Below are 72089 nucleotides of genomic sequence, written 5' to 3'. Positions count from 1 at the left end.
CAGAGTAGCTGGAGCTACAGGTGCCTGCTGCCACACCTAGCTAATTTTTTTGTTTTGTTTTAGAGATAAGGTCACTGTGTTGCCCAGGCTGGTTTCACACTCCTGACCTTAAGCAATCATTCCACCTGGGCCTCCCAAAATGCTGGGATTGCAGGTGTAATCCCACCACACTTAGCTGGCAATATTTTAACTGACCAATAGCTACATGTAGTTTTTGGTCATGATAATGAACACCACAGATACAGAAAGTTCCATCATCACAGACAGTTCTATTGGACAGTGCTACCTCAAATTATGGTTAACATTGGTTGTTATGAATGTTTATGAATCTTTTACGTTTTGGGCAATATAAATTTTTTCTTTTTTTTTCCTTGGTTTTTTTTTGTTTTTGGTTTTTGTTGTTTTTTTTTGTTTTGTTTTGTTTTTGTTTTTTTTTGTTTGTTTGTTTTTTTTTAGAGACAGAGTCTTGTTATGTTGCTTAGGCTGGCTTCAAATTCCTGGGCTCAAGTGATCCTCCCACTTCGGTATCTCAAATAACTGGGACTGCAGGATCCAACACTGCAGCAGCAATATGGTACATTTATCAAGGCCTCATTTTAATTTTGGTTCTTATTCAAACTGTAAGCATTCTTAAAGTGCTTATTGATTATTTCTATTTCTTCTCATGTTAAGTGGCTGTTCATATTCTTTCTTCATGTTTCATAGGATTGCTTGGCATTTATTATTAATATGTAAGACAAATATTTATCAACTGACTCAATGTATCTATGAGGTAGCAGAGCAAAACACAATTTAAATAACTTTCCTGTGACATTGTTTGACCCATAAAAAGGGTTTGAACATATAATAAGCAATTGCTTGCAAAGAAATGCCTCATAATAAATTATAAATTATGTATCTTTTCACCAAAACAATTTTCCAAATATTGTAGTTTGTCAACACTTGATTAATACATTTGAGATTATTAGCTGAAACCAATAAAACCACTTTTCTTGATAAAGAATTGAATACATCTAGTTCATCTTAAATAAACCCAACTTTATTCCTGGTTTTTCTGACCTAGGGAGGCTTTACTGAATTGAGAGACAGACTGCATTAGGTTCTCCAATGTTTGAAAAAGTGATTTACAATAAAAATGAGATTGTAAAGCCCTCTCCCCCAAAACATAAAAAGGGTACTTCTGTATGCTGTTGATGTAAAAATGTAGAAGAAATCAAAATGTAAATGAGGTTTTTCATGCTTTTAGTTTTAATGATTATAATTTAGTGCTAAGAATTTACTAGCAGCTGGCTGGAAGACAGAAACAATAGCAATTTCAATGTTTCTGTAGCACGTTATAATTCCCCAAAAATTTTCACACAAATCACTCTTTGCGCAAAAATAAATGAACAACAACAATGAAGTTGGGAGAAAACTTGAAAATGCAGAGTTGGAAGGTTAAAGGTTTAGGTTACAGGAGTCAGAAAAGCTTTTTTTGGAATCTTAGAAGCTTTCTTGGTACTGGCCAAAGCTTTTCTTGGTACTGGCCAAAGTCAATGTACCACGAAAGGGAGGTTTGCTCAGATTGGCCTTGATGGTGCACAAAAGAGGCACTGTCACCCAGGATGTCACTGGGCAGCTTAGAAAGTAATGGGGACTGAAGGCTAGAAATAGACCCTGGGAACTGGGGCACAACCCATGGAAATAGGGGGAAATGAGAAATGAGTTAATGTCTGAGAGTAATTCCAAATATGTGGATTAGAAAAAATGGACTAGATAACCCAAGATGGATGCTCTAAAGGTTTTTTGACTTGTAAAATAATGATGATGATGATGATGATGATGATGAGTGATGATAGCCACCTTTGCTAAGTAATTGTATTTAATCTTCACAATGATTTGTTTTTCGAAAAACCTAATGTTCACTTTGACAAAACTGGCTCAGAAGTGTAATAAGTTACCAAAGCCTAATCACAAGCAGACCTATAATTCTAACTCAAATCTTTTAACTTAAAATTTTATGCCCACAACCTCTTCTATCTCTGGGGAAGTGAAATAGCCTGAGGATCTGTCTCTATCTTTAGGTGCAACTGAAATGAGTGACAAGACTGTTCTTTAATAAATGAATGTGTACAGGTTGAACTCCAAGATTCCAGATCTTGCAGGGAAGCAGTTTTGAACTCTCTTTTGTGGATTGTGTTTGTGTAAGGAATAGAAGCTTCTCTTTAGGGGTGATCTTATCACTACACAATGTCAAAGATAAATGTATTTTCAGCCTCTGCATTAAACTCACCTTGCCACCTCTTTGTCTTTGCTCCCCTCACATCAAGTGCCTCAGCAGCCTGTGATTCTGTGATTTTATAATCTCTCTGGTTTCAACCAAAATGGAAAAAGTAATCTTAGGTACATATGAAGGAAGAAGAACAGCATGATTCCACCTAAGAAGGACTGAGGCTATTCAGTAATGAAAATCAAGAAAAACCTGCAACGGAGAGTTCACCCCTGTATTGGGGGTGTGGTGGGAGTCTCACAGTTAGATGGCATCACCAGTTCATGTTGCCCAATACCCTTGCTAAGAGTGTCTCTTAGTAAGAGTCTCTGATATGAACCTAATATTTTATTTTCTTTCAATTCTCTCAGATATAACTTTGAGATAAGGATATGTATCTGACTGGAGTTTAGGAAGATTAAATGTGATGATTATGTAAGCATTAATCAAGTTCCTGAGCTGAAAGAGGCAATAATAAGAGGAGACTTTTTGAAGTGATGGTGAGTCATTGCCTCCTTACAAAATATTTCTGAATTCTCTTTTCTCACTGCAAAAATAAGGATACTAGTATTGCACTGTTACTGTGACAATTAAAGGAGATACAAATGCAAAGTGCTTGGCTTATAGGAGATACACAAGAAGCAGAAGGTATTAACATAGCTGTTTCTTCACCAGGGTCTGTGTAGTAAGAGGATTCATAGGAAACATCTCTGGGACACCATCCCCAATTTTCTTCTTAGCATCCTTAATGATTTATGTGTAGATACTAACAACTCACTAGATTACAGATCCATTAAAGGGGAAAGGTGTACATATCCCATATGCCCAACTATAGGGGAATAATTATATATATTTTGAGGCTTCTCTTTGATGGCATATTCAATGTAATTAATCTAAATTCAGATAATAAAATATTATGTTACACAAAATAATAGTAGGCATAAGTTCTATGTAACAACAATGTAAACAAATATATGTACACAGATAAAGTCTGTTAACTCTATAAGAGCAGAAACTTTAGTGTGGGTGTATGGCTGGGGTCGGGGAGGGTGTTAGCTCTGTGAGACTAGGGACATGTGTATGTGTGTATAAGAGTGTGCTTGCCTATGCATTGCAGCATTGCAGTTTTCCAGTAGGGTGCATGGCACAGATATATTAGTCAAATAATATATGAAGTGGGGGAAAAGGAACAATAGAAAAACAAAACAGTTCTCTTAAATAAATTAGAGTTTAAATTTTGCTTTAAAATTTGTCTGTACTGAATTTACAATATGAAAAGCGGGCAATAAAAATCGTAGCCTCCTAGAATATCAGAGAAAGTTATCACTTGGAACACAGAGGTACATACATGTTACCTTCCCTCCTACCCCACCTCAAAGCAACCATTGTTAAGAGTTTTCTGGTTATCTGAGACTTTTTAAAAATATATATACAAACAAAAAATTACAGATATTCTCTTACCAGATAACTTTTGTTGCACATGATGTATTTTGGTCATCTTCTATGTTTGTGTTTAAAGTTCTTATTCTTTTCTTGACAACTCCATAAATATTCCATAGTATGTGTTTTTGTTTTTGTTTTTGTTTTGAGATGGAGTCTTGCTCTGTTGCCCAGGCTGGAGTGCAATGGTGCGATCTTGGCTCACTGCAACCTCTGCCTCCCGGGTTCAAGCAATTTTCCTGTCTCAGCTTCCCAAGTAGCTGGGATTACAGGTGCACACCACCACGCCTGGCTAATTTTGGTATTTTTAGTAGAGATGCGGTTTCGCCATGCTGGCCAGGCTGGTCTTGAACTCCCAACCTCAGGCAATCCACCCGCATCAGTCTCCCAAAGTGCTGGAATTACAGGCCTGAGCCACCGTGACTGGCCAATAGTATGTGTTTTCCTTAATTTTCTTAAACACTTGCATATTACTCATTATTTATGATTATAAGAATGATATTATTATTTTACTTTTTTTAAAAAATAGAGTTCTGCTCTTGTGGCCCAGGCTGGAGTGTAATGGCACTATCTCGGCTCACTGCACTCCTGGGTTCAAGCTATTCTCCTGCCTCAGCCTCCCGAGCAGCTGGGAGTACAGGCATGCCTCACCATGCCCGACTAATTTCTGTATTTTTAGTAGAGATGGGTTTTCACAGTGTTGGCCAGGCTGGTCTTGAACTCCTGACCTCAGCCTCCCAAAGTGCTGGGATTACAGGCGTGAGCCACTGCGCCCAACGTGTAATTAACTTTTATCCATGGAATTGTAGAGTCAAAGCACTATATGAACTTAAAATTTTGATCAACATTGACAAATGGCTCTTCAGGAAATGCTATTTCTATTATTGTACCCATCAATAGTACAGCAAAGTGCCTATTTTCACACATCTTCATCCAAACTGGATATGACATATCTGTTACATTTTTATCATCCTTATAGGTAAAATTAATCAATATTTTAATATACATCTTGAAGTATTAACCAGGATTATCTTATTTCATTTAAACTACTAATTTGTATCCCTGGCTCATTTTTCTATTGGGTTTTTTTCTTTTTCTTTTTCTTTTTCTTCCAGACGGGGTCTCGCTCTGTCACCCAGGCTGGAGTGCAGTGGTGCGATCTCCGCTGACTGCAAGCTCTGCCTCCCGTGTTCACGCCATTCTCCGAGCCCGCCACCACGCCCGGCTAATTTTTTGTATTTTTAGCAGAGATGGGGTTCAATCGTGTTAGCCAGGATGGTCTCCACCTCCTGACCTCGTGAACTGTCCGCTTTGGCCTCCCAAAGTGCTAGGATTACAAACGTGAGCCACCGCACCCAGCCGGTTTTTTTTTCTTTTTTAGTAAAGAATATGTACTTGTTCAAAAGGAAGTCTGAAATGCAATCACTAAAGACCCTCGTTAAATTTAAGGGTTTTTTTTCCCTGGGAGAAGCAAATCATTTGCCGCTAGGGAGAGTAGAAAAACCCTGACTAGGAGCAGAAAGAGTGAGAATTCAAAGTCGGCAATTATTTCTAGAGCTAGCTTTGCCCTTCTTCCTTGCTCAGATGCGGAGAAGGCCTTCTGTTCATGAAAACAGACATCTTAGCCAAACACCAGAGTTAAAAATTAGGGCTCTCAATTTTCCACTGGGTAGGGCGGATTCTGCCTGTGCTTCAGATACTTCACCTTAAGAAACAAACATTAGTTCATCCACTCAACAGGTAATTTGCTAGTTAATGAGGTTACAGCAGTATAAAACAGATGTGGTCAGTGCCGCTTAATGGTGAGGAGAAAAACAATTCTCCCTGTCTTCAGTGGAGGTTGAGGGATAGGGGCTGGTGGATGACTAGGGGTGAAGGTAAACAGGGATGAATATACAGACTGATGCATTTTGAGAAACTTGTCGGAATGGAGTGAGAAAGAAGATACAGGGCTGGTGAACATGTGTTTGGATTATTATTTAACAAACATAATGGTAAAACATTAAATTATTCTTTTACTGGGTAATTTTTTGTTACTAATTATTTAGCAAAGTTAATAACTGAAAACTATTCCTACATTTTTTTTTTTTTTTCTTATTTGGTTAAGTTTTCTTTCAGTAAAACCTCCTTCGCTCTCCTCACCCCATTCGAGAGATACTGAATTTGCATTCAATGAGTACATACTTCTGATAGCAGTATTACTCTATTTAGCTATATTAACTTGTTGGGGGGGGGAAAAAGCAGTAGATGCTTTGTGCTTTCTATGTTTGAATAAGCCCATTTCTGTCTATTTCTAAAAATGTCAAATGTTTTTAAATGTTTTACGGATACCCATTTAAAATACATTTTTAAATTGTAAAACTGTGATATCAGGATATCAAAACTAAAAAAATAAACATAGTCAAATTCTCTACTTTTAGGGAAAAGAAAGCATGACTCAAAAGTTTTAAAATACTTCCCCCTATGAAAACATTCTGTTCCTCCCTTTCACACCCTTCATTTGTACAAGAAAAGATGAAGCCAGGGAGAAAAAGAAATGGAAATTAACACTGAGTTTAGGTGGCATATGTATTCCGACAGGGCATAGGAGGGTTTTATCAGCAGCTACAGAAACCACTTCCTTTTTTCAGTGTTAGTTTACTAATCCCTTGAAGCTTGACTGCACCATCCACTCTTCACGTTCTGTAGCCACTTACCTCCTCTCACATCCCACATTACACCTCTACGTGCTATGGGATCCATCTAGGCAGTAGTTACTCTTATTTCGAAACAAGGATGTTAAAAATTACTTTACTCATCAACAAGTGAAACATCATGCCTTGTGGCTTTGTGAGCTGTGCCACATGGCTTAGCTTCTTGACCCCAAAGCTTTCCCTAAAGTAAGAGATATTTGCTTACTATAAATGCTTCTTGAGTTGCTACAGGGGTAATTTGCAAAGAGGTAGCAGAGGCTCAGGATAATGCTAGATTTTTCATGTCTTGGTGGATAGGAATCTTTCCTTTTATGTTTATAAAATTAAAAATTGGGTGCATTCAGTATATGGCATACTGACAGAGCATGAGAACTGGACACTGACCAAGGTTTGGATGGTGACACTGCCATTTACAAGCTGTGGACTCTCTACAAGATAAGTAACTTGCAGATTATTATACTATCTCAGGGTTTATGGGGATTATATTTGTAAGGTAATTCAAAATATCTGAAATAGCAGGTGTTTGATAAAAGTAGTTTTCTCTCCTTTCTTCTGAAATTCAAATAACCAAATTTCACATCGCTGGAATTTTGGTAAATCTTTATACAGGGGAATTATCACTCCTGAATCTCATTCACAGTTATACAATATTCTTTCTTGATTATTCTAATCCACATTTTACTAGCACAGAAAAATTAAGTCAAAGACTCAGTAAGAAAAAGTGGTTTTCCCCAAGTCACCAGCTAGTTAATGGTAGAGTGTGGCCTGACATCAGTTTTCACGACTCTGAGGTAGTAAATGCCAAAAACAGTCTTTCAAAGATGGTGTGCAGTAGTCCTTCACATATTTTCATTTTAAATTATTAAAACAAAAATAGTTTGTCAATGACAACTTCCATTTTCCCCAACTTGGTAGTACTACCTTTGTAGTTAGATGCTAAATAACATATATTTTGATTAAATAGCTCTGAATTATCTTATATAACTTGTATTTTATTAATAGCAACAGGGTCTATTAATATGCACATATGAAAGTCATGCATGAATAGAAGACACACTACTGGTTAATATGTGTCTTTGATGCGTTTTGCTTCCTCCACTCCATAAATCAACTTCACATTTGATTTATGTGAAGTTGAATTTGGAAAACCTGGATATAAAGTTCTTCCTTGTTTACTGTTTTTTGCTTGCTACTCTTTTCCTCTCAAAAGAACTATGAATTTCTTGAAGGTCAGGAGAGCAGATTCTTAGAAAAAATATGAAGAAGACCAAGGTTTTTTATTTTTCTATGTTTCTCCTTTCCTTTTTTCTCAATCTCTGGAAACCTCCCACACTTGAGGGCCCAGGGCCCTCCTGCTATGCTGTTCTCTCTGGGCTTTATCTCAATTAAAATCTTTTAACCACTTTCTCTAGTATCACTATGGGATTGTGTGGGAAACATAATCTTAGCTAACTTTGAAGTTAGAAGTGATTTTTTAAATTGTATTAGTGGAGAGGCCATAATGTAGGCATATTTTGTTACAGTTTTCAGAAGTGTTTGCATTTTAACCAGAGACAATTAAATTCAATAAATATTTATTGAAGCCTATTCTCAACCTGAATAGTGTCAATTACAGGACCTTCCTGCCATGCCCACCACCTAGAAACATGCTTAGGAAGGCAGACAAATAAATAAATTAAATGAAGCATGCAGTCAATATGGTGATGAAACCAGGTACACTGTGTAGCTGTTGTACAGAAGAAAGAACAGGAAGGACTTTCTCAACGATCCAAAGGAATTCATCATAAAAGTGAAATTTCAGACATCAGTGATAAATTAGTAGAAAAATTGCTACCCCTAAGCTAAATTTCACTGTTTTGTCACATTGAAACTTTATGCAAACAAAATAGAAACTTTCATGCCTCTTTGCTAAATTCTTCCCTCTGCTTAAGGTACCCTACCTAAGTCAGTTTCTCTTTTTCTGTCTCTCTCTCTTTCATCTTCTCCTTCTCTCTCTCTCTTGCTCACTAGCTCTCGTTCTCACTCTGCTCTTACTGTAAAAGCAAAACATGTGCAAGCATCACAGACTAGCTATAACCTCTCTTCCTTAGATTCAAATCTCTTACTTGCCTTTAGAAGAATTAGAAGAATGGTTCCCTTCTTCATGCTCTCCTCACACCGTATTTAAAACTCACAGCCTTTATCATATTCTGTGTATTAAGTCACTACCACTCAGTTTAGTAGTAATAAACTTTTACCTTTCTATTATAAATCTTACAGTTTACAAAGTACTTTCATGTATATCATCACATGTGATCCTGACAACAGCTCTTTAAGGTGAGAATTATCTTTGTTTTATTATGAGAATATCTAAACCTCAGAGAAATTACCCAAGATAATACATTTAGTAAGCAGCTGCCAAAGTTAGGTCTTCTGACACTAAAGTGATTTCCCTAATGTAATTTTGAGACAATATTCTTTGCACAACATCTTACAAATTGAGAACATCATACTGGATCTCAATGGAGAAAATAATAAGCTACATAAGTCACAGAAGATAAGTAAGTTTCCTAAAGTCACACAGGTAGGGTCAGTGCCAAGATTCAAACCATGCATTCTGGTTCCAGAATCTGTGCCCTTAAATAATGTGTCCCCTACTTCTTATGCATATTTGTAAATGGCTAGATAAGATTATAAAAGAGGGAAGGATACACACCAGGGAGTAAACATACATTACCTTGCTTGTCAGGGTGTGTATGGCAAGAAAAGGAGGGAAAAGGAAAGTCAAGGAAAAGAACAATGACAACTACAGCGCAATGGCAAAATGCACTTGGTGTAATGTTAAGTAAAATTTAGAGAATTTTATGTCTCCATCATACAATATAAATATAAATATAATTAAGTAGAAGACACAAAGACAAGAACGGAGTAGGCACCAATGAAAATGAGGTCTTTTATTCCTCAGAGTTCTGTTACCTTGGTCTTTATTATCTACAGCAAAGTTATTTATTCACGTTCTTTCTATTTTTCTATTATCTATCTATCTTATCTATCTATCTATCTATCTATCTATCTATCTATCTATCTATCCGCCTGAAGGGTTCTGTGTTTAAAGTGAAAGGAGAGGCCAGTTGCAACAGCCTACACCTATAATCCGTGTGTTTTGAGAGGCTGAGGTGGGACGATTGCTTCAGGCCAAGAGCTGGCGGCTGCAGTGGACTATGCCACTGCACTGCAACCTAGGCAACAGAATGAGACTGTCTCTAATAAAAATAAAAAATAAAGTGGAAGAGTCATGTATTAATGAGCCTGATTTCTGCAACTGATTATGCAAATACAATATTTTAAATATTCCCCTATCATTACTTGGGTAAGTTATCTGATTCTTGGAAAAGAAATGAAATCTCTCAACTGGGAGAAACTGATAGTTTTGACCTTTAAACCTGCCATCCTCAGACCAGCTGCTGGCCCAGCTTTGCTCTCTTCATGCCAAGACTCTCTACAGTTTTGCTTGTTTAAAATTTACTTTGTTTGACTTCACGTTTCCCTCTAAGCAATAGCCTATAAGGAGAAGAGGAGTCAAGTCACACTACAAAATTTTGAAAATAAAATGCTGTTGACATAGGGTTTAACATCTGATTGCCAAACGCATGTTTATAACTTGACTTGAAGTTAGCAAGCTAAATATATGTAAAGTCATCCAGGGTCAACTTTCATAGCTTACAAACTGATTCACGCTAGCATGTTGATGTAAAATCTCTGATACTGCTGGGGTTCCCCAGATCCCTTGTGCTAGATAAGTATCTCTGAAAATGAAGTCCCTGTGCTAGATGAATATCTCCGAAGGTGAACAGCATGGGGTAAGAAACATAATTTGGCTGGGCACAGTGGCTCACGCCTGTAATCCCACCTCTTTGGGTGGCCGAGGTGGGTGGATCACTTGAGGTCAGGAGTTTGAGACCAGCCTGGTCAACATGGCAAAACCCCATTTCTACTAAAAATACAAAAATTAGCCAGGCATGATGGCAGGCACCTGTAGTTCCAGCTACCCAGGAGGCTGAGGCAGGAGAACGGCTTGAACCCGGGGGGCAGAAGCTACAGCTGAGATCACATTACTGCACTCCAGCCTAGGTGACAGAGTGAGACTCTGTTTCAAAAAAAAGGAAGAAATATAAAATTTATCATCTATTGACACAAATGCTTGGCAAAGGAAAATTTGCTCCCAATAAACCTACTCTTTGTTGTTGTTGTTGTTGTTAAAGTTAAACCTGGAGAGTAATTAGTTTTCATCAACATTAAATAAATATTATTGAGCGCCTATGATGTCCTAGGGATACAGTAGTGAATAAGACAGACAAGGCTCAAGCTGCATAGAGTTTATATTCCAGTAAAGCAGATACATAATGCACAAGAAAATGCAATAATTATAGGCAATTTTAAATATTACCTGGAAACAAACAGGATGATGAAAAACAAAAATGAAACTTAAGCCCCTCAATGGACTGAATGGACCCTTTCTTGGCCCAGGGTATCCCAGAGAAACTTTGAAAACTGAGTTACTGGCCACAACGGAATGGGAAGTTGGACATGCCTCGTTAAACCCCCTTGCTTCCTAACCACCATTAAGCTTTCTTTCCTAAGGGTTAAAGCAAGTTTGTCCAACTCACAGCCCATGAGCCACATGCAGCACAGGACAGCTTTGAATATGGCCCAACACAAATTTGTAAACTTTCTTAAAACGTTGTGAGATTTTTGTAAAGGTTCTTTTGTTTGTTTGTTTTTTGTTTTTTGTTTTCTCATCAGCCATTGTTAGTGTTAGCATATTTCACGTGTAGCCAAAGACAATTCTTCTTCTCCCAATGTGGCCCAGGGAAGCCAAAAGATTGGACAACCCTGGGTTAAACAGAAACCAGCCCTTTGAAAATACTCCATCACTGACAACCACCAATGCCCGATGCCGCCCCTTCTTTTTGCAGTTTCAACAAGACAACCAACCCGCATTCCTTCCTGATGAGAGACCACCTACCATGGAGTGGTTCTGGAAGTCTACAGGAAGATGAGTAGTGAGGGTTTTTGTGTCTTCTGCTTTACCTTTTGATATGAGAAGGCCAAAAACTCCACCCTCAGATGGTGCTAATGCCCCGGTTTTTGCACATGGGTCCCACAGAGAAGCATGGAGCAAAATTGCACATGCACATCTTTCTCCTTTCATAAATATTCATGACTCCTCCTATAGCTTGTTGAATATGTATATTTGCCCACCTCATTCAGTATAAATCCCTGTCTTATTCTTTCCACTCTCAAAGTATTTGTTTCCAGCTTCTGGCCAGAGGCTACAGTTCCCAGCCTGTCAGAATGGCCACCCTGCAGATTGCAACCCTTTATGAGAAACAAAGCTCTCTTTTCTGTATTTATTAACTTTCTCATTCTTCAGCTGATAGCGATAAAATTGAATAGCTGGAAAAGGCCACCATAAACATTATGGTTAGTGGAGGCCTTTCTGAGAAGGTAAAATATTTATCAGTGAGAATTTCACAAACAGAATGAGCAGTTTTTGGAAAAATGACATGAATTATTTCAGGCAGAGAAAAATAACAAAGTGAAAAGCTAATGAAAAGAGAAGTCTAGACGGTTTGAGGATCAAATAGAAAGCAGATTCCTGGGATAGTGAACAACTAGAGGATCAAAGGGAATAGATGGGGCCAATGATGTAGGGTCTTGTGATTTTACTGAAACATGATAAAAAGGTAACCTACTGAGGAGTATTAAGCAAGGGAATTAATGATTCACATTTAAATTAAAAAAATCAAAGTGGTGATGGTAGACTCAGTCAAACCCACTGATCAGACACGGGGTGGGAGACAGGAGAGACAAGAACCAAGGAAGGCACTTAGGTTCCTGGCTTGTTAAATTCAATGAAAAGAAAATGAAATTAGAAGGTAATTGCTATAGTCCAGCAACAAATGATGGCATATTGGACCAGAGTGGTATTGGTGGAAACACAGCAAAGTGGACACATTCATGAAGTTTGTCCTTGTCTCTTCAGCATTTCTCTTACTTGTGTGTCTATGGGATAATCCTCATCTATTAGCAAACAATAATGCTTCTCAAAATTTTCATTTCAAAACTTGGTTTATTTAATAGAAATAGTGAAGTGAGAATGGGATCACACAGTATAGACTATCTCAGTAATTCACAGTTCCACAGGTGACTCAACATGCATCATGTGTATAGTTCACTTGTAAAATCTTTGTTTTTCTTGATTTTATATTTGACTGCATCAATAATTAGACAAAATCTCACTCTCTTAACTCCATTCTAACAATTAGACTTAAAGCCAGAAGTCTTGTTGGTTATCAGCTTTCTATTCACCAGTAGTATTTTTATTAAAAAGTCACTTATCTTTTCTGAGCCTCAGTTTCCTTATTTGTAAAATGGGAGTAATAATATCTGGAAGATGACTCTCAGGTTGACACAAAATGTGAATGTACTATGCAGCTGAAAATAAACTATTCAAATAGAAAGCATGATTATTATTTTTCTAATGTCATAAACTCTTATTCCATCACATTAAAAAAATGTTTCCCTATTTTTTTTTTTTTACATATCTTAACTGAATAAATCTAGAATATTCAGATGCCTGATATACAGAAGTAACACTAGTGAGCCACAATTTGTAAGGGCTATGCTCTCTGTGGTTTTCCATTCTTGCAGTTGTGCCATAGTCATCCAACCACACTCTCTGCCCATCCTTCTTTACCTTATGACAAAGGGCACATATTTTTGAGACAGCTGTCAGTGAGAAATCTCAGAGTGGAAAATTATTCTAGTGAAGAGGTTTTCTGAATGTGCTCCAAGGACCTATGGGGATCCTTGCAGGAGTTCTCTACATTACTCACTTTCAATTATATATCTGTATAATGCTGGTTTTTTCATATTCAACTAAAGCAACATATCTCAATAGATGGAATGCAGAAGTAGATAAGATAGCACTCTTTCATTAAGTCAGATATTAAAGATTTTGCAAATCTATAAGATAATGTTGCTCTTCCCATTAATTTTTGTTTTTTTGTTTTGGAACTATAGCTGTATCTTCAAGAGTGTTATTTTCATTTTTTATTGTTAAATGAATACGTCAATACTCTATTTTTTTTACGTTTCATTTCTAATAGGGTAAATATTATCAGATATTGACCATATAAGCAAAAGCTCTTTGGGGTCTGTATATCCTTTAAGAATGCAAAGGAGTCCTGAGAATAAAACTTTGAGAAACATTGGTATAGTGCAATCAACCAAGCTGGGCAGCATTACCAAAGCAAACCTATTATTTCTTTTCTTCCACCATAATAGTAAGGTCTAATTAGCTGAGTTTTCTTGCACAGAAATTCCATTATTCTCTCCTTCTGCCTTCCTTCCTGCTTAGCTTCCTATATTTTTTCCTTTCTTTTACTCAGTTTATTGAGTGAATAAATGAGTAAACATTGACCAGGTTCTGTGATGAACTTTGATATACAAAAATAATACAGTCCTGCTGTCAAGGAGCATGGAGCCTTGTGGAAAAGATAGTCATTCACTCAGGTAATTATAATGAATGATGAATGCAGGAACATGAGGTCATAGGAAAGAGAGTTTTGAAATCTACCTAGAAGATCAGGAGGACAGAAACAGAGTACAGCACCCAGGACATTATAAGGCCTGAACAAATGGTCCAGCCTCCTTTTTATGCTTTGAATCAACACGTAATTTCAAACAGAAGTTTCCCCACTGTGGCTGTCATGGTGGCGCTCTGCTTCCATTTCTTTTCCAGAGAGCACTTGGCCATAGGGGTATCCTTAGCTGACAGCTTCCAGCCGTCGTGACTTCAGGATTCACCTCAGCTTTTCAATCAAGGCCAACTGCTAAGTGCAGCACAGGTATCAGGCCTGGCCATTTGGGCTTAAGCCAAGCTCCCTTATGGGCAGTCTTTGCACTAGAGGTCCTTGCTAGGCTGGCCGAGGCTATCCCAGAGGTGTATCTCTAAGCCTATTTCTCTCCAGTCCTCTTTCCTTCCTTCTTTCGCAGGTGTCAGAGAACTACCTTGTCATCTCAGAGTTTCTCTTCTTATTCCTGTTCCTTCCCTCCTTTTTCTTGCACAGGCATTGCTCTCTAACCAATTATTTGAACCTCAATGTAATCAGAGATAAAATAGAAATCAGGTAATACTTTCTTTATACAATTGTGAGATGATTAAATGGGATAATATTAATATATGTTTGTTATTTTGGTAAAATGTAAAGTGGTAAATAAAATTATTATGATTATTATCATTACTACTAATTACAGAGGTATATATAATAGCAAATACATGGTAAAATATTAATATATCAAATTCTTCCTCTAAGATCTTTCTTAGTTTTGATATGTGCTCTAGCATAGTTTTTCTAATTTCTAATATATAATATATAATTTATAATATATAATTTCTAATATATAATAATATTTAGCAAAGAACAGTATGATTTCTATGTTCTCTGCCTCATGAATAAATTAGAAAAATTCTGGGGGCCAGGGACAGAATGCTATGGTTTGAATATAGGTTGCCCCCCAAAAGTCATGTGCTGAGAGGTGGGACCTTTGAGAAGTGATTGGCAGTACCCTCATGAATGGATGAATCTGTCATGGATTAATAGATTAATGGATTATGGAGTTATCCAAGGTTAGTTATCATGAGGGTGGGTATGTAATAAGCACTAGTTTGACCATCTCTCATGACCCCCTTTGCCATGTGATACCCTGTACCGCCTTGGGACTCTGCAAAGAGTCTCAACCAGCAAGAAGGACCCCATTCGATGTGGCCTCTTGACCTTGGATTTACCTGTCCCTAGAACTGTAAAAAAAAAGTTTCTTTGTTTTAAATTACCGAGTCTTAGGTATTCAGTTCTAGCAACAGAAAATAGACTAAGACAGATGCTGATGTCCCTGGTCCTAGGCTACACTTTGAGAACCACTGCTAAGTAATGCTGCCTCTCTGTAAACCTGCTTTTAATTATGGGAACCTAGTGACAGACTGTGCTTTGTACATAAACTCACTTTTGCTTTATATAATTTTAACATATACTGAATTTTTGGGAATGCAACCTCTCGATAAACCTTCAATAGAAAGTTCTACTTTGTTCTCCTGGGAACTTGACCAAGAATTGTCTAACATCAACAACTCTGGTATGGTGTTTGAGCGATTATTTGATAAGGTATTTGAGTTATAGCTCATCAGAATTCATTTCTGTTCTCAGAAAAAAGTTCCTATCACATTTACCACAATTCTATAATTTTACACAGAAGCGAAACTACCTTTGCAAAAATTATAACTGAGGAAATTATGACAGTGAAAGAAATCAGACCTAATCAACTTCATCTTGCTTCTAACCTTTAAGCTGTCCTTTTACATTCCTGGGCATAGGTGAAACAAACTTTGGGAAGTAATTCAGTTCATGGTTTGACTCTGAAACAAAATTGATAATAGCCTTTCCCAAAAAGACTCCCTCTTGCCTGGGGACCAGTCTGCCTTTGCAGGACTAACAAATTAGCTACAAGATTAGAAATCACAGTTTAGGGGTCATGCAGCCTCTGGCTCCAAGAGTCTGCACCCTCCTGCCCCCCACAAGTTGCTCCTAGGGATAATATCTCTATTGTAAAATCTAAGATCAGTGCTTGAGATATTTTACAGACCCTGCACTCCATAGATCAGCTGACACCACTGAGACCAGCAATCTGGCTCAACCATTTTTGCCATCCCACCCAGGAACAGAAGACAGCAAGAAAAACTCACTTAGACCCCCTTTGGTTCCATCTCCAACCTGACCAATCAGCACTCCCCACTTCCCAAACCCCTACCCACCAAATTATCTTTGAAAACGCTGATCCCTGAATGCTCAGGGAGACGGATTTGAGTGAAAATAAAACTCCCGTCTCCCCCACAGCTGGCTCTGCGTGAACTACTCTTCCTCCATTGCAATTCCCCTGTCTTGATAAATTGGCTCTGTCTAGGCAGTAGGACAGGTGAATCCATTGGGTGGTTACAGAAGTGTGAAGAGCAAGTATCTGAGTGCCTCATTATGTTTTCCAACACATTCATACTTGAACATTTTACATGATGGGATATATCTTATTATATTAGAAATGTATTTAAAATATCTGATTTCTTCTTTTATTACATTTCGCACTACATTTATTTTTATTAAGTGTGTAAGTGGTTTATATATTAATTTCATTTCAGAATAGTAAGGGATTTGGGGTATGATCAGTTTAAGAATCAGTTGTGTGTGTGTGTGGAATGGAGAGTTAGTAGTTATTTTTGAGAGACATCAGTATGGGAATTACTAGATTAGTAGAAATAAACTAAACTGAAAATCAATGTGCCTGAGGTTCATTCTTAAATCTCATTAAGTGGCAATATGACATTCAGCAAGTGATTTAACTCTAGCAAGTGATTTAACTCTCTGGAACTCCATTTCCCAATTTTAAAATGAATCCATTAGACTAAGAGGTCTCCAAGATCTTTTTCTATTATTCAATCATTGAATAAAACTGTTTTAAACTTTTTTTTACAATTAAGTGTGTTACTTTGATTACGTTCATCAAATAAATTTCCACCTAAACTGCTTCTTCAATATTGATGACCTAATACAAATTTTAATGTTTTAACAATCAGTAACACACTTGCCCAGAGATTCAAGAAGGGAAACTTAATCTGTCAGGGTATCTTTAAATAAGTAGTGTGTTAGCTTAATTATACAATGTCAGCTTTTAATTCTAAGAAGGTATATAAAACCTAAAAGTAAGGTGTTCCCCAACCCCACCACCAACCCCGCCCCACGGTTTTGAAGTTTGTGCCCCCACTGAGGAGTATTTTCACCTCTGAACTTTCAAGGGCAACTCCTTTTGCCTCACTGAAACTGGCTTTCAGGCTTGGCAACCAAGATAAGAATATTAAGTACACTTATTTTAACACTCAAGGACACTTTCTGAATAAACCAGAATCTAGGAAGATATAAGTGAATAATGTGGACCTGCTCTCTTTGAATGTTCATAATCTGGTGAAAAAAAATGGACATATGAATATTGACTTGTGACCAGTGCAAAGGGGGCAAAAATTCATATGCCAAAGAAAACGGGGAGATATCAGGTCTGTCTTGTTCATCACTGTGTCGACAGGGCCTGACACCTAGTAGGCTCAGTGGGAGAAAGGAGCCCCGATTACCAACAAAAGCTAGGAAAGAACGGGAGGCTCTTACAGAAAAGGGTGATATTTAAACTGAGAAAGGAGGCATCTGGAAATAGTGCTACCTATTAATTTTTGGCAATCAGATTGGCACACTAGAACGGTTCATAAGACCAGCCTTCTCCTATCGGCTAGCTTCCTTCCTCACCCTTCTCACCCTGGGCAAGCCACTTCCTCTCTCTGGGCCTCCTGCTTTTCCTCTGTAACACAGAAGGGGTTGAGCAATATCATCTCTGAGAGCGCCATGTGTGTGCGCGCCAGAGGGAAAACCCCCACAACGCTAATACACCAAAACTGCAGGTTTGCACAACAACTGAATTCTGCTGAATGCGAATAGGCAAACAGCATTTACCAGGAAACAAAACAAAATCAAGCACATAAAAAGGCAGAAAGAGTTGGAAAACGGAAGGAAGATAAGTTCTCAAACAGCTGGAATAGTTGATTTTAGCTAGTGAAGTTTTTCAGAGGAAAAAAAAAAAGTTGGTTATGAGGCAACTGGACCTGAGAAAAAAGACTAAAGGGGAAGAACAGCAAGTAAAACAGAACTCCACTTGCTAGGTTTCTCCTTCTGTCGCGCTCTTTCACCTGCCCCATCCCCTTATTCCCCCCACACCTTTTCCTTCTCTCCCTACGTTACTGCACAGGAACGAAGTCTGGGTCGTGTGCGGACCGCTTGTGGCTCTTAAACCCTCTTTTTGTCACCCTGGCCGTGCAAAATTCTGAAAAGTCCCTCGGCAAAAAAAAAAAAAAAATCTGTCCCTGGGCCCTTCCCTAGTTCTGGATCCAGTTGCAGCCAAGCGAGGGGCGGCGCGCGCTCCCAAGTCCCCGCTTCAGGGTCGGGCACGCTCCTGGCGCCCAACCCCCAATTCCCGGCTGCTCAGTGTCCCCGCCCCCGGGTTTCCGCGCTGGCGTAGCTATTTCAAGGCGCGCGCCCCGCGGTGGACTCACCGCTAGCCCGCAGCGCTCGGCTTCCTGCTAACTCTTCACCTCCTCTCTCAGCTCCCAGCAGCATGGGTGTTGGGCCAGCCTCGCTGCTCGCCGCCCTCCTGCTGCTTCTTTCCGGCGACCGCGCGGTGCGCTGCGACACACCTGCCAACTGCACCTATCTTGACCTGCTGGGCACCTGGGTCTTCCACGTGGGCTCCAGCGGTTCCCAGCGCGATGTCAACTGCTCGGTTATGGGTAAGCCGCCGGCTCGGCAGTCCTCCGGGTCGTCCTTTCTGCCCTTGAGCCCCTAACGCAGCGCCGTGCTAACTACCGCTTGCCCCCAGGCAGACGCTTGTGGGTGGCCAGAGCATCTTGACTGGATTCGGGGACCCTTGGTGACATTCTTCCCCGCTAGGCCTGCGAAGCTAAAGTTCATCTGCTGAGAACTTCTAACTCCACACTTTCTTGGTTATCTTGGGGACTCAACACTTTTATCAAGAACTTTTTTTTATCTCTCCTGCTTAATTTTGTTTGGTTTGAGAGAGACTTGGGAATTGCAATCTTTTGATTCTCCAGTCCGATCTGGCAGCGTTCTTTTTAAAATTTATTTTTATTTTCATTTTTTATTGCTATTGTGCTCGTGAAGACAGATGAGCTCAAAGACTCTCGAGGATATAGCAGGAAGTTTTCTCTTTTTGTTAGTTGCTGGGAAAGGGACTTTCTCCCCGGTGATTTTGGTTTGAGCGTGTATTGATGAGTACTAGAAAACGTCTGGTACCACTCTGAATTGTTTCATGCATTGCAGGGAGGTAAAAATTTAAAAAATAATAATAACAGGAAATTTAACTCTGAGCCTAGTAATTAGAAATGCCCAGAGTCATGCACAATGCCTGGCTCATGGAAGTCTCTCAATAAATACCTAGTGTTTGAACATACTGGAGATATTCCATATGCTTTCGGATATCGTGGTTACCCCTAGAAAAAAGAAGGGGGTGGGGTGGAAAAAAGACAAAAACAATCACTGGTCAGAAGAGTCACACTGTGGTCTACCCAAATCCTCTTACAGCCTGTGACTTCTGCAGAGTCAGTAAAAAATCAGGTATAATTTTCTTGTCAGCAGAACAAAGATTGTTAAGTCATTTGTTACTAAAGAAAGACCTTTTTAGCTGACTATATAGCATTTCATAATCCTGAGCATTATAAACTTTTTTTTTTTTTTTTTTTTTTTTTTTTTAAGAACAACGTCTCGCTGTCACCCAGGCTGGAGTGCAGTGGCGCGATCTCTGCTCACTGCAACCTCCGCCTCCCAGGTTCAAGCGATACTCCTGCCTCAGCCTTCCGAGTAGCTGGGATTACAGGCGCCGCCACCACGCCGGGCTAATTTTTTGTATTTTTAGTAGAGACGTGTTTCACTGTGTTAGCCAGGATGGTCACTATCTCCTACCTCGTGATCCGCCCGCCTCGGCCTCCCGAAGTGCTGGGATTACAGGCGGGAGCCACCACGCCTGGCCTTTTTTTTTTTTTTTTTTTAAATTTGAGTTTGAAGGTTGGGGCAGAAAAAGATCAGGGTTTGCATTGCCCCGTCACATGCAATCTCCCATGTCAGAACATTAATCTGAAACATGGAAAAACTGTTTAAAATGTAGAACTCTCCAGATTGACACAGCTGAACCATTTTCAGGCAGACTCAGCCTGTAAAATTACCTTTGGCCTTAATCCAGTAATTAAAGGCACCCACAGGTCTGAGTCCTTATCTATGAAGGTTAAACCTTTCATTCCTAACAGCACAAATTAGTTTTATAGGACACAAACCTCTAGTTTGCTGAATAAACTTTGGATGTATTCAGATTATGAGGTTCTAAACTATAGAGTCCTTGAGGAGAAAGGTACCCCATTTCTTCTTCGAATAGACCATTTTGTGTCTTCTCCTGGACTTAGCACATTGTCCTCCTTAGGATCTGATAGCTAGTCTGTTTATTTATCTTTTTGTTGTCATACCTTTTATTCTTGCATTTCCCACTTTTGACTAGCATTTTGCCTTCTCTCTGTTTCTGGAAGCCTGTAATTTTCAACATTCCCCACTTCTCCTTTTCTTCAGTGGAAAAATTTCTTCAGTGTTGGGATGCTCTGGAAAGGTACTGTACTTTTTGGGGTATCCTTGCCTGCTGGGCTGCATAGCGTATGTCTCCTTTTTGAGACAAGGTCTCACTGTGTTGCCCAGGTTGGAGTGCAGTTGTGCAATCGTAGCTCACTGCAGCCTCCAACTCCTGGGCTCACAATCCTTCCACCTCAGCCTCTCAAATAGCTGGGACTACAGACTTGCACCGCCATAACCAGCTAATTTTTAAAAAGTATTTTTGTAGAGACAGGGTCTCACTATGTTGTCCAAACTTGAAGTCCTGACCTCAGTCCCCCAAAGTGCTAGGATTACAGCCCTGAGCCACTGCTCCTGCCTGCATTGTCTCAAATTTTGAGAGCCTAACTGTGTCACAGTCTTGCCTGGGAGCAGAAACTGTTTGAGGCAACAAGATGGAGCCTCTGGTTTCTTCACTAGGCAGACTATGCTCAAACTGGGTAGCATGAAAGGAAAGCAGCACAATTATAATTGAAATTGGGGGATTCTTTCCCCTATTGAGATCCAAATCATTTTCTTTTATTGTGCCTTTTTTTTTTTTTTCCTTTAGGACCACCAGAAAAAAAAGTAGTAGTGCACCTTCAGAAGCTGGATACAGCATATGATGACCTTGGCAATTCTGGCCATTTCACCATCATTTACAATCAAGGCTTTGAGATTGTGTTGAATGACTACAAGTGGTTTGCCTTTTTTAAGGTTAGTTTGTTGGAAGTTGGATTTATGTTTTCAATGATTTGATATCTGAAACCTCTTCTGATTAGTAGACCCTCAGAATTTTAATTTTACATTAAGAAGATAACCGGAATTGACACCACTCTTCCCAAGAGTAGTGGTTGGTATAATTTTTCCACTTTATTTAAAATTATGATTTTAGTAGGTTTTGGAAGTACCAGCTCTACATTTGAATATGTATAAATTACGTGTAAAATTTACATTTTGGTAAGTATGACTAAATTCTTAATTTATTTTCATTATTACTATCACTTTATTTCTAAATGTTGCCATAGTCATTTGGCTTTGTTCTGAATCTATAGGAAAGATATAGAGATTACACATTTTGTTTTCTTGCCGTTATTATGCTATCCTTCCTATCACTACCTATTGGCTATGAGAGATTGGCTTAAATGATTTGTTATCCTAAATATACTAAATATATTGAGTAATTTTTTCTTCTGAACTAAGAGAACCTAGGAATTACTCCCTTAGGCTAGTTAAAGTAAAAGGTAGCCAGGTCAATCTAGCTTGTTTCCTTCTCTCACTAGGAAAGAACTGCTGTTCATTCTCATAACACACTACTTCCAATTGCAAACATACTCAGGGTTAAAATAGTTTAGCACAAATTACAGCCCATTTCATTTGTTCTTCTCAAGCTGAAACTTTTCTTGTAAGCTAAATATTAAATGGTTCAAGTAAATTGGAAACATAAGCCTGAAACTAGGCGTTTCTTATTATACATAGAGTATAAATAGACAGACTTTTTCATGGCGAAAGGTTTACAGCCCTTAAAACATCTGGAAAGAAGTGGGAAAGTAGGGAATGACTGTTAAGTATGATAAAAGACAAAGCACCAACAAAGGCCTAGTTCTAAACTTGTTATAATTTCTCGTGGGAGTTGTGGTTTGTCACGAGATTATGGCGGTCCAAGCAAGTTTACCATATTTTTTAGAATAATAACTCCCAGAAATATTTTTAAAATAAGGACCTTTCTTTAATATGGAATAAAAAAAAAGATAAAAGGAAGTAGAGGAGAAGAGGTTGCCTCTCCTCAACTGGATTTGCCGGTATGATATGCAGCTGGTGGAAACCAATTTGTCCATGCTGGCTGTTGATGGCCAACAGTCCACTGAATTAGTGGAAACCCATGGTTAACCAGTTGTTAACTATTTTTAGTATCATTTCCAGATGCTATGCATTTTTTTGTAAAAAACATACTTAGTATCTATATAAATTTTAAAAATTGCAATGTATATGTGGTATATTTAACCTGAAAATAATCTGTAACTATAAGAGGTCTGCAAAGGCCTATTACAGTTGTATATATGTTGATGAGCCTAGGCCTTTGCAGACCTCTTACAGTTACTCTGTCACAGCCCTTCAAAAGTTATTTGACTTCAGATTAAGAATCAATTACCTGTGGAATTCATGTGCAAAGAAAGAGATATTCAAGGCAATTGTTATCATGTACCATAAACCTTGTCCATATTTTTCTGTCATTGTCTTTTCCTCTGTCTCTATCTCTTCTTGTTTGACACACAATAGACACTTAGTCAATTTATTACAAAAGGAATGAATGAAGTGGAATTCAGTTGGAAAATAGGTTAAATAAATTATTTAGGAGATGAGCAGATATAAATAGACAAGTACACAGTTTATTCTTTTGACTTAGGAAACTTCATTCTTAAATTCTGCAGAATTGGAAAAACTGGTGGGGAAACTTCTAAAATCATTATTTAATTACCAGAGATGTAATAGAAATAGACAAATGCAGTTTTCTTCTATTATATTTTTATCAATTTGTTCTTAGCTTAAATAGTAGTCCAAAGCTGGTAGGGACAGAGGGAATTAGCTGGTGACTGAATGAGGAATTGTATCACTTTACGTATTTCTTGTGAATCACGGTGTAAGCACATTTGGTGTTTTACCATAGCCTCAGAACATTAGTCACATTAGGTCAATAGAAAATCACTTTTTAAAGCCAAATAAAGTTATGTGTGTTCCTAACCTTAAGTTGGAAAGAGTTAACATATATGCTATTGGAGGTTAGAACCCTGCCTAATCCTATGGTTCTGGATGGCATTGGTCAAATCCTTATTCTTTCATTAGGAATAACAATAGGAAAAATACTCCTGCCCTACTGATTTCAGGATATGTATGTTTTAAAGTGCCCATTTGACAGAACCATTATCAAGGCTATGTTTTGTTTTTCTACAGAATAATCAACCACTCTGGTCAGTAGTTAGGTCTTATGACAAGGACTATAATTTCCTTAGGCAGAGTAGAATATAATAGGTACTTGTTTTTGAAACTTGATATAATCAGATAGTTCCAGATAAATGTAGTTTGCAAAGTAATAAAATACCATGTTATTTTAGTAAATCCAACTGTAAGAGTGATAGGAAGTAGAGTTTAAAAACTTAAGAAAGATATTAAGATGGAGTTGACTTTGAATAATAAAGTCATCCACTGTTGGTGGGTGACATTTATTAATACAGAAAATTTACAGATTTTACCACAAGCATCAGGGTATTTCCTGCAGCTGGGGAAACTGTGCTTGAAAGGACACGTAAATCAAGAAAAACACAAGCCCATTTAATAAGTAATGCATGTAAGAATTGTTCCTATGGAATTAGAAAGCATCTTTTACATTAAAATTTATTTTTGTAAAAGGAGAAAACATCAAAACTTGAGTAGTGTTTGCTATTCAATTTTAAGAGTCTTACATAAACAAAAACATACTCAACCTACTGCCATTACAGAAATATTTGACAAATTTTTGCCGTGCTTACCTGCCATCATTGTTGTTATCCTACAAATCAATTGGATTTTCATACCTCTCCACTGACTCATGGAACCCTACCACTTGTTTTGTTTTACCTTCTTTATACATGCTTCAGATATGCTTGAAGTAGATTGTTTCTTATTGTTCTTGCTGCTCGAGTTTGTTGAGTAGTTGGTACATGCAGAGTATTTGTATGTTATGATATATATAGGTTTTGTCCATGGTTCCTGGCTCATAATTCACTCCCAATACCCTTCTTACAGAAACCAGAATCTCTCTCTGTCTCTGATCTTCTCCTAGCCTCCTTTAATCTGCCCACTGCGGGACTCTAATCTGATTGCGGGTTCTAAAACCCTCATACCAGAGAATATTCTACCCCATACTATAGCAGAAGGAACACTGCACAGAGATACCAAGAAGAATCTGAACAGACAGGCCTTGTTGGGATTAGATCATGCCCTTTTAATCTAATTACATTTCAACATGGTTACCCATGCTTTAATCATGTGTATTCAATGAACACTCCATAAAAGCCCAAGAACAGATCTGAGGGAATTCTGGAGTGCTAAACACGTAGGGTCTGACAGGAAGGTGAAGAACTCATCATGCTAGAAGGGTGATCCCTCCCAACTCCACGGAGACAGAAGCTCCTGTGCCTGGGACCCTTCCAGACCTTGCCCTATGTATCTCTTCAAGTGTCTATGTATTTATGTCCTTTCAAATATCCTTTGTAATAAATCATAAATGTGTTTCCCTGAGTTTTGTATGTCACTCTGTCAAATTAATTGAACCCAAAGAAGGGGTTATGTGAACCCTAATTTGAAGCCAGTCTGTCAGAAGTTCTGGAGGCCTGGACTTGAGACTGGTGTCTGAAGTGGGCAGGCAGTCTTGGGGACTAAGCCCTCAACGTGTGAGGTCTGAAGCTGTCTCCTGGTGGGTAGCATTGGAGTTGAACTGGAGGGCACTGAGCTGGTGTCTGCTGCAGAATTGATTGCTTGCTTGCTGGTGGGAAGAACTTCCTACATATTTTAGGGTCACTGAAGTCTTTTGTATTGATTGTTGTTGCTGACTGAGAGAATAGGAAAAAGCACGTTGAGTAGTTTTTCCACACCACAGCATTCTTTTAGGCTCCTGCTTTTACCTTCTGCTTCCCTCAGCATCCTGCATCTCACCAGGAGAGACACAGCTTCTTCCTAGTTCTCGGCATTCCACTTCGGAATCAATCGTGATACCACTAGCTCCTATTGCTAGAAACTTGCTTTATTAAGTTCTCCTTATTCGGCGCTCATCTGAAAGAAACATTTTTTATGATTTGAGATTTCTAAGCCAATTTAAAACTTGGTTTTAACAGCTTGAGAAATTGGGGGTAGAGTAGGGATGGAGATATGTATATTTGCTTGTGACTTCAAGCTACATAAAAGTTTGGAAGGAATAAAACTTTGACATCTAAAGTTTTTGCATAGTTTGAGTTGAGCAGGAGGTTCTAGGTATGTTTTTAAAATATTTTTTTCAGCTGGGCACGGTGACTCATGCCTGTAATTCCAGCACTTTGGGAGGCTGAGGCGGGCGATCACCTAAGGTCAGGAGTTCGAGACCAGTCTGGCCAACATAAAGAAACCCCATCTCTACTAAAAATACAAAAATTAGCTGGGTGTGGTGACACACACCTGTAATCCCAGCTACTCAGGAGGTTGAGGTAGGAGAATTGCTTGAACCCAGGAGGCAGAGGTTGCGGTGAGCCAAGATCACACCATTGCACTCCAGCCTGGGTGACAGAGTGAGACTCCGGCTCAAAATAATAATTAAAAAAAAAAAAAAAAGAAAGATTTTTTCTTACTCAACATCCTCCAGGCATTTTATTATAGCACTTTATGTGAGTTACATATTACATTTAGGGCCCACTCAGGTGGGTATCTAAGCATTTGAAATAACCTTATGTAAACTAATGAGTAATTAGGCCTGTGGCAAGATGGAAACATTCTTAGAGGCCTTCAAATTCAAATTTCCTTTAAAACACTGGGCTGGCCAAAAAGACAATACTATCTACAGGCCAGTTTCTAAGATTATCAGATTTTAGTAGCATTTACCATTTCATTGTACTTGGCACACTTTAGCAAATTTGCACTTCTTAAAAGTACCTGCAGGTAACCTGTATAAAAACACGGTGCAGGCTGGCTTGTCTCATGCCTGTAATTCCAGCATGTTGGGTGGCTGAGAAGTTGGAGACTAGCCTGGCCAACGTGGTGAAACCTCATCTCCACTAAAAATACAAAAATTAGCCAGGCATAGCGGTGCACACCTGTAGACCCAGTTACTTAGGGTCTGAGGCAGTAGAATCGTTTGAACGCTGGAGACAGAGCTTGCAGTGAGCTGAGATTGTACCACTGCTCTCCATCCTGGGTGACAGCGTGAGACTCTGTTTCTAAACAAAACAAAACATACACACACACACAATGTAACAACACAAAACAGAATACTGTGAAAATGCTTAATTATGTCTGACTTTACATGGTGGGTGGATAATGTGATTATTTTTTCTTCTTTATGCTCTCATGTACTTTGTTCATTTTTAATGATGATTATGTGTAAAGCTCCTCTGTATAGCATCCTCTCCACCAAATTGCCCAGAAACAGGAAGTCCTATAAAACAAACTAAGCTCCAAAAATGACCTGTTGAATAGACCTTTTTTTTAAAATGGAGTCTAGGTCTGTTGCCCAGGCCCTCACTCCTTCCACCTCCTGGGTTTAAGAGATTCTCCTTCCTCAGCCTCCAGAGTAGATTGGATTACAGGTGCCCGCCATCATGCCCAGCTAATTTGTATAGAGATGGGGTTTCACCATGTTGACCAGGCTGGTCTTGAACTCCTGACCTCAAGTGATCCGCCCGCCTGGACCCTGCAAAGTGCTGGGATTACAGGTGTCAGCCACACCCCCCCCCTCCCCCCAGCCTGAATAGGCTTTCTAACCTTTTACTGTTTCTCATTTTACTTTTTCTGAGGCAGTAAAAGAAACTGACTGTAAAAGGGAGCAGTAGAGAAGGAACTCAGATTTTATTTTGAAGATTAAGCTACTCAAGGGCTGAGGAAACACATAGAGGGGAACTAGACTCGTTATGGCTGGAAATGTTATTTGGTGATAGTGAAGAAAATCTTAGTGCTTTCTAATTGAACTCTTGTTTGGAGCCCTCCAATCTTAATAGAACTATAGCTAAAAATTAGTGCACGCCTCTAGTCTCAGCTACTAAGGAGGCTGGGGCAGAAGAATTGCTTGAACCTGGGAGGCAGAGGTTGCAGTGATCTGACATTGTGCCACTGCATTTCCTGGGTGACAGAGTAAGACTCTGTCTCAAAAACAAAATTAAACAAACAGAAACAAGAACTCTATGTTGAGAAATCCATACTAGAGGATTTAATTCCTTACTTTGTATGCTAATGATTAATAAATTTCAAACTTATCACATAGCCAGAAATATCTCCTGTGTTTCTACAATAAAGAATTTGGGAATATTGTGCCATTTTTTCATTGAGACTTCTGGGTTCATTATTAAGATATAACAATTTTAGAAGACTTGTAGAGATAGATATACTTTTTAAAATATAGATTCAATGTATCAAGCTCAGCATTTTGTGGTTTTTTTTTTTTCTTAAGCAACTTTGGGTTTACTTGTAAGAGTATTTCAATGGAGGGAAAGTATCAGAAGTTTAGCACTGAGTGCATGCCTAACTATTTTATGTCTTCTTTCATGATGATGCTTAATCGCAACATAATGACTCAGTTTACCATTGTAAACTCTTCGTAGGATGTCACTGATTTTATCAGTCATTTGTTCATGCAGCTGGGAACTGTGGGGATATATGATTTGCCACATCTGAGGAACAAACTGGGTGAGCTCCATTGAAAAATTTCTAACTTTCTTATTAAAAGCAAGCTTCCCCACTTCCTGGTGGCTTATGCAAATTAATGCCTATTCATTCATCAGAGGGAGACTGGAGAGCTTATGGTTTTCTTATGAATTTCTTGCTTGAGCCTGCTTGTCTGCTATTTCTAACTTGTCTACACTGTTTTATGTGAGTAATTTTCTGCTTTATTATGTTCTGATTTCACATGTCAAATCAGCTCTCCCAAGAATGATACTTGTAACATAAGTAGTCATGAACTGAAAAGGGTAAAGACCCAGCTAAGAAAAAGGTTGACTCAAGTTCAGTTCACATTTGTAAAGTACTTATGCTGCCTTAGGTTGCTTATTCTTTTCTTGAAAAGAATCCCTCAAGAGAGAAACATGTGAGGCCACAGCAGCTTAGATCTGTCTTCCACAGAGTAGGTGGCTTTTACAGAGAAATTGACATACTCATCACTTATCTCTGAGAGACGTGACCCAGCTTTTTTAAAACTGGCTTTTATTAAGAATGTAGACTATTCACTGAGGAGAAGAGAATCTTATTCACTCTTTACATTCTCTTCACATTTTCAGAATAGATGTTTAATCATTGCTCACACTGGATCCATAAATGTCTAAAATTCTGATGAAAAATAAGTGATTAGTGAATAAAATCAATAGAGACTTGCCTTTCCTTGCATTTTAGCATAATATTCTTTCCCCTTTTCCTTCCTCTGTTACTTGGCTCTTAAATGCTGGAAGTGAGATATGAAAAAGGGAACTGGGGACAAGTATTGAAACCACCCTAGGTTTATCTTATATCAGCATTTTCCAAACATTGTAATGGACCAGCCAGGTAGGAATTGCTCATCAGTTGTTTCGCTTTATCTTGTTAAACTTCAGCAATGTTCCATACAGCCACTAATAAAGATCAAAGTGAGCATTAGAGTTGAAATTAATAAGCTGTTTCTTCTCAGTTCTTTCCGGTAGTTGAATAAATATAGAATGTATTAGTTTTCTTTGTTTCACAACTTCTCAGAATCTGTAATATATTGTATGGTAGTCGCTTAGGAGGAAGATACAATAGGAAACTTTTCCCAGATAGGTTCACCATTTTTTTTTTCCACAAAAAAAAAAAAAAAAAAAAAAAAGCTGTTCTCAAAATGCAGTTTACAAAATTTTATCCTTAACTCTTCACTCTTTTTCCTAGTTAGGGAGACAGCTCCACCAGTAGAAAAGATAAACCCTGATAATTTATTGTGTAAATGGGAGAGTCTAGTACCTAGTCATATGCATTCAGGCAGCACTGAGCCTAAATTAAAGTTTGTAAGGTATACATGTCAATGTATCTAAGTTACTATATTTAGCCCGTTTCTTAAGTATATTTCAAAAACATATTCGTTTTTTTCAGTGGCAGTTACCTTCAAATGCATGTGCTTCTAAATCATGTTGGTTGCATGTGTAATACAAGTCGCTTAAGCATTTAGCTTCAGAATGGCATCTTTCTCGTGAATGTCTTAATATTTACAAAAAAATACCAGGATCTCAAATATTAGTGCTGGTATTTTTTTTTCTTAAAGAAATTGATATGATTAAATATTATTAAGAGACAATATGATCCTTGTTGGCTTATAACCCTAGTTTTTATTGTCTTGTAGTTATTAAATAGAGCATCTGTTGAGGGACTCTTTTAAAACCACAGCCATGAACAGACGTTGGGGCTAAGAGACACAGCAACTTGCGACAGTGTGGACCTACCTGTAGCAGCTAGCAAAGGCCTCTAGCAGCTACAGTCCCTTCTGGAGTCTTTATTTGCATGTAAAATGCAAAGGAGTCCTGATGACCTACCTCCAAGGCAGCTGCCCTCCTGAACATTCTCTTGGAAAACAGTAAACATCATTTCAGAATGTGAACAACCAGAGACTACACAGGAGAAAGGACAAAAAAAAAAAAAAAAAAAAATTCCGGAAGATGCAAAATCTTGGATGGCTTCACCGTTCAGCTTTTTAATAAAAGGAACAATATACAACACATTGTTCTTTTTCTCTTTTGAAATCCCTTCTGTTACAGTGATTTTTTTCTAAGATTGTCAGGATTTGAAATGTATGTTTTGTTTTATTCACAGCGTAAATTTTATTCACAGTTTAACTGTCTCTGCCTAGGTGTCTTTCCTTTCTCTAATTACCCTGAGGAACCCAAGAGCCTATTTTCAGGAGAAAATAAGGCCTTTGGATCTCTTGAGATTCACAGATATAAGTTATTGAAGGGAAGATGGTCCTATGGAGGACATATTTAAAGAAGGGAAAAAAGAGGCTTTCTCAGATATGTCAGACTGCTAGAGTATACTTCTACAGATTATAGACCTCCAGTACCTCTGGCCAGAAAGATGGTATTGTAAACACCTTTTTTTTTTCTTTTCTTTTCTTTTTTCATTAGGTACAAGCTTTGTGCTAAGAAGTTGACATACTATAAGCTATAACAATTCTGTAAAGTAGATATTACTAATTCCATTTTATAGATAGAGAAAATTAATCTCTTATAGTGCTAAGCTCACAGAGTTTCTAACTGTAAAATGCTAGAGCGTGTCTTTCACGTCTAAAGACTTCCTTGGGGCTAAATAGTGAAAAAAGCCATTTCACAAATAAGTTAATGGTATTTAGAGGCATATTTGAATCTCCTGGTAAATTACAGTCTGTGAGCATCATGAATATTAGTTTAATGTTGCAGGGGCCCATGTTTAAGAGAAGAATTGCCTTGAAGCTTAGGTTTCCTTAGCTATTAGGCTACTGACTTTCTTGCCTAAACCAGGGTTTTTTCATTGAAGACCAAAACTTATCTTCTCCTTCCCTTTGTAGTTTTGTAAATTAGTGGAAGAGCTTTGTAAACTTCAAATTAAGTACAAACTAAGTGTCCTAGTCAAATTTACTCAGCTTAATTACACTATTGTTCACACTGATTACTATCTTCTAGCTCTTTCCTGCCAAATAATGGACTTGTTTCCTGCTTGTTGGTTTAGATCTGACTTCTTTCAGCTTTGGTAAGCCTGAAATTATAGGGTTACATTTAATTCATATTGTCTGGGTGGACTTTCCTCTTGCATTTCTGCTTGAATAGAATAATTTTTCTCTAGAGAGTAGTTTGTCATCCTTACTGTGTTGATTCAGATGACTCTTTGTACCATCTGAGAGGTATACTTTTCTGCTATTCTGAGAAGAAATGTTTCATAAAGATGAATTAAGAGTACAGTGGACTGCTTCCACCTGGAAACTTTTATCCATCTCACCTCTGGACCTGATAAATTCTTTATCACTCAGGACCTTGATGCCACCTCTCTCTCAAACTCTCCCCAGCTCTCTCCATTACCGTGAGAAACATCAGAACTTTGGTTCCCACTGCATATTGCAGGTACCTCTGCTTTCATGCTCTGCTGTAATGGAGTGATTTGGTAGCATATTTTCATCTCTTTCTAGATTGAAAATCTGTATTTCTCCCTATATATCTTCAATACCTAATGCACATAGAACTTTTTAGTTACTTGGAAAATGCACTACAGTTCTCTTTTCTTTTTGCAGACTATTCACAAGTAATACCAACTTACAAAGAATTTTGTAGGGTTCTAGAAACACACATCAGGAATGGTGCTATATACTTCTTTTTTGATTCCCTGCTCTAAAGAATATTATCAGGTTACCTTCCTGCAGAGTTTTAAAACTCTGCATATTTCATATTTCAAGCTGACTTTCAGGATGTAAATATAACCAAAGCAACTGATATGCAAAAAATATATTCAATGACGTTCCTAGATTTTCTTCTAGGGTGTTTTATTGTTTTGGGTTTTACATTTAAGTCTTTAATCCATCTTGAGTTAATTTTTATATAAGGTGTAAGGAATGGGTCCAGTTTAAATTTTCTGTATATGGCTACCCAGTTCTCCCAGCACCGTTTATTAAATAGGGAATCCTTTCCCCATTGTTTGTTTTTGTAAGGTTTGTCAAAGATCAGATGGTTGTAAATGTGTGGTCTTATTTCTGAAATCTCCATTCTGTTCCATTGGTCTATGGGGTCTGTTTTTGTACCAGTACCATGCTGTTTTGGTTACTGTAGCCTTGTAGTATAGTTTGAAGTCAGATAGCGTGATGCCTCCAGCTTTGTTCTTTCTGCTTAGGATTGTCTTGGCTATACGTGCTCTTCTTTGGTTCTATATGAATTTTTAAATAGTTTTTTCTAATTCTGTGAAGAATGTTAATGGTAGTTTAATGGGAATAGCGTTGAATCTGTGAATTACTTTGGGCAGTATCGCCATTTCCACGATATTGATTCTTCCTATCCATGAGCATGTAATGTTTTTTCCCTTTGTTTGTGTCCTCTCCCATTTCCTTGAGTAGTGGTTTGTAGTTCTCCTAGAAGAGATCCTTCACTTCCCTTGTTACCTGTATTCCTAGGTATTTTATTCTCTCTGTAGCAATTGTGAATGGGAGTTCATTCATGATTTGGCTGTCTGCTTGCCTTTTGTTGGTGTATAGGGATCCTGGTTACTTCTGCACATTGATTTTGTATCCTGAGACTTTACTGAAGTTGCTTATCAGCCTAAGAAGCTTTTGGGCTGAGATGATGGACTTTTCTAGATATAGGATCATGTTATCTTCAAACAAAGACAATTTCACTTCCTCTCTTCCTATTTGAATAACCTTTATTTCTTTCTCTTGCCTGATTGCCCTGGCCAGAACTCCCAATGCTATATTGAATAAGAATGGTGAGAAAGGGCATCCTTGTCTTGTGCCAGTTTTCACAGGGAATGCTTCCAGCTTTTTCCCATTCAGTATGATATTATCTGTGGGTTTCTCATAAAAAGCTCCTATTATTTTGAGATATGTTCCTTCAATACCTAGTTTATTGAGAGTTTTTAATATGAAGGGATGTTGAATTGTATCTAAGGCCTTTCCTGTATTGAGATAATCATGTGGTTTTTGTCTTTAGTTCTGTTTATGTGATGAATGACTTTTATTGATTTGCATATGTTTAACCAGCTTTGCATCCTGGGGATGAAGCCAACTTGATTGTGGTAGATAAGCTTTTGGATGTTCTGCTGGATTTGGTTTGTCAGTATTTTATTGAGATTTTTTTGCATCGAAGTTCATCAGGGATATTGGACTGAAGTTTTCTTTTGGTTGTATCTCTGCCAGGTTTTGGTATCAGGATGATGCTGGCCTCATAAAATGAGTTAGGCAGGAGTCCCTCCTTTTCAATTGTTTGGAATAGTTTCAGAAGGGTATCAGCTCCTCTTTGTACCTCTGGTAGAATTCAGCTGTAAATCCATCTGGTCCTGGGCTTTTTTTCATTGGTAGGCTATTTATTACTGCCTCATTTTCAGAACTTGTTATTGGTCTATTTAGGGATCCAGCTTCTTCCTGATTCAGTCTTGGGAGTGTGTATGAGTTCAGGAATTTATCCATTTCTTTTAGATTTTCTAGTTTATTTGCAAAGAGGTGTTTGTAGTATTCTCTGGTGGTTGTTTGTACTTCTGTGAGGTCAGGGAGGTATCCTCTTTATCATTTTTTATTGTGTCTGTTTGATTCTTCTCTTTATTTTTGACAAAGCTGACAAAAAGAAGCAGTAGGGAAAAAGAACTCTATATTCAGTTAATGGTATGGTATATCTGGCTAGCCATATGCAGAAAATTGAAACTGTTCCTGTTTCTTAATCCATATACAAAAGTCAACTTAAGATGGATTAAAGACTTAAATGTAAAACCCAAAATTATAAAAACACCATAATACAGTATAGGCAATATCATTCTGGACATAGGAATGGGCAAAGATTTTATGAGAAAGACACCAAAAGCAATTGCAACAAAAGCAAAAATTGGCAAATGAGATCTAAATAAACTAAAGAGCTTCTGCACAGCAAAAGAAACTACCGTCAGAGTGAATACACAACCTACAGAATGAGAGAAAATTTTTTCAATCTATCCATATAACAAAGGTCTAATATCCAGAAGCTACAAGGAACTTAGACAAATTTACAAGAAAAAAGGAATCCCATTAAAAAGTGTGCAAAGAACGTGAACAGACACTTCCCAGAAGATGTTCATGCGGCCAATACACATGAAGAAAAGCTCAACATCACTGACCATTAGAGAAATGCATATCAAAATCACAATGAGATACCATCTCATGTCACAATGGTGATTATTAAAAAGTCAAGAAACAACATGCTGGCGAGGTTGCAGAGAAATAGGAATGCTTTTACACTGTTGGTGGGAATGTAAATTAATTCAACCATTGTGGAAGATGGTGTGGTGATTCCTCAAAGATCATTACTGTGTATAGACCCAAAGGAATATAAGTCATTCTGTTATAAACATATATGCGCACATATGTTTATTACAGCGCTATTCACAATAGCAAAGACATGGAATCAACCTAAATGCTCATTAGTGATAGACTGGAAAAAGAGAATGTGGAACATAAACACCATGGAATACTCTTCAGCCATAAAAAGGAATGAGATCATGTCCTCTTCAGGGACGTGGATGGAGCTGCAAGCTATTATCCTCAGCAAACTAATTCAGGAACAGAAAACCAACCACCACATGTTCTCACTTATAAGTGGGAGCTGAACAATGAGAACACATGGGCACAGGGAGGGGAGTAACACACACTGGGGCCAGTCAGGGGATTGGGGGGCAAGCTGAAGGAGAGCATTAGGAAAAATAGGTAATGCATTCTGGGCTTAACCCATTTATGCCTAGTGTTCCGTTTCTGGGATGCTAAGCATGTGGAAGTTGTTTATATCCTGTTCAAGGTCATCACCAAGGTCTGATTTTCACATTCAACAAATTAGCAACCTCTGGCATAAATGGGTTAATACCTAGGTGATGAGTTGATAGGTGCAGGAAACCACCATGGCACATGTTTACCTATGTAAGAAACCTGCACATCCTACACATGTACCCTGGAACTTAAAACATTTAAAATATACATGTATATATATTTAATATGGAATTTTAAAAATTACTAATGAGTTCTTTTATCTGAGTAATTTTGCATCAACATGCTTTTATTATGGAAGAGAAGATTCAATGAGTACAAAACTGCAGATATATGTGTCAGAAGATCCCTCAATATAATAAGGCTTAGCATTCTGTGTCATAATTGCCTGTTTGTATTCCTCTCTGGTCTTTGAACTTCATTAGGGAAAGGATCAACTCCGTCTTACTAACCATTTGATTCCCTATGTGTTACACTATATATGACAAATAATAAGCCTTCAATAAATATTTGTAAAATAAAGAATATTGTATAATATATCATGTGGTATTATTTTATTGATGTGTTCTTTGAAGTGTTGTTACCTTTGTGACCTTAGAGGCTATGGTGGACGCTCAGGCCATTTATGTTGGATGATTTAGTGGAAAAGAGATTAGACTTTTATATTTTATTCGTTTATTTATTTATGTTTTAATCTTGTGTGAGCCTATAGAGGCCAAGATAGGGCTCAGAGTTAAAAACAGTAGTGTTCTAACTTTCAGAACTACTAAAAACGAATTAGCTATCAAGGGAAATCCTGAGTGTTTTGATTGCAGTGGTTCCTCAAAGCCTGGAGGACCGAAGCTTTGAAATGCTGCCCGGTGTGCCTCACCTCTGTTGAGTATAGTGAGGAACATGAGCTAAGGAGTGGATTAGATGAACTCTTAAGATTTTTTTCCAATTTTACAGTTTGAGTTTATGAGCGAGTAAGTGAGGAATGAGCCCAGGGACTTTGACTACTTTGCTGAGCAGTAAATCGCTGTTTTTTTAGCTTTTCTGGAATGTATATTTTGGTTTTAATGTAATGTCTTTTCAGCACTGGAAATAAACAGATTTATGACCCTACATTTTCACATGTAAACTTCCAGTTCCTTTAGTAAAATGCTGGAATTTGCTTGGCTGTAACCACTGTAACAATTTCCTGGCAGTTTTGCATTTTATTACAATTCAACTTTTCAAATCAATGGTTCTGTCCAGTTAATAGGCAGAAAACTATAGCTATTCCTTGGAACTGACATAGGGAAGTTGGTTTCTTTCTGAGTAAAGATGTGACACTCTCTGATGGATATGCCAAAATACCAGTTTCAGTAAAATTTGCTTGGTTCCTTTCTGACAGCAAATGGAGGTAGTTAATTTGTACATATGTAGATTTCTACAGTAAACAAAGGACAAATATGGAATATGCATTCTTTGTTTTTTAATGTAGCTGGAATATAATAGTTCCATATTTGGTTAATCATCAAATCATTCAAATCCATGCAAAGTACTCTTTTCTGAAATAATCATCTTGATGGATTAGACTTAGATGTCTATATTTTTTATTACGTACTCTAAATTATCTATAGGTACACTTAGAAAATTATACATTTATCACTGTACTAGTATATCTGTTATAAAATGTGAAATATTAAGTGATTAAATATCTTATTTATTAATGTCATTAAATTGTGCCCTACCCAAAATATATTTCAAGAAGATATCATTTGAAAATAATGTAAAATATTCTTCATTATTATGATTTTGTTGCCAAAAGTAATGTTAGAGTCCCTGTTACTGATACTTTTCATGACTGTAAATTTTCAACATTTGGAGACAAAATTTTCTGATGTGTTTCAAAATCTTAAAGAATTTCAGTAGATTTTGACACATTTTTGTTAAAAGTATGAAAGTGTCACAGCTTTAGAAGAATTTGGAATAATTACCGATTGGTATTAGGGATGATAATTTTAACAGACAAATTTTAACTTAAACATTTGCTTTATTGATGACTAGGACTAAAAAGAATATTATAGTGGTAGAACCATTTCAAAACATCTGTTTTTAAAAACTTAACATGTTTGACAGAAGTCAGAATAGGGTAATTATAAACTTTGTCATTTTCTTATGTTTGCATCATTAGTATTTGCAAATCCTTGTTTCTTTGCAAGTATATTTTAAACTACTTGTTCATTTTATGAGTGTTAGCCTGATTAATTCAGGTAAGGTGCTCAAGTCAATTTAAGCAGGCAGATGTGAAAAAGGGAATATGCTGTGCCTTAACCATCTTGTAGGGACTTACTAGCACACTGTACATAACAGAGGAACATCTGATATTGGATCTGATGGGCACACCGATGTTGTTTCGTATGTTAAATAATAGTGGAAATTTTCAATTTAAAATTTTTTTTTTTTTTTTTTTTGAGCCAGAATTTCGCTCTTTTTGCCGAGGCTGGAGTGCAATGGCGCGTGGTTGCAGCTCACTGCAATTTCTGCCTCCCGGGTTCAAATAATTCTTCTGCCTCATCCTCCCAAGTATCTGGGATTACAAGCATGTGCCACCATGCCAGGCTAATTTTTTTATTATTAGTAGAGACGAGGTTCCGCCATGTTGGCAAGGCTGGTCTCAAAATCCCAACTTCAGGTGATCTACCCGCCTCAGCCTCCTAAAGTGTTGGGATTAGAGGCATGAGCCTCTGTGCCTGGCCAGTTGTATTTTTATATTAGAAATATATATGGGAGTTACAATACTTTCTTTCCAATGTTCCGATGGAAACCACTGGTTGAAAGGATAGGTCCCAGTGTCAGCTGCCCAGTTGGCAGTTTTGGATAGAATGTAAGTTCTATGAAGGCATGGATGAAGTATCCTTCATGGTAACTATGGTAATGTTAGTATAGTCACTTGTTTAATGTTTTATAACTTTTTAACTCTTCCAACTTCAATTTCATCTATATCTTTCATAGCAGTCCAGTAAAATAGTATCAGTTATAGATATCATTCCTACTTTCAGATGAAGTAATTGAGGCTCACTAGTTGTGACTTGCTCAAGGTTACATAAATGATAAGTGACAGAATTGGATTTAAAGGGAAGAGTCCACTTTACTAAACTGCCTGTGTCTTCTAGCCAAGTGTGTTATGTAAAGTAAGTATTCAGACACTGGCTAAGTATATTATTAATCAAGAAAACAACAGAACAGGTTTAAGCAAGTTTTTCACTCCCCTCGGTGTCAAAAAGCAGTCAAGTAAAAGATCCAAGATAAATAACTTCAGTTCCCAAAAATAACTTCAATTCCAAAATTTCCCTATGACTACGTAGATCTAATTGGACAGCTGATAAAATGAGTGGGAAATTGAAGAAGGGGTATTTTGAGAATGTGTGGCAACTTAATGGTAATTTTGAAAAAGCAAATGGATAGTTATTGAATCATAATAGTTTTCTAAACTTAAATACTGGGGCTTGCTAGTTCTTCAGATTTTAGGAAATTATCTATTTGTTGCAGTAGAAATTGGCATAAATGAATGGAAACTTAAATTATCTCATCTGTGCAAGGCAGTCTTCAGAGACTGATGTTTATATAAGTGAAAACCCTCAGAAAAATTTTTTGGCTGCATTTCAAGCTAGATAGTGGGGTCCAAACTTCAACTTCTTAATTGGTGATACAACCTCAGAAATCACAGAAGTATTTCACTGGAAAAATGACATACTCGAAAACATTCAAATCAAGAAAATCACAGGGGTACGGTGGATGGTCCCCCTTAAGGTACTGCACACTTGGCTTCCCCACTGGTAAATGCCTCTCTTCTACTAAGTTGTTGTCATGCAGAGTGGCATTGTAGCTCTGTCCTTTTACTTAATAATTTCAGGTTCTAAAAATGATACATAATTTCAGGTTATGAAGACTATAGAATAGTATAAAATAAAATTTTAAAAGGGAAAATAACTCCATCAGTTTAATGGAATGTGTAAGGTTTAAGTTATAACAACAAAAACAAAGTTATAGTTTTTTGGATTACTCATATAAATACAGAGTGTGTCTATATTAAGAATTACTGGCTTTATGAATATTAAATAAGAAGACTGGGCATGGTGGATCATGCCTGTAATCCCAGCACTTTAGGAGGCCGAGGCAGACGGATCACCTGAGGTCAGGAGTTCAAGGCCAACCTGGCCAACATGGTGAAACCCTGTCTCTACTAAAAATACAAAAATTAGCCGGGTGTGGTGATGCATGCCTGTAATCCCAGCTACTCAGGAGGCTGAGGCAGGAGAATTGCTTGAACCTAGGAGATGGAGGTTGCAGTGGGCTGAGATTGCACCACTGCACTCCAACGTGGGTGGCAGAGCAAGACTCCATCTTGGGGAACAGAAAAAAAAATTAAGAAAACCACAGATGTAAGGATTTGCAATTAGAAAGCTTGAAGGGAAATTTTTGGAACTTCTAGGTCTACCTAAATTTACAGATAGGGAAGCAGCTTTGGAGAGGAACATTTGCACTTCTGAAGTAATACTGTGATTTGGACTGTCAGGCATTGTGATATATTGGCATCACCACACCTCTGTTAATTATAAACTTACCTATTCTCAGTGCCTTGTTAATTGTTGAAATGGGACTTGACATTTGTTGTTCTTCCTTTTCTGTTATTCATTTATTCACTCATTCAGTAATTAATTACTTCCTAGTGCCAGACAGTTTTCTAGGTACTGAATAAACAAAAATCCTGTTGTCACAGTTATGTTTTTGTGGAAAGAACAACCTGGTAGACTATCATGAAAAATAAATGAGTTAGTATACATAAAACACATAAAAAGATGGAGTCTGTAATTGTCATCTTTGCTGTATTTATTTATTTAGAGAATGGATCTGATTCTGTCATTCAGACTGGAGTTCAGTGGCTGGATCATTGCTCACTGTAACCTCAAAACACCTGGCCTCAAGTGATCCCCCAACCTCGGGCTTCCAAAGTGCTGGGATTAAAGGCATGAGCCACTGTACCTGGCCATTGCCCCTGTTTTAAAGATGAGGAAACTGAAAGTACAGAGAGGAAAGTGACTTACTCAGGATCACACAGCCAATAAGTGGCAGAGCAGTCTAGGCTGTCTAGGCCTGAAGGCATTGTTCTTTCTGTTTGCATGAAAAACCCTAGGCAGGAATGGTAAAAAGACTGAAAGAGGCAGGAATGGTAAAAAGACTGAAAGAGCCAAAAAGACTGAAAGAGCCAAAATGACTGAAAGAGCCAAGGCAACATAGGTACCTGAATAGTGGGAAAACACCCATGAGGACTGCTAGAAATTTTAGGCAGCCTTAAAAGGCCTTGGGCAACAATTTAAACCTGACTCATAAGTCAGTGAATCCTCTGCAACTGTTTTTTTTTTTTTTTTTTTCCCCAAAGAATACAATGGGTAAAACAATGACCTTTGTAACATGTGAACCTGTATTTGAATCCTTTCCTCTCCATTTAATTTTGCATAGTCACCTTTTCTTCATTAAAAAGAAATTTTATCCCAAAGAGATTATCGTGAGGCTCAAATAATATAGGTGGAAGCCCTTTGGGTTTTAAAACCCAAAGGTTTAAAAGCCCTTTTCTGTCATTTCTGGGTATCTCCCGCCAGTGATTTTAGTAATTGTTTGCCTCTCTGGCTCTTTGTGAGAAGACAAATTGTAGGAAGAAGTGGTGGATGTCATTGGGTAGAATGCTTAGTTCTAGTTCTACCACCTCCTTAGGTCTTTTTTTTTTTTTTTTTTTGTCCCCCAAGACTGTATCATTTCTGTGTTCTCTTGAACCTGTAAGATTTATGAGTAATCTGTACAATATTTATGAAGTATGAAATCTCTGCCATTGTGGCACAAAAGCAGTCATAGACAGTGTATAAATGAATGGGTATGCTGTTCTCCAGTAAAACTATATTTACAGAAGTAGGCAGCCTTCTCCAATTTTAGTTTGCTCACCCCTTTCCTATAGAACTCAGGTTTATCATATAAAATGTTACACATTATTCCTTTGAATAAATTGTTTACATAATACTTTTTAATTTGGACATTTTCTAGGACATTCTATTGTTTTTGTTTTTAACTTTTCTTATACTGCAGTGAATGTCTTCCTGTAGGTAGCATTTTGTTTGTGTATGTGTGACAATTTCTATAAAGTAGCTCTTAAGAACTCTGGAAACATTATCAGGTGACTGCCTCAAACAGCAGAGGTAGGAGGGGGCGTCGGCCTAACCCTACCTGGCCTGCCTTACCAACGTGCAACCAAGGAGAAGAGAATAGGATCAAGAGCCAGTGCCAGAGAGAAATACGTAATATGGAGTTTAGGCTGCTTGCTATAAAGTTACCATGTTAGACTGTTTTTGATCTACCAAAATAGAAGTTTTACATAGGTTAGTGTAAAATTAATTTTATTAACCTTTTCATACAACACAACCTCTCATATTGCTGCCCAACAATGTCCTTGGCCTTTGTTTCCATGGTCTTCGTCTTGAGTAGGATTTTTAGTAGGGACTTGAGTAGTTGGGAACTGAACTCATGCTAGTGAAGTCATTCTTCACCAGAAGTAGACATTTGGGCTTCAGAATACCGTGAATGACCAGCCGGGCACAGTGGCTCACACCTGTAATCCTAGCACTTTGGGAGGGTGAAGGAAGCAGATCATCTGAGGTCAGGAGTTTGAGACCAGCCTGGCCAACATGGTAAAACCCCATCTCTACTAAAAATACAAAAATTAGCCAGGCCTGGTAGCACACGCCTGTAGTCCCAGCTACTTGAGAGGCTGAGGCAGGAGAATCGCTTGAACCCAGGAGGCGGAGGTTGCAGTGAGCCAAGATCTCGCCAGTGCACTCCAGCCTGGGCAACAGAGTGAGACTCTGTCTCAAAAAAAAAGAGAATATCATGAATATCACCAAAGATATAAGGAAGATATGGATATGAGTAGCCCAGAGTAACTTTTCCTGTGCTATATAACATACTGAGTGGTGATTCCCAGGATTCAAGTCCAGTTTTTCTGGATTCGAAAGCCATACATTTTTAACTCTTCCCCTAAGTATGATTTGAATTCAGAGAGTCAGATGCAATAAGGTAATTTTAACTTTAAGTGTAGTTTAGTCCACACATTTCTCTAAACTGGGGGTTGGCACACTATAAGCCTCTTTTTGTAAGTAAAGTTTTATTGAAACACAGCCTAGCTCATTCATTTATGTATTCCCTTTGCACCTTTTAGGTTGAGTAGTTGTAACTGAAGTCTTCTAGCCTGCGAGCCTAAAATGTTTACTATCTAGTCCTTCAAAAAGAAATTTGCCAACCTCTGCAAACAAGCGAAATAATGTGTATCAGAGTAGAGCAGGAGTCCACAAACTACAACCTCTGGAGCCAAAACCACCCTACTGCCTGTTTTTGTAAATAAAAGTTTTATAGAAATATAGTAAGTCAGAGCCTGAATTTGTCTGTGCCCAGGTCTCTCCTCAGAAATTTAGCATAGCATTTTCCCTTTCTGTCTCCCACATGCTACACAGCCATTCTGGATTATGTGCACCGCCTCCATGAGGAGATGTTCTAACGTGAGGGTGACTAGGCTCTGGAGCCAAAGCATCTTAGTTCAAATCCTGGATCTGTTAAAAATAATAGTTATTTTTCAGTTCTAACACTGAAATAAGATAAAGGGCCATATGAGTGAAATAAAGTATAAAGAATATATTTAACACTTAGGTTACTTTAGCTCCCTCATGATCAGAATATGCTAATAAATTGAGAGATTGACAGAAAAAAAGGATTCTGTTTCACTGTGGCTCACACCTGTAATCCCAGCACTTTGGGAGGCCGAGGCCGGTGGATCACTTGTCTGGATTTCAAGACCGGTCTGGCCAACATGGCTAAACCCTGTCTCTGCTAAAAAACACAAAAATTAGCCAGGCGTGGTGGCGGGTGCCTTTAATCCCAGCTATTCGGGAGGTTGAGGCAAGAGAATCGCTTGAACCTGGGAGGTGCAAGTTGCAGTGAGCCAAGATCACGCCACTGCACTCCAGCCTGGGCGACACAGCAAGACTCCGCTGCTGGGAAAAAAAAAAAAAAAAAAAAAAAGTTCATCATTTGCTCTTGTAGTTTCCTGGTGTGGACCTTGTCTCAGTGGAAAAGTGTAGTGTGATAGAGTGAGGAGAATTCTATTTCTGCCACTTAACAGCCCTGTTGCCTTGGTAAGAGCTCCTTATATCTGAGCTGAACTCCTTTTGTCCTTGGTAAAATGTGGTTACTATCATTTGTATCCTCATAGCCTTCTTGTAAGGATAATGTGAAGTCACTTTTGAAAAATGCCTTGAATGTACCAGATGCTGTTTTTTTGTTGTTGTTGTTTGTTTTTGTTTTTCCTTGGCCTTCATTCCTAGAAGTGTTTTGTTATATACATTTTGTTTGGTGGCCAAAAATGCTAACCACAGAAAAGTTTCTATCTCTTCTTTTTCTAGAATAATTCTTACAGTATAACCTCTCAGGGTGAAGTTTTTGTTTTGATGGGCACAGGGTGAAAAGGGGCACATTTCCTGTGAATGAGAGCCATGGAAAATGGACCTGAAATTTGAAAACAGATTTTACTTGGTTTCCTTTTCCCTTATTTGTTTGCAGTATAAACAAGAGGGCATCAAGGTGACCATTTACTGCAATGAGACAATGACTGGGTGGGTGCATGATGTGCTGGGCCGGAACTGGGCTTGTTTCACCGGAAAGAAGGTGGGAACTGCCTCTGAGAATGTGTATGTGAACACAGCACACCTTAAGAATTCTCAGGAAAAGTGAGTTGCTACAAGTGAGATACACGTTTAGTTTTGTTTTATAGTATGTATGAATATGTGTGTACATTTTTGGAATTTTAATTTGATTATACAAAATGTCTTCGGCTTAGAAATATTTGCCAGGCTATATAAAACCTTACTGAAAAAATAAATTGACCAATATAATTGAGAGTATTTTTTCAAAGTATTCCAAAAGTAATGGACCAATGATTTCTTTAAGTGAAATCATGTAATGGACCACAGAATTGCAAATTACTAATAAAAGCCATTTTACTTGTTGCCATGTAATAAGGGCATGTCGCATAATACATGTAGATACATATATTTATGCTGCAGCAAGTATAGGTGATACTAACTGGGCAACTTTTAAACAAGACCATAAGTAACTGGAATCAAAGTTCTTAGTATTTATGCAGCCTGTTGGTTTGCCAGGGCTGCCATAACAAAGTACCACAGACCGGGTGGCTTAAGGAAGGTTGTTTGCTCACAATTTTGGAGGCTAAAAGTCCAAGATCGAGGTGTTGTCAGGTTTGGTTTCTTCCAAGGCCACACTCCTTGGCTTGCAGATGTCTGCCTGCTTACTGGGTCCCTAAACAGTCTTTTCTGACTGTCCTAATCTCCTCTTCTTATAAGGACATCGGTCATATTGGATTGGGACCCACCCATATGACCTAATTTTGCTTTAATTACCTCTTTAAAACTCTGTCTCCAAATACAGTCATATGGCTGCAATACAGGGGGTTAGAATTTCAACATACAACTTTTGGGGGGACACAATTCAGACTATAACCTGCAGTTAATGTTTACTGTTAAATTAAATCTATAACTAACTGTGAACCACACAAACAGGACATTTCAAATAAGACTTTATTAGTTGTGGAAGGAAGAGATGAAATGTTGTTACCTTTTCTGTTTTATGTAGTTGTAAAAGCCACTAAAAATGTACATGTACAAATCATCCCAAGCCAGGCAACACTAGCAATGAATGACTGCAGCAGAGAGGTAAGAGAGAAGATTTAAAGGAGAATGAATTGTCTGCAAAAGTGCTGAACAAGATCTAGACTAATTCATCCCCTTCATTTTGAGTTTAGGTTTTAAATAGCTTTGTTTGGCTTGATCCTAGAGCTATGCATTTCCTTTTAACTTGTTTACTTTGCACCCTACCATTTAGGATATACTATGTACTATTGTACTCTATTTGATATTCCAAACATTGTCTCATTTAATGAAGAAGCTCCCAACCAGAGTGCTCAGCACCTACATTGCCTCACCTGTGAAATGAGCATGTGGGACTGAATTGCCTTTGAGGTCTCTTTCAGCTCTTAATGATCTGTTATCCCATAGTAAGATACATTATTTTTAATCTCATTGATCTTAAACACCAAAAATAATATTATGTAAGATGGAGGATGCTATTTTGTCATTACTTTAATGCACATATCAACACACGAGGTTTTGCTAGATGTTACGATAAAGCAAGGGAAACAGCAGGCTACTGCTCCTCAGATATCTACAGTCAATGAAGTATTGACTCTCATTGTGGGAAAATATCTTAAAAGTATTTCATTTCCAATTTAAAATATATTCTTTTGCCTAAGGAAACAATGAAACAACAATAACTTGTTTTTGTTATTGTGTTACTGTAGTCATACATATGATACAGTTTTATAATCTGCTTGATAAAGGTACCTCTCGGGTTTTTTCACACTTTGTAACAAGTGGGAAAGAACTTGTTTGCAGCAAGTGGGAAAGACAAAAACATTAAAACATTATCAACCTGGTTGCACGTTTTTCTGATTATTTTCAGTGCTCTCAGGTTATTAGACTATATCAAAATTCTCTCTCTACACACATGATTTGTAACAGAAAGGAAACTTTGCAGTATGCCTAAAATGTTACTCAGGTTAATTATATCTTGCTTTGCATAGTTGAATGTTTATGGAAGTCTCAGATAGTGAGTCACTCTGAAACCACAGACTCGTTTTTAATAGTAATAATATGGTAAGTTCTATAATTGATAGCATCCAGCACACAGGTATGATAAATGTTTGAATTAAATGAATAATCAACTCCCTGAATTTTTCTGCTTTGTAAATATGCTCTTTGTGTGTTACGTCTATTTACATAAGTATCCAAGCATTTGGCACAAGGTGAACCAATGTGGCTCAGATTTTAATGTTATTGTGAATCACCTGGGGATCTTGTTAAAAGAAAAAAAAAAAATGCAGATTCTGATTCAGGTGATCTGCACTGAGCACCTAAAGTATGCATTTCTAACAAACTTCCAGGTGTTGCTGCTGATATTGGTTCAAGAACTAAATTCTGAGTAACAAGTATAAGCCAAATGTCCATAAAGTATAATTCATTTTTGCATCATATGGTTATAATGCTTGCATGTTATATATATGTTGCATACAGGTTTTGCTGTTCTCTTTTTTCATATTAAAAAGGTTATAGAGGTACACTCTAGAAACTGTAGGGATAGGGGAAAGCTGGGCATCTCATGCCACCACTCAGCAGTAACCATGTTTGGCATTTTAAAAAATGCATTTATAGTGTGTGCGCGCGCGTGTGTGTGAGTGCGTGTGCGCATACATATGTATGTATATATTATACATATATATTAATATGCATATATACATATATTACTGTCCAAAAGTTGATACATTGATATGATTATGTATAAACTTTGATTTCTTCTTATATTTAATATAGTTGTGAACACTCTTCCATATCATTAAATAACTTTCTAGACATTTTTAATGAATATATTATATAGAAAATGAAATATTTATCTGTTCCTTATCTTAGAATATTTATTTCAGTTATTTACAATCTATTAGTAGTTTAAAAGTACTTCATGGAAAATCCTTATACATGCATCTTAGTTAACTTGAACTTTTATTTTTAGAGAAGACATGCCAGGCTCTTCTAGGCTATTGATACATATTGCCAGTTACCTTCCTGAAAGATTGTACCACTTTCCACTTAAGCACAGAGTGTGATGCCTGTTTTAATTACTCTGTTTACATCAGTAAAGACTATATCTGAAATGATCTCATTTTGGGGGACAGGTATTCTAATAGGCTCTACAAATATGACCCCAACTTTGTGAAAGCTATCAATGCCATTCAGAAGTCTTGGACTGCAACTACATACATGGAATATGAGACTCTTACCCTGGGAGATATGATTAAGAGAAGTGGTGGCCACAGTCGAAAAATCCCAAGGTAATAAAGCACACAGTTTATCATTAATAAAAATATGAATGCTGAATACCATCCTCCCTCCTAACCAGGCCTACTGGTGTCGCTCGCCATTTTATTGGTCATCCCAGTTGTAACTTTTGATGTGATCTGTTAACGATCTTTCTCTCCTATTGATACATATTCTGTCACTTTCCAAGTCCTATTTATGAGTTTTTCTTTCACATGTCTGTTGTTTCCATTGCCCCCTTTCCATTTTCTACACTCTGGCATGGAGCTTTGTCCTGTTTCCCCCAAGCTATGGATTAGCCTCCTGCCTGTAACCGCCTGAGGGGTTCTTCCTGCTTGCCACATAAGGAAAGACCATGGCGATGTAGTAGAGAAAGAGCTTGAGAGACACTAGGCTGGCCACGCCATGTGGGGGATGGAGTTCATATTCAAATTATCTTATCCAAAGCTCATAGGTAGGAGATGGAATTGAGTGAAGTAGGAAATACTAAAGCAGATATTATAGTCTGGCTGCCTGATTTTCATTAGCAGTTTTGTATATAAATTAGTTCTGTTCTAAGAATCCAGGGACATAATAGAAACTCTCAAAGATTCTTAGCTTGAGATATAGGGAGTCTGTGAAACTGCTGAAATTACAGACATTTATTGTTTATGAGCATTTCTGAATCTAGAGCTTTCACTAGATTTGTGAAGAATGTGGGCCAAAAGATTAAGAGCCAATCATGTGTCTTTTACTCAAAATGTTTGTAATTCTCACCTTTTTATCCCCCAAACTCCTTTTTCTCTCTCTTCATTTTCACAGTGTTACTGGAAAGGGGTCCTGATCCAGACCCCAAGAAAGGGCTGTTGGATCTTGCGTAGGAAAGAATTTAGGGCGAGTCCTCAGTGCAAAGTGAAAGCAAGTTTATTAAGAAAGTAAAGGAATAAAAGAATGGCTACTCCATAGACAGAACAGCCCCGAGGGCAGCAGGTTGTCCATTTTTATGGTTATTTCTTGATTGTATGCTAAGCAATGGATGAATTATTCATGCCTGCCCTTTTTAGACCATATAGGATAACTTCCTGACATTGTCATGGCATTCTTTTTTTTTTTTTTTCCAGAGTCTCACTGTGTTGCCCAAGCTGGAGTGCAGTGGAGCAATCTCGGCTCACTGCAACCTCCGCCTCCTGGGTTTAAATCATTCTCTTGCCTCAGCCTCCCAAGTAGCTGGGATCACAGGCATGAGCCACCATGCCCAACCAATTTTTGTATTTTTAGTTGAGACAGAGTTTCGCCATGTTGACCAGGCTGGTCTCAAACTCCTGACCTCAGGAGTTCCTCACTCTGCCCACCTCGGCCTCCCAAAGTGCTGAGATTACAGATGCGAGCCACCACACCTGGTCTGTCATGGCATTCTTAAACTGTCTAGTGCTGGTGGGAGTGTAGCAGTGAGGAAGACCAAAGGTCACTCTCATCACCCTCTTGGTGTTGGTGTGTTTTAGCTGGCTTCTTTGCTGCAACCTGTTCTATCAGCAAGGTCTTTATGACCTATATCTTGTGCTGACCTCCTATCTCATTCTGTGACTTAGAATGCCTTAACTGTCTGGGAATGCAGCCCAGTAGGTCTCAACCTCATCTTACCCAGTTCCTATTCAGATGGAGTTGCTCTGGTTCAAATACCTTTGACAACAACATTAAGCCTCAGTTTTCACATTGTTTTTGTTTTGTTTGTGTGTGCAATGATGGGCAAATCTCCACCTTATGGGATGGTAGAAAAAAGGAACTTAATATTGAAATGACTGTTTTGTGCCAGATAATTGCTTTAAACTGTATCAGCATCTTATTTAGTCCTGTTGATGACATGGATGTTATCTTCATAACAGCTGCCATTTTATTAAGGACTTACCAGAAAAAGGCACTGTTCTGAGCACTTGTTACCCATCATTACATTGAATTGTCATAACAACCTTTGAGGTAAGCATGATTATAACCACTTAAATAGAAGTTAACTGTAGTTTCATATTGTTAGGTTCCTTGCCAAATGTTACACAGATAGTAAGTGATAAAATCACATGCCCTGAAATTACATTGCACTGCCAAACTTAAATTTCTTTTTTATCCTTTATATTCTTAGGTTTAAACAAGACAACTAGTTAACACATACTGGATTTTGTCCACAGTTCCTGGCTCATAACTCCCATAGGCCTTGTTACTGTCTTTTAATGTTGGGGCACATTAGGCCTCAGAAAACAGAATCTCTCTCTCTCTCTTCTTCTGCCCTTCTCTCACCTGCCCAGGGCAGCACTCTCATCTTCCCTTGCCTTTCTGATCTTGGGTCATAGGACTTTCATTTCCAAAGATGTCCTGTGTCATACCCTAAAGGAAAGAACGCTGTTGAGAGAGGCTAAGAAGAATCTCAACAGACAGATCTGGCTGTGTTTACATCATACCCTTTTTGTCCAATTACATCTCTACATGGTTGTTGATTGTGCCTATTCAGTGTAGTCTCCATATAAGGCTCACAAAGACAGGGTGCAGAGAGTTTCCAGATAACTGAACACGTGGAAGTTCCTGGAGGGTGCTGTGCTCAGGGAGGGCATGGAAGCTGTGTGCCCCTTCCCCCATACCTTGCCCTACTCATTTCTTCATCTGTTTCATTTGTAGTATATTTTATAATAAACCAATAAACATTAGTTAGTATTTCTCTGCGTTCTGTGAGCCACTCTAGCAAAGTAATTGAACCCAAGAAGGGTGTCATAGCATCCCCACATTATAGCTGGTTGGTCAGAAGCACAGGTAAACAACCTAGGGCTTTCAATTGGCATTGGAAGTAGGGGGCTGTTTTGTGGGACGGAGCCCTCAACCTGTGAGATCTGATGCCATCTCCAGGTACACAGTGTCAAAACTGGATTGGGGGACACCCAGCTAGTAGCCACTGTGAAAATAGTTGCTTGCTTGATGTGTGGGGAGAAACCCACATGCATTTGATCACAGAAGTCTTTTGTGTTGACAGTTGATAGTGTTCAGTGAGAGATTAAAAAAAAAAACTGAGTTTCTTCTTCAACGTACTCTCTCAATGTGAAACCACAGAAACTATTTCTATTCAAAGATGGAAATAGTTTGCATCTTAGTTTTTATTTATATATCTTAGAAGAAGTGTCCAAGCTTTGTTTTTCCTCTCACCCCATATATAAAGTTACCTATATATGGGTATAGATTTTTGTGATCCTTGATTATTTAGACTTTGTCCAGGTTGTATGTTTTATAGCATTACTGTAACTTCTTTCTATTTGTTATAGTAATTTTTGTATGCATTATTTCTCTTAACATTGTCTTCCATATTGTTAATGACCATCTCATATTTATCTCTGTATCATGTATATCTTCAACCAATGTGACTGGTTTAGGAGAAAAAAAAATAGTGAACAATTAACTAGCGTTTCTCTAGTGTATACAATTGTCAGGGTTACAGTTGCTATTCTTGAAGAAATCAGTGTTGTTTTTCTCTTTGTTTCATCTCAGTTCCATTTTGTCATGTATTCTTAACCTGTGTTATATATAAGAGAAGTTGTGAGAGACAGGACCGCTTGTGGATAGATGCAGAGGGCATGAAGTAGCCCAGAAAGAATCTTTGCCATTGACTAAATTTTAGCCTAGTAAAAAACATCTGGTAACCACTGAAAAACTAGAACAGTTTGATACGACAATGCCCAGTTGAATAAGAAATTCAAGTAGTTTATAGTAACAAAAAATAATTTTTACCACATTGTGACTGTAGTGCCCTAACAAAACATTTGAAGGAGCAGAGAGAGAGAGGAAGTGAATTTTCGCTGGGGGCTGGTGAGGGGAGGCTACTTTATGAGCAGTTTTAAAAATTAGAAGTGAGGGGAAAACTCTTAGGGGAGTTTTAAGTGGTGAGTAACAGGCATTTGAGGTTACAGGAGCAGCAGCATAAAGACATAGAACGGAGAGGCCATTTGACAGTCTTCAGGAAACTCCGAGAAGTCGAATGTGTCTAACGCTGTGGTGTGTTTCTCTCTCTCTCTCTCTCTCTGTATGTGTGAAATCGCTAATATAGAGAAGCTGTTAGAACAATTTTCTCACTTGCCAAAAATGTCTGTTCATTCATGGGCCTAGGCAACTCCCCTTTGTGTGTCTTACAGCCCAACACTATCATATAAGGTGTGGTTCTATAATGAAACAGTTTTATCTGTTGTTTACGGAGCTAGTCAGCCTATGTTATGCTTATATTACTGGTTGAGGGTGTCCAGGTTCTTGGCGTTTTGAACAAAGAATTGGACAAAATGTACAAATGAAGCAAGGAAAGAATGAAGCAACAAAAGCAGAGATTTGTTGAAAATGAAAGCACACTCCACAGGATGGGAGTGGGCCTAAGTAAATGACTCAAGGCCCTCGTTACAGAATTTTCTGGGGTTTCAATACCCTCTAGAGGTTTTCCATTGGTTACCTGGTGTATGCCCTACGTAAGTGAAGAGGGTGGAGTATACTTACAAAGTCATTTACTCGGTATGGGCCCTGTGTTAATGGAGAGGATGTTACTCCTGGGAGTTGTGGCCTGTGTAAATGCAGAGGATGAAGTGAAGTTACAAAGCGGTTCACATTCCTGCCACTGCTGAAGTGTTGCCATTTTATTTAGTTCTAGGAAGTCAGCATGAACTGGCCTTATGTTCCCTGCCTCCAGACACTATTCTCCTGCCTCATATAGACCTTGTTTTTCCTTTGCCAACTTCACTTCTTTTACAGCCACCCCACTACCAATGTGTCTGTCTCCTAAGTCAAACATCAGTGATTCCTCTGTTTTTTCTAAACCCTTCTTATGTCTTCTACTTCTCATCTCTTTCTTGGTCAAAAATCTTTCAAAAGTGAGTAAGAATGCAGCTATTCAGGCAAACTAAAAATAACATCATAGTGATATACAAAACCAGTGTGATTTCACAAGGGAAAATTATCAATACTAGATACTGAAAAAGAAACAATGAATGAAAGCCATTTACATAACTCTGTTGTATAACTGACACATTGAATCACTCATAGAACAAGTGCTCTTTGGGTCTGAATCTAGATCCTAGCTAGTCTGGTAGCTGAAATCATAGAATTATAACAGAGTTTAAAAAATCATCCTCAAATGAAAGATTGTATGTTGATATCAAATGTGTATTTCCTTTCTAGGCCCAAACCTGCACCACTTACTGCTGAAATACAGCAAAAGATTTTGCATTTGCCAACATCTTGGGACTGGAGAAATGTTTACGGTATCAATTTTGTCAGTCCTGTTCGAAACCAAGGTAAAAAAGAATTCTAAGTTCTTTATTAATTTATTCTGAACTATTTATTGAACATTTGCTCTGTGATGGATTTTGGGGATACCTAGATGGAATGGGCATGATCCCCTTATTACAGAAATAGAAAATAGGTGGCCTATTAATTATTCTTTCCTTTTATATCCACAGCAGACTTTGGTAAAAAATTTTCTTTTCAACTGAGCTTAGCATCTCTTCAGTACTTTTCTCAGTATATTTTCCAGGTAGCTAGTGACAATCAGAGTGATATGTGAGACAAACTCATTTGCCCTCCCCTAGTAGGAAAGATTCTAGTAGAAGCAAAGAATTGTGTACCATTCTGCAAGTGGTTTGTTGGAATCTTTGTTTGCTATCTGTCTCTCTATTCCCCCACCCCCACTAATTTAGTCATTAATTACTACATGAACCCATAAAATAAATCCTTAAATTATTTTCCTGGTAGACTTTTTGAGCTGTGTAAGGACCTTTCAATTCACTTTACATTAAAATATGACATGTGATGATAAGTATTAACCCAGCTTCCTGAGTGATGGCGTGAGGGCAGAGCTCAGGTTCATGAAAATATTCCTGTCATTGAGTTTTACCAGTTATTTTCAGAAATTTGATAACATTTGATTTCATAACATGTCCTCTAACTGCACTTGATAGCAAATTATCTTTTTATCCTGAGTTTTAGCCCACAATGACTTGGAGAATCTATGCAATACTCAGGTTTATTACTTCTAAGCTCATTTTGAAGATAATACTACCCATGACTGATTTGTTACTATAAAATAGGTTTAGTATTTGCTATCTGGAAATATTCTGATTAGTGTCTCCTGGGAGGATTGTAAATTTAGAGTACCCAAAAATAAACTGTTGTTTCCCTTTTGTAAAATTTTAGTGATCATCAGTCTCTGCCATGTCTCATTTTCATCACTTGCCCTTCAGGCTCCCATCTCACTGAATTCTTGCAGTGTTCTGAATGTTGAGAGTACCAAGTAGGTCTTATAACAGCCAGTTATCAACATTTCTCTTCTTCATCAGACACCAAGGGTCTCATCTCTTTGCTTTTCTACCAGTTATTCTGGGCTCTTCAGCTCTAAAGAAAGTATAGGTCCTGAAATCTTTCCCTATCTTCTCAGTTTCCTGGGAAGGCTTCCTTGGAAAGTGGGATTGGAAATAAGATAAATTTGAAGATAATTGAGAAATGAATGCAAAGTGAAATTGAAGGGTCCATGTTAAGAGATTGCAAGTTACACTATCACCAACTAGATTTTTTATGTCTGTTTGAGAGGATTAATTAATAGTGCATATCATGTGTTGACTTGATCATTGAGGTCCTGGCACATGGTTAGCATTGCTATAATGTGAGCTACTGATATTATAGTGTTGCATCTGGTGTTGTTACCAGAACATCTAAAATGTGTTAGGGCCGGGCGCGGTGGCTCAAGCCTGTAATCCCAGCACTTTGGGAGGCCGAGACGGGCGGATCACGAGGTCAGGAGATCGAGACCATCCTGGCTAACACGGTGAAACCCCGTCTCTACTACAAATACAAAAAAAAAAAAAAAAACTAGCCGGGCGAGGTGGCAGGCGCCTGTAGTCCCAGCTACTCAGGAGGCTGAGGCGGGAGAATGGCGTGAACCCGGGAGGCGGAGCTTGCAGTGAGCTGAGATCTGGCCACTGCACTCCAGCCTGGGCGACAGAGCGAGACTCCGTCTCAAAAAAAAAAAAAAAAAAAAAAAAAAAAAAATGTGTTAGGATTTTTTTTAATGGCAGAGGAAATAAAGACTAATATGACATAGTCCTTGTCCTGGTGATTTACAGTTTAGCAAGACATACAAGCAAAACATTAAAATATGATAACTACTTTAATAAAGCATTTTTTAAGTTCACTGGTAACATAAGAGATGGTAGAAAAGTTGAGCAAACCCTTCCCAAAAGATATGATTAACAAGTTATATGAGATAATAATTCAGGTAAAGGAAATTAGACTTTCTAAAGCCAAATTATTTGACATTGGTTTTCATAGACCTTGGTAAAAGCTATTATTTTCTCCAGTGTTCTTTATTCTCTGACTGTTATAAATAAGATTTGTACAGAGAAATGGCAATTTCAAAATAGAGGACTTTGATGGATTAATTGCTTCTGAATTGATCCCTCATCTACAGTATCTTGAGAAAATAATGTACTTAGAGGTTCCTCTTTTGACTTTCTTTTGATATTCTATACTGTAAATTGGGGAAAAAAGTATTTTCTCTTCCTACTAATTGGGTTACTTGAAAATTCCCACCAACTTTGCCAATACCAGTGTTCTGTATAACCCAGATTTCAGAATTAGCTGCAATTAAGGGAATTCACAGCTTTTCTCTAGTCAGAGAGCAAATTGAAATTAAAGAAAAAAGAAATAGTGGGAGGACAAATGAGGTTTTACCTTTACACTTGGAAACAGATTTAAGAACAAGCCTTATAGCTAGATTTATTAATACTTTGAGGTATGAAGGGGAAGGGAAGCTTCGAAATAGGGCAGAATGGGCTTTCTGTGTTCTTCTCCCAGCTCTACTGTTTTTATTTATTATTATATTTTTAAGAGAGAAGGGAAGTGTCTCTCCTGGGTCACATTAACTAGGAAATACAGAGTGTTTTCATAATGCGTAAAGCCTAGTCCATTTAAGTCTTGTTTCAAAATGCTGTTTATACTATTTGAGCAGGAAGGCAGAGACCTTAAACTGCTCCACCCAATTCATTTTACACAAAAGATTAAAAAAAAAAAAAAGTTTCAAAAGATCAAGCGCACAGTGTTGCACAACCAATGAGAGGCAAAATAAGAGAAGAGGGAAAAAAAAGAAAAAAAAAGAATCCTGACTCCTGAGTCCTAGTGCAGCACGTTCTTCACTGGTGGAAGGTACTGCTGAATATAGTTATACCATAAGAAAATAACACTATCTATTTGAGATTGTAGAAATTTGATTACTGCAGAGCTCTGGCTGGGCTAGAGTCACTTCTTATTCTTTATTGCATTGCAGTATTCTTAAGAGATAAATGGCTCTTTTAGAATCAGATTGGCCTTGGCTGTTGAAATGAGGCATTAATTCCCTTGGTAGCTGACACATTCTTACAAGTCAGGGGCCTGATGAAGGTTATCTTTTTCCCTTGTTCCTGTGATTGCTCTGTAAATAGAACACATTCGGAGCCCTTGAATGCACTTGTGGCCTGTCCCTCCCACAGTGATCGATGGTTAGATAATGAGAATTTAATGACCAGTACTGAGAGAGATTATTTCCATGGCTGCTATGGGCCGAGAAAGCTGGACGGTCAGAAAGGTACCCTTTCCAGACTGTCCTGGGATGTGTTATTTCTTTGACATTGGTTTCCTTTCATGAGGCGCCAAGGTGTATTTGTAAGTTGTCCAGTGTTGCACAACTAATGAGGGGCAAAACAAGAAAGCAGGAAAAAAAAACAAACAAGAATCCTCACTCCTAGTTCAGTGTGTTCTTCACTGTTGGAAGGTACTGCTGAACATAGTTATATGTTCAGTGTGCAATGTACAATGTTGACATTCTATCATTTGAAGGATGGGTCCTATAGATAGTATCATCTGCATGGTTTTGAAAACAAAAGATATAAGCTAATTTTGCTCTGTCTAGTGACTACGAGACAGGGAGAGAAAATCTGAACATTGGTTAAAATAGACATGGATCCATAAATTGAAAAGGACACTAATCCTGCCTTAGGAGACAGTAAGGCACTTGTCCCTGCTATCTATTAGCTGTGTGTCCTTGGACAGCTCATTGCTTCTTTCTGAGCCACCTTTTCATGTTATCAAGTGAGCAGATTGTACACTAGATGAATTCACAGGGCCTTCTTCCAAGTGCTTTTCTAATCTTCATAATTTAGATAATCTCTCAGTAGGAAAACAGTGTATAATATGGTCAATCTGAGATTTTTAGGGGGAGAATTTTAGGGAACATCAGAAATGGCAGTAGTTAAAAGGAAACAGGGCTCAGGCTGACTTCTGTTTATAACTTCACGTGGTAGAAGGGATGAGCGTTTTCTCTGGAGCTTTTTGTATTAGGTCACTAATCCCAAAGGCCCCACCTCCTAAGACCATCACTTTGGGGATTGGGGTTTTAACATGATTTTGGAGGGACATAAACCTTCATCTCATTGCATTAGAGGTATTTGAAAGCTCAGCTCACATGTATTCCTCCACAGTTTTCTCCCAACCTGATGGCTTTTAATGTTGCAGACATAAATCCTTTCATCATTATCAAGAATATTGCCAAAAACTTCTCAGAAACTGTGAGGGGATTTTTTAGTTTCTAAAATATTCTCAAAGAAAATCCCATGTACTAATGTTTGCCTTTTGATGAAAAAGGATGAAATCTTAATGATTGCCTTAATAAGCTCAACAATGCTTGTTAGTTGAGTCTTCTTATTGTGCTGATTCTTATAAACAACAACATTCAGTATAAACATTAACGTATGTGATTCACTAAGGTTTCTGTATGATTTTCTGTGAGGCTTCAGATGGCTCCTGGATTATATATCTTTTTTTCATCTCCAGCATCCTGTGGCAGCTGCTACTCATTTGCTTCTGTGGGTATGCTAGAAGCGAGAATCCGTATACTAACCAACAATTCTCAGACCCCAATCCTGAGCCCTCAGGAGGTCGTGTCTTGCAGCCAGTATGCTCAAGGTAAGTGTTGCATTTCAGATACCATTTATGAGCTATTTACCTGTGTGGAGCTGGCTGTTGTTGGCAAAGGCAAAAGGATGGTGCAGTAAAGAGAGCACAGTGTCTGTGGTCAGAAAACCCGGGTGCAAGTCTGGCCCTATAACTTATTAATGGATGGTTTCTCATGGAATTCACTGTACCATCTACCAAAATGTCAATAGTTACTATATATTGAGTGAGCTCTGCCTCTTACATATATTGCCTAACAATGCTCAAAACTCTGAGTAGTAGTAAGTATAATCCCTATTTATGGACGGGGAACAGGAACAAAGAAATTTTTCTAATAATTTGAAGGTCTCACAGCCTTTAGCATTGGAGTTTCACTTCTAATTATCGTCTCCAAAACCTAACTTTTTTTAAAATCATACTAACACTGGTTTCCCTCTGGGAGAATTTTAAAATTCTGTACTTAGGGCTGGGCACAGTGGCTCATGCCTATAACCCCAGCACTTTGGGAGACTGAGATGGGTGAATCTCTTGAGTCCTGGAGTTTGAGACCAGCCTGGGCAACATGGCAAAACCCCGTCTGTATTAAAAATACAGAAAGTTAGCTGGGCTTGGTAGCATATGCTTGAGAATCACTTGAGCCCGGGAGATCAAGGCTGCAGTAAGCTGATATCATGCCACTGCACTCCAGCCTGGGCAATCGGAGTGAGGCCCTGTTATGAAAACAACAACAACAACAACAAAATCTGTACTTAGGCTTTCAGATCAGGCTGTATATGATGTATGTCAAAAACACAGCTATAATTGATTGAGGGAGAAACATTACCATTTTAAAGATTTATGCTGTCAAGCCCAAATTTGGCCACTAGGAATTTCCCAGCTCACCACTGAAACTGCTGATGAGTGATTATTTGCCAGTGAGCCTTTCATTCTTTCTAAAATACGTAATACTAGTTGTGACTTGTAGGCTATAGGGGCTATAGTATATAAGACAATCTTTATCCTCGTGAAACTTACAGTTAAGTGAGAGATAGAAATTAAATAATTATAACAGTGTGAAGAACAGTGAAGAAAAAGTACAGAGTTATGGATATATATAATAGGGTCAGGACCGCGGGAGGAAGGTAAGAAAGACATTTCAGCAAGAGGTTGTCAGGGAAAAGACTTGCTTGAGAAAGAGCTGAGGTGTGGGGTCTGGCTGCTTAGCAATGACCATAATACATAACTTTTGCTATTTTTACATGAAGTAACTAATTTAACCCTATGAGGAAAGTACTACTACCATCTAGATTTTACAGGTAAGTAAGCAAAGATACAGAGAAGTTATACTCTTCACACAGCTTTGGCTTTAAACCTATGTAGGCTTCAGAGCCTCCCCACTTAACCACTTTGCCATTGCTACACCCATGTTAGGTGCTAAGTAGATATCTGTTAAGTAGAAGGGGGATGAAAGGATAGTTAGCTAGCTGGAAAATGGATGGATGAATGAAATGACGCTTAAGCTAAGAACAACTTTCGGGGTAACATGCAAAGAATAATGGAGCAAAAAAGAAAAACATAGAAAATGGGATAATCCTTTTTCTACTAAGGGGTAACCATGTGTGTTGTTCATCTTCAGGCTGTGAAGGCGGCTTCCCATACCTCATTGCAGGAAAGTACGCCCAAGATTTTGGGCTGGTGGAAGAAGCTTGCTTCCCTTACACAGGCACTGATTCTCCATGCAAAATGAAGGAAGACTGCTTTCGTTATTATTCCTCTGAGTACCACTATGTGGGAGGTTTCTATGGAGGCTGCAATGAAGCCCTGATGAAGCTTGAGTTGGTCTATCATGGGCCCTTGGCAGTTGCTTTTGAAGTCTATGATGACTTCCTCCACTACCAAAATGGGATCTACCACCACACTGGTCTACGAGACCCTTTCAACCCCTTTGAGCTGACTAATCACGCTGTTCTGCTTGTGGGCTATGGCACTGACTCAGCCTCTGGGATGGATTACTGGATTGTTAAAAATAGCTGGGGCACCAGCTGGGGTGAAGATGGCTACTTCCGGATCCGCAGAGGAACGGATGAGTGTGCAATTGAGAGCATAGCAGTGGCAGCCACACCAATTCCTAAATTGTAGGGTATGTCTCCCAGTATTTCATAATGATCTGCACCAGTTGTAAAAGGGAATTGATATATTCACAGACTGGAGACTTTCAGCAGCAATTTCAGAAGCTTACAAATAGATTCCTATGAAGATTTTTGTCTTTAGAATTAAAACTGCCCTCACTTTTAATATACCTTTCAACCACCCACTGGCCACTTTTTTCTAAGTATTCAATTAAGTGGGAATATTCTGGAAGATGGTCAGCTATGAAGTAATAGAGTTTGTTTAATCATTTGTATTTCAAACAGATGCTATATTTTTTAAAATCAATGTGAAAACATAGACTTATTTTTTAATTGTACCAATCACAAGAAAATGTCAATAATTATCAAAACTTTCAAAATAAATGCTCATGTTTTTAAAATAAAGTTTTAAAAATAACTGCATTATAGAGTTTATGTTTACTTCAGTTAATTTTTATCATTGACTCAGTAAGATTCACTTATGTTACCTATGTAAGCACTTATTTAAGAAGAAAAAGCGTTTGAAGATATTTCAATTAAAAACAAAAGTATGAACCTTTATGACAGGGGATATACTCAGATAATGCCTAGTGAATCCTAAGATTATCCTTGGATATTTGATGAGTCAGAGACCTCAGAGAAAAAAATAAGAGTTTTGACAAAATCTGGATATTGGTGAAATTATTCTATGATGTGTATCTTGTATTTGGGAGTATTGGTTAGTTTTCAGTAGGTGAGCAATAATAGCTTAATGAGTGAAATACTAGCAGCTTAGATTTAAATAGATTTTTGGAATCTCCCAGAGATATTTCACAGTGGATATGAAACCTCTATGCTAAGTAACATATGCCTTCTCCTAGAAATTATGTGACAGGAGAATAAGGCAGTCAGAGCTCTGAAACATGAACATGGTCCACAGCCTTATCAAGCTGGAAAGGACCATAAAGATCATGTAATTTAACTTCTTTGTACAGAGACTCAACTTAGAGGGCAAGTGATGTATCTAAGGTCACATAGCTGGCAAGTGATGGAGTCATGCTTCAAACCTAGATCTTCGAAACCGAGTTCTCCTTGAGTACCTTCAAGCACTGAATCTCAGCATTTCCCACCAGAGTGTCTGCAATCACCAGGGATACTAGCTGCATACTTGGAAATTTCACCTTACCATTCTGAGTTTCAGAGTTTTTTGCGAAACCCATGTATTTTCTGCATTAAAGTTCACTACAATGATGTTTTTACCTTCCTTGAACTCCAGTAGGGCTCCAGGAGTATGCACCATTTAAAGTTTGGCTTCCTGGACCTCCTGGCATGCTGCCACATACCTTTTATCTTTTCACCACATGGTGGCACAGAAACAGCACTGGAAGGCACAGCCAGGGTTGGAATCATTGGAAGCCTCCAAGGAGATGAGATACAGTTTCTTTTTATTGTTACTGATTGAATGTAATTTCCATCCTATTTTGTGCCCAGCCTCACTGTTATGTGAACATATAAACAGATTTTTAAATCAAGCGTAAATATTTTTTTTCACTAAAATTCATGAAGTTCATCTGTCAGTTTAACAAACACAATTCTATTTAACATGTAAGCATGAATTTATTCTCTAGTTTTCCAGTTGGACAGCAGTCGGCTGACACATGGGAACAACTCATCATGATGTAGAGTGCCTGTGATTTTGCACTATTTTATGAGGGCCCTGACTGGCTCTTAAGCAAATAAATTCATTGCTGGTGTCATTCATTAAATACTTTAGGAAATATCAAATGGCTAAGTACTGGTGTGAACCTAATTGTCATGGAAGTCAGATCACACAACATGTTTACTTGAAGACAAGCAATGATTTGAAGAGGCCCTAAATTTTCAGAGATTATGAGAGGGATTGCCCAGAATAAGAACTTAAGATAGACTACATTTCAACTTGGATTTATGTCCTGTCGAAGTCTGCTTTTCATGTTTCTCTATGACAGAAAGATCATTTATATCATCCATGTTGCAGATTTCACCAAATACAGAGACTAAATGGAACATTAGGGTTCCACAAACCATGCGATTAGACTATTAAGCTGTACAGAAAGCAGTTGGTGTCAGTATCTGGAACTTTCTGTTGAACACAGAGTCTTTTAACAAATGGAACTCTAGAAAAAAAAATGAGATGGGAACTCTGGCTAACCTCCCCAAAGACATTCCCAGAAAATCTACAAGGATTGTCTACATGGATGATGCCACAGGTCACAAAGAAGAAAAATAATATTTAGCCGGGCAGTCTTACACAAGCATAATATTGACTCTGGAGCCATAGTGCCTGGATAAGAGTTCTGGCTCTGTATCTTATTAGCCAGGAAACCTTACGCAGTTTCCTTATCCTACCTGTTTTCTTTTCTTTTGTTTTCTTTTCTTTTCTTCTCTTTTCTTTCCTTTCCTTCTTTCCTTCCTTCCTTCTTCCTTTCCTTCCTTCTTCCTTTCCTTTCCTTTTCCTTCCTTCCTTCTCCTTCCTTCCCTTCCTTCTTCTCTTCTCTTCTCTGTAAAAACAGAGAAAATGGTGTAGATATCTCTCACTGTCTGAATTTTTGACTTTTTTTTTTTTTGATTCATGCTCACTGCAGCCTCAACCTCTTGGGCTCAAGTCATCCTCCCACCTCAGCCTCCCGTGTACCTGGGGACTACAGGTGCATGCCGCCATAACTGGCTAATGAATTTGTCCTCTCTAAACCATTGCTATTGCAACAAAGGAACCAAATACTATTTGTATTTGTGTTTTTAACAGCATTGCTTGCTATCTAAGCTCAGGCCCTTCATCATTCCAAATGGAGGTGCTAAAGATAATTAAAGACAATGCAGTTTCCTTGATCATACAAACTTGCTCACAGAACTCAGGAACTGAATAGATTTGGATAGTAAGGAATATGTATACATACTTTATAGAGTTCTCTGAGGGTTAAATGCTTTATATATATGCAAAGTATGTAGAACAGTGTTTGGCATGTGGTAAGAAGTAAATAAATATTAGTATTTTTCTGAACTCAAATTGTAAAATAATATTTTGCTATGAGGAAGCAGCTAAGATGTATTCTATAAATAAGCTCTACAACGAGAGCATAGAGGAGGGCTTATGAGGGTTTTTTGTTTGTTTTTTGTTTTGTTTTTTAAGGGAGAAAATAACCTACGGAGGAACACTAGCACAAGGAAACCCACAGAGAAAAGCAAAAAGCTTTATGAATTAGGCATATGGTTTAAATTTCATTTTTACTATACAGTTTTTGCATCCCTCACCCCTACCATTCTTGTGTTGCTGCCTGCGGGAAGAGAACAAGTCTGAGAGGTGATGGAGTTTGAGAGACTACCACAGGAGTGAGTAACAGGACCCAGCCAGGGAAAAGACAGTGCAATTTTGAAGTGAAAAAGACTGAAGGTAATGTAAGGTCATAATTTGATTTTCATATTCAGGTTCTAAAAGCATGAAGATAAAGTAAGCATAACAGATTTACATCACATTAATGCTGGAAGGTTATCTAGTCTACCTCTGTTGCTAAAAATGGGCCTTGAGAGGTAACGTGCCTGAGCTTCCAGCTAATAAAGATAAATCTATGCTCCAATATGTCCAGAACTTTCTACTGTACCTGCTGCCTTCCAATTAAGAAAAATGGCAAAATAATGTATCCATTCTTAAATGTTGTGAGACCAATAACCTCACCTTGTTCTTTAAAATAATTTCCAAGGTGTGTACTACCTCCCAGAAATCTCACTCTCATTTCTTTGGGGCAGGTACTCCAAGTGCCAATCCATGAGTGGTGGTTTGGAAGGTTTAATATAACAGTTTTCTTCTAAATATAGTGATGTTAATATATTTATATCTCTTAACTCTAATTAAGGTTTATTTTTGGTTTAAAGCTAAGTAGAATCTTCCTGACCAAGTTTGGGGAGCTTTAGATACATCAGAATCTTCTTTGATGGGAAGCACATGGACTTAAAATTATGTGTTGGTAGTGGGTGAGTCACTGGGCCTCATGAAATATTAACTGTAAAGTATTGACCTCATTGAATTTTAGTTCCGATTAAAAGTACAAATTTGCGTGAAATTGCCTGGGACATAAAATAATCGGAACTTCAGCAGACTTTCTGGTCATGCCATACTATGTCTTCCTAGTAATAACAAACTAGAATTTCAGGAGATAAACTAACTCAGGAAGAAAATGCAACACACGCCTTTTGTGTTTGTGCGTTTTCCTTTTTCCTTTGAGAAGTCCATTTTTCAATATCCCTTTTCTTTAAATCTCTTTTAAGAGTTAGTAGAAGAAATTTAACCTCTTCTTTTCCAACTTTGAGGATGTGATGCTGATGTAATACTTTGATTTTGAACTTTATGTTCTTAAAGACAGTTTGTCCTCTTGAAATTCAAGTCTGTAGGTGATCAAATGCGGAAAGAATGTGATAAACTTCAGACTCCTCAAGTTGAGAAAAAATAGCAGACATTTTCTTCCTCTAATGCAAAAGGTCTTAAAGAGATTGAAATCCTAGCAATCAACTGAAAGAAATAAGTTAGAGAAATAGCTTTCCCCCCAGGAAATGAGGGAAATGCCATAAAGCTAAGGGTTGTGCATTAAAGTAATCATTGAGATGATTTTTTTTCTGTAATGTATTTTCTGGACCTTCAAAAGTATTGAATAGTTTCACTGTAGTTTGAGATAAATGACAGAAAAGTGCTTTCAGTATCAGATTTTTATACCTCATTCTCTCTTTTTGGGGGCTTCTGAAGAACTAAAAGTCTGCTTTTCCTTTAGATTGACTATTTCTATGCCACTGTAAGAAATGGGCACTATTCTCAAGAGATGGCAGATGCAATCCTAGTTTGGCAGGCTAAAATTCAGTTGGGTGAAAAGGATAAGCCTATGGAAAGAAAGTAAACAAAATAGTATTGTGCCACTTGAGAACCCAGAAGTAAATTCATATATTTTCAGCCAACTGACAAAGGTACCAAAAACATACACTAGGAAAAGAACACCCTCTTCAATAAATGGTGCTGGGGAAACTGGATATCCATGTGGAGGAGAATGAAACTAGATCCTTATGACTCACCGTATACAAAAACCCAACATGAATTAAAGACTTAAATGTAAGACCTGAAACTATACAAATACTAGAAGAAAACATAGGAAATGCCCAAGAACTTTAACTTAGGCAAAGATTTTATGGCTATTATTTCAAAAGCATAGGCACACAAAAACAAAATGTATACAAATGGAGGTACAGTAAACTACAAAGCTTCTGCACAGCAAAGGTAACAACCAACAAAGGGAAGAGACAACCTGTAGAATGTGAGAAAATATTGGCAAATAATTCATTCGACAAGGGACTAATATCTGGAATGTAAAAGGAGCTCAGACAACTCACCAACAAAAAACGAAAACAAATATACAAAAAAACCCAAACAATCTCATTAAAATGTGAGCAAAGGATCTGAACAGACGTTTCTCAAAAGAAGACATACAAATGGCTACCAGATACATGAAGAAATGCTCAACATCACTAATGATTAGGGAAATGACAATCAGCAGTAATCCCCACCCAACAGAACCTACTGACATGACTCTAAAAGGTATAAAATGTATTAAATACGTAGCCATAATTTGTAAGGATAGAATGTCTTAATGAACCAGAAATTGTGATAAACCCTTATAAGAAAAAGTGAGGGGACCAAATGGGAAGTATTGTGATAACTGAAGGCCCAAGCATGTGGGGGAAATTCTGCCATAGAAGATGAGACCATTCAACTCACCAAATAGTTCATCAAAATAAGGATAAGAAGGAAAGAGGTAGATTGTAACATCTTTACTTAAAGCATTGGTCCTTCATGCCTGCTGGGTCATGAGCCGCTTTGAAACTGATGAAAACTATGGATCCTTTCCCCAGAAAAGTGCAGTTATTCATTCCGTATTTGCATAAAATTCCAGCAGTCTCATGAAAATGTATAATCCCGAGTACTAGCATAAACTTTTGTGTGTATGCGTGCCTCTTCCCCTAGCCAGTAGCCATTTCAAAATGCTGATATTGTTACTATTTAAATTTTTCTTCCAATTATAGGCTGGGAGGAACCATTGAAAAGTCTTGGCAGGTGAGATTCAGGTGGCTAGACCAGTTAGATAACTCAGCTTTGAGCCATAATCTCACTCGGGGTCAGACCCTGTTGGGAAACTGAACTCTCCATTTGTTCCCTGAGCATTAGTGGCTCTCTCAGTCCCCAGCCCTTTGTCTGTTTCTCTGGGGTTGAGATGTAGTCTTACTCATGCTATCATTATCTCTAGAGACGAGACTCTGACGAGGAAAATCCCACCTGGGAACCAGATTCCTTCTGCCAATGGAGAGACTTTTTTTGATGCTCACTACCTGCTGTCAAGAATTGGGCATTTTGTGCAGCACCCGGATTCCCCAACATTGTGCTCCTGCTATACCTAAGAGCAAGCATTATCTTCCCCCTGCCCCTCCCCTTGAACCTGACTGCTGCCTCTTTACCTTGACTGTCCCCTGCAGCAACTTCACCAAGTGTATACTTTATTTTTGACCCAATTAGTTTTGCCTTTATTGGTAATAATAATGATAGCTTCCATTTATCAAGGTCTTACTTTGTGCTAGGTGGTATGGTAAGCTCTTTGCATGCAACGTCTCATTGAATTCCTGGTATAGATTTTGTTTTACACATGAGGAATAAGACAAGCTAAGGAACTCATCCATTTTCTTGGGATTTGAATCCAGGTCTCTTTGTTCTAGTGCCATAGCTCTTAGCTATACTTCCCTCAAGATGTTCTTCCTGTGCTTTTCCCAGGAGTCTGTTGATTTTTCAGGTCCTGGTCTCTTTTGTTCTTCCTTATCTTTTTGTAAGAAACTATCATAATTGCACAGGTCCTGAGAAATAAGAAGACACCTTCAGCATCTTAAACTAGGATAAATAAAAGAAGTGTGGCCTCATAGAATTTAAGTCAGGACGCAGGTGGTGGGCAATGGATGACAAGCTCTACTTTGAACAGGTTGAATTTCAGCTGACCACTGCTAAAGCAGTACAAGCTTTTCCTTTCAGCAAGTATCTTCCCAGAAATGTGATAGCAATTTTTAGGAAGAATTTGGCAAACATAATGTTTAGCAGATTTGCAACAAATGCTATAAGCTCAAATGGAAGATTTTTTAATTTTTATTTTTTGGCAGCACACTCAGCCCTCCAAGGGAGAGTGGATTATTTTGCTTGCAAGTGCAATATCAAGGGAGATATTAAAGACAACAACATTCCCTCCTGTATAATAAATAAATAAATGAATAAAGATTATTGAGACCCTCTCTGCTGTATTTAATGTACTTCATGATGTTGGTAGAAAGACATCAACCCAGAATAAGTTCACAGAATACATTTGGTTTCACAGAAAGTTTAAAGTCAATCTGGGCACTCAGTGATCTCTTTCTGTATATTTGATCTACCCATCTGCTGGGCTTTTGAAGTTTTGGATAATAAAAAATAAAAAAAGGAATAGTCCCAGCAGTATTTGCATGAACTTTTATTGAATTCAGTTCAGAGCCCTTTGGCATGAAGAGTACTGACTATGGCAAGCATCCAGGAAACACTCTTATGGGAAGTTTCTCTGTTTTTGTTTTGGAGCAACTTTGCACAATTAATCACAGCATCATTTACAGTTACAAAAAGTTGGAAACAACCTAGAGGCCCAACAAATAGAAAATAGATCATTTATAGTACACAAACTTGACAATATATTATACAACATTAAAAACAACTATGGCACTAACATAACAACATTAAGAAGTATTTATGTTATATGTGGGAAAAATGATACTGTGTTTTGTTATGAAAAATGCAAATGGATATATTAGTGCCTTCAAAAGGGCAAGAGGATTATGAATGGTTAAACATACTTATTTCTTTTATTGTTTTTCTTATGAAAAATAGCTATGCTATAAATAACAGAAAATGTAATAAAAATTTGCATGACCAAGGAGGCCTTATCACATAAATAAGCTCAAGTCTCTTTCTCCTCCAAAAAGCCACTATAGTAGCCTGTTCTCATGCTGGTGTGCAGAAATACCTGAGACGGCGTAATTTTTAAAGAAAAGAGGTATAATTGACACAGTTCCACATGGCTGGGGAGGCCTCAGGAAACTTAGAACCATGGCGTAAGGCAACTCTCCACAGGATGGCAGAAGAGAATGAGTGCAGAGCAAAGGGGCAAGCCCCTTATAAAGCCATCACATGTCATGAGAAGTCACTATCATGAGAACGATATGGGGGAAACTGCCCCCATGATTCAATTATCTCCACCTGGTCCCACCCTTGACACGTGAGGATTATTACAATTCAAGGTGAGATTTGGGTGGGGAAGCAGAGCCAAACCATATCAGCTACCAACTTTTCACCTACTGCAAATAACACACTTAACACTTAAGTGTCTTCAACGAAATTTATTTTACCTTCTTACTTTGTGTTTTCTCCTCAGTCTATTGAAATCTGCCTTCTGCCAGGTCACTTATTTGAAATTGTTCACATCAAGATGAAATCCACCTTGTTGCTGAAAACAGTTTTCAGTCTTTCAGCAGTTGGTATTTATTTGGTCACACCTTCTTTAACCTTGCAATTCCCAGATTTCAGATCTCTATTTCTTTGCAGTATTCTTTTCAGCCTCCTGGTCCTCCTTAAACTTTTCCTCTAGGAATGTGAGCTCCCTTGAATTATCAGGCCCAGAAAAGCATTTAACATGTGGCAACAGTCACATCTCACTCCCCCTTGAGCTAAATCACTATCTCTCGAAGGCACTTGCTTTGCAGGCTCTAGACTAACTGACCCCAAGTAGCCGTAAAATGTCATACAACCTATAGTTCCACAATGTATAGCCAATTGCTAACTAATGTTATTTCTGTGAACCAATGAGAATTCCTGACAAAAAATTTTTGTAATTGTTCCTTCTCCTGATTCATCTTTTTTTCTTTAAAAACTTGAGTGTCTCTTTTGTTCTCCAGAGCACTCCCAAGGCAACTTGGAAGTGTTTCCTGGACTGCAGTCTTTAACCTTTGTGCTTGAATAAACTCTCTTAAAATAGATTTTGAATTTTTTTATTATTTTGAGAGTTTCTTGGTATCTGTTGACCAGATGCCACTCTCAGGACCTTGCCATGTGGGCCTCTATAACACAGCAGTTTGCTTCATTAAAATGTGCAAGCTATGAAAGCAATAGAGAGAGTGTACTCAGAAGACAGGATTCATAATCTCTTGTAACCTAATCATGAAAGAGACATCTCCTCAATGTTTCCATATTCTGTTGGTCAGAAGCACATTACTGAAGGAGATAGTGTTACATGAAGCCTGAATGTACTAGGAGGTAAGATCATTGGAGGTTCTCATAAAGGCTGCCGGTTATAATTCTAAACCCTGTATCTCATTCTCCACCTATACATCAAGGCACAAGTCCTATTAGTAAATGCAACAAGCACAAGTCTGAATACATCATTTTTCTATTCCCAAAGACAGCTCATTTCCATCTTTTTAGTTAATGGCATCTACATTCACCAACTTTTCAAAATCAGAGAACTATGATAGTTATTCTTTCTTACTCCAACATTCAGTTAATCATGAGCTCCTATTAATTCTAATTTCTAAATACCTATTACATCTGTCTCTCCACATGTCTGTCTTAACCTATCATGATCTATAACCTATGTCATTGCTATGGCTTCCTAACATACCTTCCTACTCCCAGTCTTGCTGTCTTCCAGTCCTCACCACACCAGTGGTGACAATGCCACACTCCTGCTTAAAATGCTCATCTGGTTTCCCATAGTTCAGAAATATTTCAAGATGGATATGGATAGTAATTCTGAAAATGCACATTCAATAAATCTGTGATTTCCACAATACAGGCTACAAAAATTTAAACTCAGGAAAATCTTTCTTAGCTAGTAAGAATATGTGAAGTTGAGTGACAGAGTTGTGAGGGATCTAGATTTCTATTTGAGTAATATGCAAAATCCTTATATAAATGGTTTAATGTGGAATCTCAGATATGAGGGATGTAAACTCAAAACAGTTGTATTAGTTTTCAGTAACCAATATCAATTATTCTTTGAACATTATCTATTTGGAAGGCTGTATCCCTTGAAGATATTTCAATTCCATTTTATAACTTTCCAGACATTTTCACATATTAGAAGTTTCATGGCAGTTCTGAGAAACTCAGACTTATTTATTGTAATATTTCAATCTCCAAGGGCTTCTGCTAGGTCACAGAGTGCCAATATAGGAACGGGAAAATGATGCCCCTTCATCCTGGTGGAGACAGGGACCTGCACAATGAGTTCAGAGCACTAATTCCTCCCCAGACCACATGAAATTCTAGCCACCTGGAATTTAGACATTGTGTGGCCTGCTTTAACAAAATTCCTCTTCGTTTTTCTAATCTGGCCATGGAGTAGGTATAAATAAGAGTGAAAATGATATTTTCTAGTCAGTTGTAACATGACTGGTTATCAAATATTTCAAATGTTGCCCCAAATACTATCCCCAGAAGGTGGTGCTGTGAGTTCTGGAATGTTTGTATGGGAGCTGCCTCTCCAGAAGCAGACCTGGATGGACCAAGTACAAACTAGAGGTCAGTCATTTGTGTGTATTTCAGTCTGTGCTGTCATGACTTCAAAGCACAAGTAAAATACTTCCCATCCTCAAATTCATTTTAACTGGATCAATTTTTGAGGCTTGGAAAACAGTTGAAATTTGTTATTCTGACAGCTCCATTCAAGAATGAGATGTAAAAAAAATGACCTTTTTATAGGAACATATGGGAAAGAACTATAAAAACCCTTAAGATTTGGTTTGGCAGAGACATTTTTCTCATTCAAAAATGAGTAGCGTTTTTGGCACTTGCTGTGGTACTTTGTAGCTGGCAGCTGAATTATTTTGGCGTCTACCCAAATCTCTGGACTCAAAGCTGATCTTCAAATCTCCTGTTTAGTTAAAGAAGGATTTAAAACACTTAATGGCCATTTACGTGTCAAAAATAAGACATTATATTAACCTGATATTGAGACACCGTGCCTGTCTAAATAGGCATGACAATAGATAAAATAACTACCTTTTGAATGGGAGTATATTACTTATATTGATCTTCAAAACAACCTATCAATAGAACAGGTTTTAAAAGCCCATTTTACAGATACAAAAACTGAGGTTCAGTAGACCAAGATCCTTGCTCAGGCTATTTGGAAGAATCAGTATTCGAGCCCATGGCTATAGACATTTACCTATTCTCTTTCTATTATGTCACATTATTTTCAATGTAGATTTTCTGAAATGCAATGTAGTAGGCCTTGAGTTAGTAATTCTTCCTTTAAATGCATCTGCACATTATATAACACTCTTAGCCAATAATGACTTAGATAATTATTTCTGCTTTCTTTAGCATTAGTACTTTTATATTCTTCTTAGAGGTAATTATTCTACCTATGACTGGTCCATTATAAAACAGGGTGGTCTTAGTAGTTTACAAATATGTCCATAAGTAGATGTATTGTGGTGCCCTAAATTAGCTTTACTCATGTTCTTTTCTTTCTAGAAAATTTTTGTTAACCAGGATCCCATGCCTCTGTAAATTGAACATCCCCTAACCCATAGCTTCATATCATTTAGTGTTCTGGGACCTCCAAATGGAGTCTTCATTATTGGACAAGAAGGCATGGTCTCTCTGATATATGTTGAAAGCCAATAACATAACTCACTGTCTTTCAATTTGATGATAATTCTGTCTTAATTCAGTCTTGTACGTATTGCTTCCTATTATCTTCCATTCTTTTTCTTGGAGAAAGTAAAATGGAAGAGTCAAATGAAACACAGTGTTCTAAATATACCCGTATGAAGCAATCTACCACTTCAGATGTAAGTTGGTATAGAATAAAAGGAAGTAAAAGTTCAATTTATGGATTCCAGGGAAATACAGTAATATGATCCAGGAAGTATAGATATTTAAAGGGAGCATCTTCTAAGTTGATGGAACATAGCTGCAGAAGTCTCTGGGGGCACAAATAGGGACAGTAACATGATTCTAAATTTTGGCTAAAGATTTCCAGTGAGTTAGTGCCTGGGTGAGGTAGGTGGGCATAGCGTATCATGATCCAGCAAATAGCTAAACATGGTATCTAGACCCAGGAAAATGGGGCAGGGGTCTGTGAGGAACTAGAATACAAACTAGGAGGATATTCAAGGTTCTAGGAAGGAAGAAAGTCTGCAATTTTGCATCTGGGTTTATTTCTATATACATTGAATTTTAATAATAAATGCTGGTGAGGATGTAATCAGTGGGGAGAAGGAATTTGTGCAGAGAAATATTATGATCAGATCTTTGCTCTCGTAATGTTATTATCTGTTGGTAAGGAAATCGTAAGAGGAAGGGCAAGATTGGAAACAGTGAGATCAGTTAGGAAGCTATTGGTATCTTCAAAGCACTGTCCATATCTCACCTTCATCCTTGTCAGACTTTCTCACCCAAATTTCTGTAGCATAAAGTACGCTTGCCAAATCATTTAACATTTATTTTCTGTTTCTGTGTCATACTCTTCTAATGACATTATAAACTATGATGAATTTAATTAATTTTATTTTAGTTGTTTCATTGCATTAAGTTCATAATAAACACATAGAAAAATACATGAATGCTTTTCAATGAAAAGTAGAAAGTAGGAGCAAATAAAGCATGGCAAAAGCAGAGAAAGGGAAGCATAACATATCATATACAGGGATATAGATATGTCAAAAAAGGGAAAGCTAACTGATTCCCACAGCAAAGTTTATTATATGGGTGACTTTTTTTGGAATGTGTATACATTTTTTTTTTTTACTATTTTTTTTTCTAACTTTTAAGTGCAGGGGTACACGTGCAGGTTTGTTACATGGGTAAACTTGTATCATGGGGTTTGTTGTACAGATTATTTCATCACCCAGGTATTAAGCCTAGTACCTATTAGTTATTTTTCCTGATCCTCTTCCCTCCACCTTCCATTAGGCCCCAGCAAGTGTTGTTCCCCTCTATGTGTCCATGTGTTCTCATCATTTATCTTCCACTTATAAGCAAGAACATGCAGTATTTGGTTTTCTGTTCCTGCATTAGTTTGCTAAGGATAATGGCCTCCAGCTTCATCCATGTCCC

The 72089-nt window shown here is 37.9% G+C and overlaps 1 protein-coding gene across 2 annotated transcripts; it reads left to right on the top strand.

The window, feature by feature from the left end:
* Positions 1 to 18517: 18517 nt before the first annotated feature.
* Positions 18518 to 59332, top strand: CTSC (cathepsin C). 2 transcript variants are annotated; one of them, XM_023209219.1, is made up of 7 exons: positions 18518 to 18799; positions 21229 to 21374; positions 43450 to 43616; positions 46691 to 46846; positions 52002 to 52117; positions 56682 to 56813; positions 58417 to 59332. In XM_023209219.1, the coding sequence occupies exons 1-7, from the start codon at positions 18628 to 18630 to the stop codon at positions 58917 to 58919; spliced, it is 1392 nt and encodes a 463-aa protein (XP_023064987.1). In that variant the 5' UTR covers positions 18518 to 18627; the 3' UTR covers positions 58920 to 59332. The 2 variants fall into 2 exon arrangements, with proteins under 2 accessions (XP_023064987.1, XP_023064988.1); XM_023209220.2 differs by lacking the exons at positions 43450 to 43616; positions 46691 to 46846; positions 52002 to 52117; positions 56682 to 56813; positions 58417 to 59332 and adding exons at positions 27977 to 28061; positions 29713 to 30085 and having other exon boundaries at positions 18527 to 18799.
* Positions 59333 to 72089: the final 12757 nt, after the last annotated feature.

The sequence above is a fragment of the Piliocolobus tephrosceles genome, chromosome 13 (genome assembly GCF_002776525.5).
Source record: "Piliocolobus tephrosceles isolate RC106 chromosome 13, ASM277652v3, whole genome shotgun sequence".
NCBI lineage: Eukaryota > Metazoa > Chordata > Mammalia > Primates > Cercopithecidae > Piliocolobus > Piliocolobus tephrosceles.
This window is presented reverse-complemented; position numbering and strand designations above follow the sequence as displayed.

Excerpts from the sequence above, each read along its gene's own strand:
- CTSC (XM_023209219.1), top strand. The coding sequence starts at position 18,628 with ATGGGTGTTGGGCCAGCCTCGCTGCTCGCCGCCCTCCTGCTGCTTCTT. Across the intron at positions 18,800-21,228 it reads TGTCAACTGCTCGGTTATGG|GACCACCAGAAAAAAAAGTA; the intron begins GTAAGCCGCCGG and ends TTTTTCCTTTAG. Across the intron at positions 56,814-58,416 it reads TTGCAGCCAGTATGCTCAAG|GCTGTGAAGGCGGCTTCCCA; the intron begins GTAAGTGTTGCA and ends GTTCATCTTCAG.